Source organism: Eucalyptus grandis, chromosome 6 (genome assembly GCF_016545825.1).
Source record: "Eucalyptus grandis isolate ANBG69807.140 chromosome 6, ASM1654582v1, whole genome shotgun sequence".
In the NCBI taxonomy this organism is placed as follows: Eukaryota; Viridiplantae; Streptophyta; class Magnoliopsida; order Myrtales; family Myrtaceae; genus Eucalyptus; species Eucalyptus grandis.
This window is the reverse complement of record NC_052617.1, coordinates 22,947,715-23,017,295: the sequence shown is the minus strand read 5'-3', so window position 1 is coordinate 23,017,295 and position 69,581 is coordinate 22,947,715. Positions and strand designations below refer to the sequence as shown.

Genomic DNA, 69,581 nt, shown 5'->3' with positions numbered 1-69,581 from the left:
CTGTTACCCATGAGATTTTGAATATTATGAATAAATGCATAAGGCATATGAATCTTGAATTATGTTGATTTGGTACAAAGTGTTTACGAAATGTTTGATATCCTTGATTAACTGTGGGGTGTAGTATAATGTCCAAGGGACTAAAGAAATCCCACTAGGAACTGAACCAGTTTGGTAGGCTTTGTCTTGGGAAGTTGTTATTGAAGAATACTAGCCAAGTATGTTGGAAATTTGTATTTTGTCTGTAGAAGACATTCCACCAGGCTTGTTGGTAGTCCCAGTAGGTATACGAAGAGGAATATGGTAGGATTTGGGTGAGTCTAGTTTGGAATTTTCTGGGTGTATGGGGTGAATCTCCCCAGTGTAAGGGATGTATGATTTTACTGATGAATATAGTGGAGTATAGGGTGTTTTCTGTATTGGTTTTGTCAGCAAAGTGAGTAAACCTTGCCGATTCTTTCTCCACTAAGATTTGTTCATAATAAGTAAGGGTTTTGTTTGTATTATGTGGTTTAAAAAACCAGTTTTTTTGGGAAGATGTTTTTTGCGAATTTGTTTGGATTATCATCGTAAAATCCATCTTCTACAGTCAGTATTTTTTGAAATGATGTTTTGGGGAAAATTTTTGATATTTGAGAATGAGGGGTTGCCTGTGGCGTAATAACCACCTCATTCGAAATTCTTTTGTATTCCGCTTGTTTTTGTGTAGCAAGCGAGGAAGGATTGTTACTTACCTCGATGGCACTAGATGGCTCTTTCTTTACGTCTTTTTGTAAAGACTGGGCAAGTAACAAAATTGTTTCTTTTGGTAGCATGTCGGCTAACCGATTAAAGGCTAGCATGGGTTCGGATGATATGGGTTCTATTTTCAAAGGTGTTTGTTGTAAGAATGTCTGGTTGTTTTCTGCCATTTGGAGCCATGTCTTGACGGATGTTAAGCCTTTTGGCTTTGGTGGTGTATTGGAGGATTCGGCAGTGGCTTTGCCTTTGCCTTTATCTTTGTCTTTTTTGGATCTTGGCTTATTGGTATCCCCTGTAAAAATTCTCTTGTGAGAAAATCAGGTAATGAATTTGAATAACCATTTATGAATTCAATGTCAAAATCAAATACTGAAAGTATGGCTTGCCATCTGGCAAAAATCTGTTTTGATGCAATGTTTAAAATGTCCTTTTGTAAAATGTCTTTGGCTGATTTGCAATCAATTCTCAAGAGAAATTTTTGATTCAGTAAATCTCCTTGGAATTTTGATATAGATAAAACTATAGCAAGTATTTCCTTTTTAATAGTAGAATAATTTTGTTGAGTGGAATTCCAATGTTTTGATATAAATTGAACAACTTGTTCTTTGTTGTTATTAACTTGTTTGAGAATGCCACCATATCCTAATTCTGAAGCATCTATTTCAACTATTTTAAAAGTGGAAGGGTCAGCAAGGTGTAAGCATGGTATATGTTTCACATGCATTTTTATTTGTTTGACAATGTCAGTATGGACAGAGGTCCAGGGTGGAGGATCCTTACGTAACCTTTGGTGTAAAGGCTTACAAAGGATATTTATATTGGGAAAGAAATCTAAAATATAATTGAGACTACCCAAAAACCTTTGTAATTGAGTTTTGTCTTTAATCTCATCTGGGAATTTATCGGTAAAAGAAATTGATCTTTCTATTGGGGTTATAGTACCTAGATAGATGTAATGACCCATAAATCTAATTCTGGTCTGGAAGAGTGCAATTTTAGTAGGAGAAATTACTAAACCATTTTGTATGATTATTTTTATGAAAATAGAAAGATGCTTTAAATGCTGTTCTATATTAGGGGAAAACACAAGAACATCATCTATATAGACTATGATGTATTCTGAATAAGGATTGAAGATGTCATTCATGATTCTCTAGAATTCTGAAGGGGCATTTTTGAGACCGAATGGCATAACATTCCACTCGTATTGACCAAAAGGGACTGTAAAGGCTGTCTTGTATTTATCTTTTTCACCGACCTATATTTGCCAAAATCCTGACTTCATGTCAAATTTTGAAAATATTTTTGATCTACAAAGTTTGTTTAGCAAATCTTTTTTATTGGGTATAGGATATCTTATCCACCTAAGGGCTGTATTAAGAGGTTTATAATTAATAACTAACCTGGGAACTCCTCTTTCTAGTTCAGCATTTTTATTGACATAAAAAGCAGAACAACTCTATGGTGATTGGCTTTTTCTTATGAGTTTTTTATTCAAAAGATCTTGTATTTCTGCTTGACAGAATTTCAAAACTTCTTGATTCATTTGTGTCGGGCGAGCTTTGGTAGGTATTTTGTTTTTAGAAAAATCTTGTTCATAAGGTAAGTCAACGATATGCTTCTTTCTTTCCCAAAAGGCATTGGGTAGAGTAGAGCATATAGTTTTTTCTATGTGTTTTTGTAGGGAAGCTATCTTTTCTATGATGTTTGGTTTTATAAGATTTTCTTCTATTCTTTTGAATTCTAAATCTTCTTTTAAGAATTCAAGCTGGTTTTCTTTGTCTTTTATAAGGCAATTTATTTCTGAAATACAATGTTCTTGTAAAATATTTAGGCTTCTCTTTTGTGGTTTTATTATGAAGTTGAAGGTGATTTTTCTGTTTAGAGCATGGGTTTCAATGCATTCGTTAGTAACTGTAAAATGTTGGATTAATTGTATGAAAGGTGTTCCAAGGATTACCTGTTGCCTCATATTTTTTTACTAAAAGAAAAGATGTTTTGTAAGACATTTGATCTTTTATTATTAAGGCTTATGATAATTTGTATTGGATATTAAGTTTATCACATGAGGCTGATTTTAAAGATTCTGAAGTTTTATCAAAGTATATTGTTGGAACAAGGCCTTCTTTGATGCAATTGAGATCAGCTCCTGTATCAAAGAGTGCTATTGTTTCAATAATAAACTCATTGTTGATTTTTATCATAATATTTATTATCTATTTCCTAGATGTTATTTCTGTTAATAGCATAAGGAAGGCTGGGTCCGAAATATCTGATGTATTGGTGATTTCGTTTTGGTCTTCTAATTTTGTCTTTCCTTTTATGACAAGAGATTTTATGTCAGAAATCTCTTTTTTCATTTCTAATTGTGTTGCTTTCAAGGCTTGAATTTCTAATTTTTGTTGGTTTATTTCATTTTGGAGGTCATTTATATTAACGAGTCTGGATTGGGGTTTTTTGTTTCTATTCAAGATGTCTTTTAAATTGTATGAAGTATTGGGTTTAGAGGTAATATTCAAGGAATAATGTAGTCTATCTAGGTATTCTTTCTTGGCTTCTGGGTCAGTGATCTTATCAGCAGTGCTAAGGAGAAATTCTTCTTCTTTTGTTAACATGTTTATTTTAGGAACGGGTTTTTCTAGAGAGGTGTCAGAGTCAGAAGAGGAATCTATTTCATTAATCTGAAGACCTTCTTCCTCAAGAAGTTCATCATAAGAAGTATCACCATTTTCTATGAAGATGTTTAACTGGTTAAGAGTATTGTCGTCAAGAGAGAGTTCATTTAATTTTTTATTAATCCTACAATATTTTGAAATATGACCTTTTCTACCACAAGAATAACATTTGATGTCTTTAAAATTTTTCCTATCAGTATGAGGTCTATTTTAGTTATTCTGGTGTCTTTGTTTATTCCTACGAGGTTGAGGTTTGTTGTGATGTTTCTTTGTTTCTTTCTCAGAAGGACAAGTTCCCTTACATTTTGGTTTTGTTTTTTCATTATAAGAGGGGTCGTATTGAGCACAAAAGTCTCATAGACTCCTATTGGTGAGAGATTGTTTTTCCTTAAGCTGTCTTTGTAATTTGATAGTATTACACATTTGTGTTCCTTGTCTGTAAACATAAGAGACTATTTCTCTATAAGAAAGAAGATCATAAGGTATTTGGCCATTGTATTATTCTCTAATTTTATCTCTAACTTGATCACTTATAATTTGAGGTAAACCAGTTAAGAATTTTTCTTTCCAAAAGGGTTGATTGCAATTAGGTCTGATAAGAACCCTTTGAAGGAAGAGTTCTTTGTATTCTCTAAATCTCCCTAAGGATTTGCAGCGCATATTAGATAGGAGATCTTGGTTCCTATCTCTAATATGTGAAGGGTCTCCTATGAAGTGTTGTGAAATAGAATAGATAAGAGTATTCACCGCATCTTGGATGAGATGTCCTTGATCATCATCCATGCGTTGGCCAAAGTCATCGATTTTATGGGCAGTTAAAATTTGTATTCTTTGTTCATCAGTCAAATAATTATCCCACCAACCTTTTAGTTGTCCAGTAAACCCGGCTACTAAGAGATTAGCAACAGCATGATCAGAAACATCTTGCTGAGTTTTGTAGGCATTGGCAAGCATTACCATGTTATTTAAAATATTCATGATATTGCTTTCGACAACACCATCTATATTCTATTCATAAATGGCGTCAGGAGAGTATTTATTATGTATTTTCTATGATGATTCTTCTTGGGCAATATCAGGTGGAGTAGCTCTACTATAATAAAGCTTCTGAGGTTGCCTCCAATTGAGTATATTAATCTCAGCGACCGATTCATTATTAGAGTCACCAGAGTGTTTGGTCAAGGTACTGATAATGGGTTGGTCCGGAGTGTCTTTAATGATAAGATTCTGGAATTTAGGGGTGTCTATAATAGGAGCAGACTCTAGCTTTGATTTTCCTAGGAGTTTTTTCTTTTGTTCTATGGCTTTGGCAAACTCCGGGCTAAGGTTTTTTGGGAATTCAAAGGCTTTGAAAATGGGCCTTTTGAGTGTGTCGACTTGTGGTGTAATGAGTTGAGTAGGATTCTAGATGGTAGATTCTATCCTATTTAACTGTTTTCCTATGGTTACCAAATGTTGATTAGTAAAATTGTTTTGTTCAATAACTTTGTGAGTGTAAAAAGAGTCTCCTTTGTCTGGAAGCCTAAAAGGAGTGGCTGTAACCTCGCTATCTCCATGTTGTATTTTTATTCTCCTAAGGGGTGGATGATTGGATTCTACGGTTTCACCATAATCAAGTTTCCATTTATAATGATGATCTAAAACAAGTATTTCTTTTGGTTCAAGGAATTGTTCTTCTAACCAATCAAAGAAGAATATATGGACTTCATAGTCATATATGTAGTTGTAATATTTTTGTTTGATGTCTTTTGCTTTATCAGCAAAGGTTTTGAAGAACCATTCTCTAATTTGTTTGTTGTCTTCATAATTAAATTCTTTATTAAGAAAAGCTTTGTTTGGTTCAAAATGTTTTTCTAAAACATTAAGCTCGGCATCTATCATTTGTGAATAAGTAGGAGAATAATGAGGAGAATCTGTATTTTCTAGGACTGGTTCAGGCTGGTTTTGTTGATAAACTGGCCTGGAAATCACTGATCTATTATCTAAACCACTAATTTCCGGTTCAAGTGGTGTCTCATGATTACTTCTACTGGTGGAAGGAGGTAAAGGTGTTGTATCGTGTGTGGGAGTGTCTCTATGCATACTAGGAGGAGGAGTGTTTCTATGAGTACTTGGAGGGATGGTGATTATAGGCGGAAGATTGGGATTAAGATTTATCAACCTTGTATAAGATGTATGAAAAGAAGGACTAGATCTTGAATCAAAAGATCTTCTAGGAAATCTAATGGTCACTCTTCCTTCTAGATATTGGACGACATTAGTCGGATTAGTATTTTTAACAACTTGTTGGGAAATTTGATTTTCTAATTCCCATTGTTCTGGTAAAGTGACTTGGTTCCAATTAATGGATCTAGGAATGGTTGTATTAGCTCTAGAAATGTCAGTCTAGAGGAGAAGTGTTTCTCCTCTAGGACTATGTTTAAAAGCATTTTCTCCAAAGGCGGAGGCCATAGCTTTGTAATGGATTCTATAAACAAGGGCTAAAGGGATAGATCCATCTGCCACTTTGTAATTATGGGTTTTTATTTGGAGTGTGAGGGCTCTAAGAATGTTTTTATCCTTGAGGGATACAGAGAAATTGGGGTAACAGTCAAAATGTATAGGTCCTTTGCAGAGACTTGTCTCCACTGTACCAAGGATGGATTCATCATAGTTTAAGAGACGTGAATCTCGTAAAACTAAGAGGATGGAAGTATTAAGACCTTTTGTAAGAGGTTTAACTCCTATTTGGACTAGTCCTATATGAATGTAATTGTATTTTTGTTTATGCTTTTGGATGGACTCTTTGTTTAAAAGATGTATTTTTTCATAGGAATTAGAAAGAGGAACATCTCTTTCTTCGGTGGCTATGACATAGTCTGATTTTTTAAAAAATTTCAATTTTGATTGTTTGTATATTTCTTTAAGCTGTATTTTAGGAATTTCCCAATTCTCTATAGATTTGTTGAAATCTTCTATCCTTACTTCTTCTCTATGTATAGGACTTGGATCTGAGTCCATTTGTGATAGAGAACTAGAGGAAGATGTAGATCTTCTATGTAAGCTCATACTTAAGATCGGAACTATTCATTCTTCAGAACCGTTACAGAGCTAAATCAACGGTCTAATAGTCACTTAGAGACTTACGGCCTAGACCACTCTGTAGAAACAAGAAGGATGCCAACGAATGGCTCTCGATCTATGAGTATGTTCTTACAAAGACTATCTATACATTCCCACTGGCTCTGATACACATTTATGTTCTTTGTCTGTAAACATAAGAGACTATTTCTCCATAAGAAATAAGATCATAAGGTATTTGGCCATTGTATTCTTCTCTAATTTTATCTCTAACTTGATCACCTATAATTTGGGGTAAACCAGCTAAGAATTTTTCTTTCCAAAAGGGTTCATTACAATCAGGTCTAATAAGAAGCCTTTGAAGGAAGAGTTCTTTGTATTATCTAAATCTCCCTAAGGATTTGCAACGCATATTGGATAGGAGATCTTGGTTCCTATCTAATATGTGAAGGGTCTGGGTCATTACATCCATCTAGGTACTATAACCCCAATAGAAAGATCAATTTCTTTTACCGATAAATTTCCAGATGAGATTAAAGAAAAAACTCAATTACAAAGGTTTTTGGGTAGTCTCAATTATATTTTAGATTTCTTTCTCAATATAAATATCCTTTGTAAGCCTTTACACCAAAGGTTACGTAAGGATCCTCCACCCTGGACCTCTGTCCATACTGACATTGTCAAACAAATAAAAATGCATGTGAAAGATATACCATGCTTACACCTTGCTGACCCTTCCACTTTCAAAATAGTTGAAACATATGCTTCAGAATTAGGATATGGTGGCATTCTCAAATAAGTTAATAACAACAAAGAACAAGTTGTTCAATTTATATCAAAACATTGGAATTCCACTCAACAAAATTATTCTACTATTAAAAAGGAAATACTTGCTATAGTTTTATCTATATCAAAATTCCAAGGAGATTTACTGAATCAAAAATTTCTCTTGAGAATTGATTGCAAATCAACCAAAGACATTTCACAAAAGGAAGTTTTAAACATTGCATCAAAACAGATTTTTGCCAGATGGCAAGCCATACTTTCAGTATTTGATTTTGACATTGAATTCATAAATGGTTCTTCAAATTCATTACCTGATTTTCTCACAGGAGAATTTTTACAGGGGATACCAATATGCCAAGATCCAAAAAAGACAAAGATAAAGGCAAAGGCAAAGCCACTGCCGAACCCTCCACTACACCACCAAAGCCAAAAGGCTTAACATCCGTCAAGACATGGCTCCAAATGGCAGAAAACAACCAGACATTCTTACAACAAACACCTTTGAAAATATAACCCATATCATCTGAACCCATGCTAGCCTTTAATCAGTTAGCCGACATGCTACCAAAAGAAACAATTTTGTTACTTGCCTAGTCTTTACAAAAAGACGTAAAGAAAGAGCCATCTAGTGCCATCGAGGTAAGTAACAATCCTTCCCCGCTTGCTACACAAAAACAAGCGGAATACAAAAGAATTTTGAATGAGGTGGTTATTAGGCCACAGGCAACCCCTCATTCTCAAAGATCAAAAAATTTTCCCAAAACATCCTTTCAAAAAATATTGACTGTAGAAGATGGATTTTACGATGATAATCCAAACATATTCGCAAAAAACATCTTCCCAAAAAACTGATTTTTTAAACCACACAATACAAACAAAACCCTTGCTTATTATGAACAAATCTTAATGGAGACAGAATCGGCAAGGTTTACTCACTTTGCTGACAAAACCAATACAGAAAACACCCTATACTCCACTATATCCATCAGTAAAATCATACACCCCTTACACTGGGGAGATTCACCCCATACACCCAGAAAATTCCAAACTAGACTCACCCAAATCCTACCATATTCCTCTTCGTGTACCTACTGGGACTACCAACAAGCCTGGTGGAATGTCTTCTACAGACAAAATACAAATTTCCAACATAATTGGCTAGTATTCTTCAAAGACAACTTCCCAAGACAAAGCCTACCAAACTGGTTCAGTTCCTGGTGGGATTTCTTTGGTCCCTTGGACATTATACTACACCCCACAGTCAATCAAGGATACCAAACATTTCGTAAACACTTTGTACCAAATCAACATGATTTAAGATTCATATGCCTTATGCATTTCTTCATAATATTCAAAATCTCATGGGTAACAGCCTGGGAATTTGAATACATTACATCCACTAATTCAATACCAATATTTGTCCGAAAATACAAGACCAAATGGTGGGATGGATTCAATAGACATGAACAAGGATCCGAGACTGCGGTTAAGACATGGCTAAATAGCCAGAAAAATCAAATAACCACAGTCCCATCAAATACATCTTTTCTACCAGAAAAATCCATTGCAAGTGCAACACTGGCTGCAGTCTAGAGCAAGGAGGAATACTACAACATCCTCAGAACAATGCTCTCTGAAGTGGAAGGATCACAATGTGGATCCTCCAAATCTTAAGACAAAACAGACGAATCCTCACAGTCACATCACAGTGGAAACACCAATGAAGACGACTGCTACGGAATCAACCTAGACAGAGATTAAAATCAAGACATCACGTGCCGATACTGTTACAGCGGCGCAAAGGCTATACACTGTAGCATGATAGGTATACACTGTTCATACACTATTCACTTTACACTTTTCATTCAGTACTGTTCACTTTACACTGTTTAGCACTGTAGCACTTTTACTGTAGCACCCGCTATAAATACACTCTCACGACATAAGAAAGGGGGACTCGAAATTTTTCCAGATTTCTCTCTTCTTCCTCCCTCTCCCACTCGTAAACCATCATCTCTTCCATCTTCACCCTCATCTCTTCCATCTCCAAGCTCTCTTACCTTGTATCCCCTGGTTTCAAAGTAAGTTAGTTTTTCATATACATAATTTTATACAGGGTTACCAACTTACATGATAGTTGGTTAACCATTTCTTGTATTACAAACATCAATACTCCCTGGAGTGCGGATTACCGCCCTAGTGGATGACTTGATGCTTTAGTTTCTGCATCCTTCAATACATGTAATTTCAGCTTTTCAGCTTTATATAATACAAGTTCATACCACCTTCATGGTTGGTTTTTGTTTATGCATACTCTTACTTTATATTTTATATATTGCCTTTGCTCTTTACATTATATTTAATTCTCACGATTTTATTTAGTTTATCTACAGTCTTTATACACTCTCTGTTTTTATAGATCTGTTAATCTCTTATACTTCCTTGTTCTCTCATATAGTACTCCAATCCTAACCCCTTTATGGTATATATAATAAAAATAATAAATGGAGAAAGAAGAAAAACATAATTTTCTCTTCTTTTCTAACTCCCACTTCCCGTGATACACAATTCACTCCTTAAGTTTTTTTTCTCATCTTCCAACATATGAGTCCAGAATATGGATCGCTTGTTTTTTCTTCAAGTTTTATGAATTATTGAAATAGAGTGAATTTGTTAAATTGAAACAATGAATGATATTAATAAATGACGGATTGATATTTTTAGTGTATATTCATTTTAGGCTTATTTATTTATTTATTTATGAATTTGATTTAAATTAATTTGATTGAAATAATCATAAAAGTGATAATTTATTATGTGTATATAAAAATATTTATTTAATATACAACGTGTCCCAATGTGTCAGAATTATCTGTTTTTTTATAAACGACGTGTCGACTGTCGTGTCGTGTCGTGTCGCGTGTCGTGTGTCAGTGTCGATGCTACTTAGATAAAAACTACCTTTACTTTCAAATTATAAATTTTTAATAACTCCACGTTTATGGTCACTTTCTATGTAGAGAAGCAAGTTTGAGCATATTGGCAGTTACTAATTTCTTGATTAATCAGTGATTTCTACCTTTGAAAGTTGGTTATCCACGCAATTAATGAATCTCATATAAAGAAATATGACCGGTCCATATAACTATAGTAAGTCATATGCATATGTGATTAGGTGCTTTAAAAAAAAGGCGATCAAGTAACTTTTCTAAAACGCGAGAATAAAATTTAATGACAACAGTAGTGCTGAAGAATTTGCAATTACACACCAAGAATAACCCAATACTAATGCAACATCATTCTACATAACATTCCCAGATAATTCCTGCCCTGCACGTCATGCTAGTACGCTGAAAAGCTGTACATCCTTATTCACCCACCAGAGCAGTAGTATTGCTCATGCTTGACTGAACATAGCTTTAGGAACTTTAGTTCAATTCCTGGCAGCCCATTCCTAGTCGATCTGCAGAAACCAAGCTTTCCCTTAAATTAGATTTCCACCAGTTAATCAATTACAAAACGTCTTAATGAGCATCATACAAATGAAAAGGAAAAAAAAATAAAACAACTCAAGAAAAATTACTTTTGATTCACTTTTACATGACATGGCAGCAAATCAGAGCTTTTAGAAGACCAAAAGTACTGAAAAATGTGTAGGCACCCAAGGCCATGTGTAAGGTTAGATATGTAAAGACGCAGATGATGAATAATCATCGACTTTGGTCTAAAGGAGAAAAGGATGATTGATTCTCTCTTCAGTTATAGAATTTACCTGTCGATGTAAGCCCGAAGCAAAGAGTTTCTCCCTAATCCGATGCAGCTGATTTGTAACTCCGCTAATGCTCATTCGTCTTCCAGGCACTTCGTTCGAACAATCAACTCCAATATTATAGATCATAACCAAACACTCTTGAAATATGTCATGCTGAGGATTACAGGGACCTAGAAGGCTCTCTCTTTCTTGAAGTAGAGCGCTATCCGTGATTTCGAGCACTCGTTCAGGCAAAGCTTTCGCGACAAAACTATGAAGAGTCCAATTGTCTCTAAAGGTGTCATCGGTGGGACTTAATCTTGTGAACATTTCTAGTAAAAGAATGCCGTAACTATAGACGTCACCTTCTCTTGAAACCTTGCATCCCATTGCATATTCTGCCACACATGGAGATCAAAGTGCAGGTCAAATTTGGAGTGCGTATCATCAATCAGAATCTAATGTGCGTAAGACTATAAGAATTATTATTCGCTACCAAACTTCAAACGAGAAGACCATCAATAATTTTTTGGGTAAATAAACTTTCTTTCTAAGAGAGAGAGAGAGAGAGAGAGAGAGAGAGAGAGAGAGTACCTGGTGGAGCATAACCAATTGTCCCTCTAAAACCCACAGAACTCAACTGATTAGTTGTAGTGTCAAAAGATGATCCAAAAAGGAATTTCGCCAATCCAAAGTCACCAACATGTGCGACCATCTCAGAATCTAAGAGGATATTGCTTGGCTTTAGATCACAATGAATGATGGGGATGTGGCACTGGTAATGAAGATAATCCAGTGCAGAAGCAACACCAATGGCAATATTTATCCTTTGAATGAAATTCAACTTTCTTGGAACTCCATTGTGATGAGATGATGTTGCACTTGGGTGAAGCCACTGTTCTAGGCTACCATTGTCCATGAATTCATAGATTAAGGCCTTAAAATCATTTCCTTGATAATCACTGCTAGAGCAAACTGTCAATATCTTCAAAAGATTTCGATGTCTGATGTTCTTTAATGCCTCGCACTCGACATTGAAGCTCTTCAAAGCACCATGACAGACTAGATGAAGCACCTTCACGGCAACAGTAGTTCCACTGACCTCAAATACACCCCTATAAACAGAACCAAAGCTTCCAGCACCAATCAAATTTGTTGAAGAAAAACCATCGGTTGCTTTTAGAAGTGTTCCATAAGATACATTTGGACATGAATCATCCCTTGAACTTGAAACTGGTTCCATCACCGTCTTCTTCAACCAACATAGATATACAGAAGCTAGAATAAGAGCTATTCCAAGAACTCCGAGAATGACAGAAGTGGACAATATCACTAAATTGATCTTTCTACTCTTGAAGCTTTTGGAGATGCAATTGGGGAGATGAAATTCCGGTAGCCCACCACAAAGCTTATTGTTCCCAATAATAGAAGTACCAGTAGCATTCCTAAAGACTCCTTCATGTGGCAGCACGCCTTCAAAGTTATTGTAGGATAAATTTAGAAGTTTCAAGGAGCGAAATACTGTTAAAAATTCTGGAATTTGACCCGATAAATTGTTGCACGAAAGATCTAGTTCTTCAATGCCTCCTAACGATATGATTGATGGAGGAATCAACCCATGGAAGAAGTTGCCTCCCATCCTCAGTGATGTCAATGAAGTGCAATCACCTAAACTACTTGGGATTTCACCTACCAATAAATTGTTCGAGATATCCAAAGCAGTCAAAGTTCTCAAGTTGCCAACTTCTAGGGGTAGAACCCCAGTCAAATGGTTTTGAGATAAGTCCAGAATGATTGTTAATGATGAAAGACCCATAAGTTGCGGGGGTATGGCACCATTGAGATTGTTATTAGATAGATCGAGCAAATTAAGAGACAGGCAATTTGATAGAGGTAAAGGAATTTGCCCATGAAAGTTGTTCCCAGCAAGGAATAGGTCAATCAACTTGCTTAGATTTCCTAAAGAAGATGGAATAGTCCCTCCTAGGTTGTTATCACTTAAGTCCAGTTTTGATAGATTTCGTAGATTTCCCAACTTTGAGGGGATAACACCTGAAAGCTTATTGAGATTCATATACAACACTTCCAGGTTGACAACATTCCCAATTTCTTCTGGAATCTTTCCAGATATTTGATTCTCGTTTACATCAAATGTCGTGAGAGTGATGGATAAATTACCTACGCATGTAGGCAACACCCCGCCAAACTTGTTCGTGGCGATTACCACGTACCTTAATTTGCTGCTGTTGGTTAATGAGCAAAGGAAGTTCAAGTCTTCAGTTTCTCCACCGCCAAGCCGATTACCAACGATTTGTAGCAAACTAAGATTATACAAATTTTCCAAAGAAGGTACTTTTCCAGAAAATCTATTTTTTCCAAGCTGAAGAGTATTTAGCTTTGTGCAATTTGATATCGACGGAGGAATTGGTCCCTGAAGTTGGTTCCAGAAAACGCTAAAAAATACAAGATCTGGGAGTTGGAGACCTATGCTTGCAGGAAGTGTCCCCTGTATCTCGTTGTATGCAGCATCAAACTGAGTTAGGGAAGAGAGATTGAGTAATGAAGATGGAATCGTACCCGACACTCCGTTTGTTGCAAAGGCAATGAATTGCAATTTTTTAAGGCGGCCTAAAACTTGGGGAATGCTTCCGCTCAAGTTGTTCTCGGTTAAGAAAAGGACCTCCAGTGAAGATAAGTTCCCAATAAAGGAAGGCATACTCCCGGTAAGATTATTACCATGCAAAGCGAACTGCAATAGCTTCAGCAATGACCCAAGCTCTCTAGGAATTTCTCCAGTTAGTTCGTTCTTCCCAAGCCAAAGGAGGACCAGATCCGAGCAACTCGATATGTTTTTGGGAATTTCGCCAACTAACGAGTTGCTGGTCAATTGCAGAATATGCAGGCGGCGCAACTGGCCGAGCTGTGGAGGGATTTCTTGATTGAAACTGTTGTTTTGCAGCCACATTTCCCCTAAGAAGCTGAGGTTTCCGATATGAGGAGAGATTGATCCCAACAGTCCTTGTGATTCCAAGTCCAGGACCGTGACCCTCTGATGTCTCCTGCCACATGTAACGCCATACCACTGGCAAAACCCAATGCTATCGTTCCATGAGCTGAGCACCCCAAAAGGATCTTCGGATATGCCGGCCTTAAAGGCAAGCAGTGCGAGTCTGTCTGTTTCATTGGTGGTGCAGGAAACTCGGTTAAAGCACAGCGCAAGAGCAATCCCAAGGAGCAAGTGGCATGATCCAAACTCTGCAAAACTAAGGCTCACAGGTTTCATGACTCAAAGGCAAAGGAAGCGAGTAGCTAAGAAAGCAAGTCAAGAAGAAACAAGAGGCCAGTGAATCCCATCTTCATAAAAGTAAAGACATCGTTGAAGTAAATGATCTTCAGTCAGTGGTCATGGAACAGCGAACCGCCCAAGCCGATCTTCTACCATTGACTCTTGATTCTGGAAAAGACTTTGTCGGCCATAAACGCATGAGAGTCAGTCAGATGTGAACATGTTAAAGAAGTAGGAACGCATGTTTCTTTTTCGATATTAAAATATTTCACATTTGAATTAGTGAACATAATTAGTACTGGCCTCTTTATAAAAGATTTCACCTTTTGTTTCTTTGTCTTCGATGAAGGGTCAATCTGATGTGCACATGTTGCAGACTTTTTTGAAGCAGGAAAGCATATTTCTTTATCTTCGATGTTAAAGGATTTTACATTTGAATGCATGTTTCTTTTTCTCTAGACCGTTAATGAATTGTTTATCCTTTCAATTGCTGGAGTAGATCAAGCCCTTATCAATGTTCCTGGCCGTTCTTGGATGCTCCGACTAAGATCTGAAAATGGGAATCGCTTCAGGATGTTATAGACTCATGTCTCCTAGGAACTAAAATACGTATAGATACGTAAAGACCTAAGAACAATCAGTCCGCAGAAACGGGTTTGTCCTTGGACATTTTTTAGAATGAAACTATAAGGGTCCTCTCACCTTGTGATTTTAGTGCGGCAGCAGATGCGGGCAGCTCTACAGTTCCAAAACTATGTCTGAACCAAGGACTGAAAGATTAGTTGGTGACCTATTCGTTTAGGACTCCGTTATTCATCGTGCATATGTGGCTAGGTTTAATTCAGGAACCAGGAGTTCTCCTTTCATTTTTAGTAAACATTATTTGACCCATGTGGTCTCTGAATGTAGCATGGTTTGCACTTCTTTTTGACTAGGGAAGTGGCTGCCGATCAATACACAGCTTTTGATTAAAAAAACATGCAGCGCACTGGAAGTGGCGGCACTGCAATGAGCAAGTAAGCTAGGAGTGGCTGTAATACCAAGATTAGAATGTTTGTCAAGTTATTCCTCCTTATAATGCAGCTACTCACAGCTGGATGCTGTCTTGACCCATTTGCTTTCATCTCTAATCCCTTCCCTGTTCTTCTCCTCCTCTACTGATTTTGGCTTGGGTTTATCCTCCAAGTATTTCTCTGTCAATAATGCTCGAGATGCATTTTGCGGGTCAATTTTGTTGTAAATAAAGCCGACTTCATTTCATGACACTTGGATGCAGACGAGAATGAAACTGCATAAGATAAACATGATTGCAAGTATTTTCTTCTGGACCAGTGACAGTTGCTTGGAGTTACAGTTCTCCAACGGTAGAAAAGTGGTTTCACATCCTTAGGAGAATGGAAGTGAATATTGCGTAATGTTTACAAGTATAGGAACTCTTAATTGTGACATCAGACACACGGAATCACATCACCAGAAGTAAGACTAACTCTACTACACCATTGTCAAACTGCCACTGACACGGAAATTAAGCTTTGAAATATTCTACATGACAAAGCTGAATCCAAAATAGCAGTTTCTTATCCTGGAGTATCCTATCTTTGTCCCAAAACAGAGGATCATTACTCATTTAGGAAGCTTGTGAACAGTATGAATCCAAAATAGCAGTTTCTTATCCCGGGTAAATGTCGAAGTCATTGACGGCTCTCGTAATTTCTACGTAGAATGCAGACATGACAACCTCTTAAACGACAGAGTACAATGGCATGACTTCCAATTTGGGCCCGTTTCAATGGCCTGTGATAGAATGGTACGCAAAAGTAATATGGCTCGAGCACGAGTCCGGAGTCAATGAGACTCGAAAGTTACCCATGGAAAACAGGTGCACCAATTACGCTCTTTTTTACCTCTTTGTACTGGCCTTGCTCTTCCTCTTGCCCATCAATTGCGGAATGGACCTAAAATGCAGTTGCTATGTTCACATACTTGTCTCTACGATTCCTTCCAAATCTTATTGAGATTAATGCTCTATTCAATTTTCTGTCGAAGATGCATGGCGAGTTTACGCATATGATGGATTGCGAAACGGTTCAGGTGAGCTGGGACCTCTTCGTAAGACTCGACAACTTCTCCTGGACCTCCCTACAAGTCAAATTGAACGATCGTGCTGCTCAACGACTGGCTCGGCGCCAAAGCTAAATACACGAGTCAGGATCTCTATCGCACCATCTGGTTGGTGAGACACCACCCACCACGTGAACCTCACTTTTTACTCCAATAATCGCAAAAATTGACTGTACAAAGAAAAGATGGCCAATAATGTTTGCCACCATGCTATGCTCTATTGGCCTTTTTGTAAAGCTTTTGGCAAATTGGCGGGGTTTGAAGCCTTTTTGACGTCGGAAATGACTGGCAATTGGCCAACAGGATTGAAGATGATTCGCGCTTTATCATCCGAGCTCATCTGGAAAGATTCTTAATCTGTCAATTGTCACCACGACTCCCCCACCCACCACTGATTCTGCTTCAGAGTCATCTCGGTTGACTTGGCTTTTCTCTTCTCTGCTAAGTCCAAAAGCTGCGTGCTCGACTGAACGAATCGAGATGACTATCGTTATCGTTAGTCATATTGTAAGTCTTTTTTTTTTTTTCCGCAGCGACATGTATGGGAGAGCACGAACAAAAGAGGGTGTACATTAGTTTTGCGCCATGTGCGTCCTTCGGACATCGAGTCGATGACGTATGATCTAGTCAAATGATGAAATATTGGCGACAAAAATATCCATCATTTCTTTAATATAATCCTCAGCCTGTACAATGCCAGAAATAAAGGTCGTAAGAGGGCATAAACTTCCGAAGGCCACAATCATTCTTAACCGGAAGAAACGTGTTAAAATAGCAGTCACTGGATAAAGGTCTTGAAACTTTGAAATGGAAATGGGTTGGGGTTGGGTCAAGCCCATTATGAGCGGCCCAAGACCAAAACCCAAGAAAACCAAAATTAAGAAATGCCTTCGCTTTCATCTAAGTTGTCTTCTAGATGACATTCAACGAAACGTTAACTTTCTTGTCCAATTTCAGGAAATCGATTGTCTATCAAAGTTTTCTATTCTATCGTCGTTCCTCATATTAAATAATAGCTGTAAGTCCAACGAAAAACAGGTATTTAAAATCTTTTTAACTCCAGAAGATTGTAGAAACCCTTTACTTCTATATAAATAAAAGCTAATGTTAAACCTTTATACATAAATATTTTTAAGTGGGTATTTATTTATAACGTTTTGATAAACGATTATTGTGCAATGGTGTCAAAACTCAAAGGGGTCACGAGCAATTATATTTTGAGCATATATCTTTGATTATGAGTCACATTTTACCTTGATTTGGAAGTTTCCTTTGGTATTGTCTGTAAGAGTTTTCCTAATGTAGACTACATTAATTGATATTGCAATTTACTGTTTTTACGGTTACTGTAAAACAAGGTTGGTCTAAGGTGAGATAGAAGATTTCTTAATTAGTCTAATATGGGGCCGGCTAGTGTGGGCCGAATTGAGCCTGGCCCGTAATGAGGGGGTCTGGTTGGAAACTCTATAAATAGTGCTCAAGTCTCTCATCTAACCCTAATTCTCACATGTATCATCACCTAAGGAGCGTTTACCTAACGCTAAACGTGAAGGAGGCCGCCTCATTGAGCTAGTGATACGGAGGGCAATAGAAGAGAAAGACTTGCGCATGGAACATTGTGTTTCCGCTTCCGCTTCAAGAACGATGGATCCCAAAATAGGTACGTTAATCTTTCTACTCAATTATGCATGTTCTTGTTCTAATTATGGAAATCTTGGGATGGCGCAATTTCCATCCAACATGTGGTATAAGAGCTTCCATAACCCTAGAACACGAACGCATTGGATTTTGCCATAATTTGAGTTTTTCAAAAATTTTCGATCAATTAAAATAAAATTAAATTATATATTCGAACTGGGCTCGGTGAGACGAGCAAAACTGTGGGCGGTGCGTCACCGGGGGAGGCCCCACGCGTCCTCACGCGCCGCCACATGCCACCAGGGCGTCGAGCACGCACCCCACGTGCGGTCACGCGCCCTCACGCGTGGGGGACGGCTCGCGCGTGCAACGCACGCCGGTGCTGACGTCACGATGACGTCAGCAACCCGGACCCGATCCGACCCTTTTGGCGACTGACCTGACTCGACCCAACCCAGTACCCGACCCAACCCGTTGACCTGACCGACCCGTTGAACCGGTCAAACCGGGCGGCTGGATCGGACGGTTGGACCGAGAACCGGTCGAACCGCCACCAGTCAGACCAGTTTTGACCGGCCATTGACACCAGCGCATGAGCTCCACGGGCCCCGCACTCAGGCGGCGCATGCGGGCGCGTGGAAGCTCAGATCGGCGCGTGGCCGGCGGCGATGGACTCGTATCTTCATCCTCTATGTTGTGGTATATTTATTTTACATGTTTGATGATTTTATGGATGTGAAAATACATACAAAGCCCTAAATGAGTGTATTTTTAGTGTATTTTTACGTATTTTTCTTGTATTTTCTGTGTTTTTGAAAATACATGTGTTGGGTTACTGGTATGTTATCACATAAACGTTATAAAGTGTGATTCATTAATAAAAATTAAATTTTATTGTATTTTATTAATGAATAAGGCAGTGTCATTAGCATGATATGTGATTTCGGTTATTCTTTGCCCATATCACTAAAGTTAAAATCACATGTATATGGTGTATGTGAGATGTAAAGATTATATCCCCGGTATGAGAGAGTTTCAAGGATTCAATTGAATTATGACCGCTAAAGTGGCACACTTGATTGGGTTTGAGAAATTTCGATCTCGTATATTGATTGGGATGTCTCCTGGTCTAATGCATAATCATACTCTCAAATGAGGTGATTGTGTATTAGTTCATGGAGGGATACATGATGGTGTGGTGGAGGAGTAACTGATCCTAATGGTTCATATACCCAAAGGTGATGAATTCACGAAGATTGGAATATATTCTCATAACCGCTATCATGTGGGGAGTGTACAATTGCATGTCATGTATTCTGCCCAAAGGTGATTATGTGATTTTGCATGTAACTCTCTGGATGTGTACTTGTACGTCAAGTTATACAATGCTCACATGATGCTAATTATATACACTGCTTGTCTTTCAGTCACATTTTCTGTAACGGTAACTCCGTCACTATAGAGGTTCTTGCTGGTTCAAACTTTAAGAAATGGAGAGAAGATTTTCTGTTTGTTATGGAGATGACAGATGTTCATATGGCTCTTACCGTCGATCAACCGGCAGATCTTACTGCCGAAAGTACAGAAGCTCAGAAAGCTCATTTTGCTGCTTGGGAAAAGAACAATAGAATTTGCTTACTGTCGATGAAGCATTCTATTCAGGAACACTTGAAAAGTGGTTTGCCTGCAGACTGCACTGCTAGGCAGATGATGGAAGCCTTGATGGCTAGAAACCGTGTCTTGCCTAATGCTGAGATAGGAACACACCTGCAAACACTATTTACTATGAAGTATGATGGTTCTGGTGGAGTTAGAGATTATGTTCTGAGAATGGTAGATTTGCAGACAAAGCTTGAGGCTCTCAATGTTGTTATTCCCACTGCTTGCATTGTGTATCAAGCTCTAAATAATCTTTCTCCTGATTTTGGGATTATCAAGACCAATTATAGTTCCCAAGATGAAACCTGGTCAGTTAATGACCTAATTGCAAGGCTGGTGGCAGAGAAAGAAAAATTGAAGAAAGATAAAGGGCACATTGCCCTTTATGCTTCCATTTCTAGCAGTGATAAGGGTAAGAAGGTGAGAAATTATACTCATAAGGGCAATTATGAAGTTGTTGGACCTTCCAACAATAAAGAAAATTCTAAAGGTGCTGGACCCTTTAACAGTTTGGGTCCTAAGAAAACATTCACCAAGAAGGATGGTGTTCTTTGCTACTTTTGCAGAGAGAGAGGACACGTAAAGAAACGTTGCAACAAGTTTAAGGCTTGGTTGTCTAAGAGAACCAAAAGTGAGCCTAAAAGTAATAATTCTTTGGCATTTGTTTATGAATCCAATCTATCTGAAGTCCCGACCAATTCGTGGTGGCTAGATAGTGGTGCAACTAATCATGTTGCATTTACCATACAAGAGTTCATAATTCGAAGGATGCCAAATCAGGATGAATCAAAGCTCACTGTTGGAAACAGCATTGAAGTTGATGTCGAGTTCGTGGGAGATGTTATTTTGATTTTAGATTCGGGTTTTAGGATGGTGTTGAGAAACACTTTTTACGTACCTTCTTTTAGGCGGAATTTAGTTTCTGTGTGTTGTTTGGACATGTGTGGATACTCTTTTGAAATAAAGAGTAATATTATTTCCATGTTTTATTATTCAAATAAGATTGGGTGTTGCAATTTATCCGATAGATTATATCGATTGAGTTTATCTCCCAACGACATGTACGTTGCTTATTCAGCTGAAAAAGTTATTTTCAAAAGGCCTCTACCTAAGGAGCAGTTTTATGTATTGTGGCATAAACGTCTTGGTCACATCTCTAAAGAAAGAGTAGAAATGCTTATAAAGGCTGATATCTTGCCTACTCTTAAAGGTGATCTAAAGACTTGCATAGACTGTTGTAGAGGTAAGATGACTAAGATAAAGAAGAAATCCGCCGTACAAAGTTCGTACTTGTTGGAGGTTATTCACACTGATATTAATGGACCATACACAGCTACTTTATGCAGAAATTTTTATTTCATCACATTTATTGATGATTATTCCCGATATGGATACTTATACTTGATTAAAGAAAAGTCCGAGTCTCTTGACAAATTCAAAATTTTTCGGACTGAAGTGGAGAAACAGTTGGGAAAAGTTATAAAGATTGTCATATCTGATCGTGGTGGTGAGTATTTTGGTAGACACGGTAATGCTGGACAACTTGAAGGGCGGTTTGCTAAATACTTAGAGGATTTTGGGATAATAGGTTAGTTTACTATGCCCGGAAGTCCTGAACAAAATGGTGTAGCTGAAAGGCGCAATCGTACTCTTATGGATATGATGAGAAGTATGATTAGTAGGACCAATTTACCTAATTTTATGTGGGGTGAAGCTTTGAAAACAGCTCTTTATATTCTAAATCACGTTCCTACTAAAGGGGTTCCATTGACTCCTTTTGAGTTGTGGACTGGATGTAAACCTAGCTTGAATCATCTTAAAGTTTGGGGATGTCCAGCAGAAGTGAAGTTATATAATCCAACATTGAATAAGCTGGATTCCAAAACTACTTAGTGTTACTTCGTGTCTTACCCAAATCATTCAAAGGGGTATCGGTTTTATAACCTTAATGGAGGTACAAGAATTGTGGAACCTCATACTACAAAATTTCTGGAATTTGATGTAGCTGAAAAGGGTATCTGCTCACAAGCTATCGAAGATGATAGTATGGTGGGGATTACTGGATCCCTGTCTCATCCTGTGCAGATAATTATGGAGCCTCTTGCGCCACAAACTAAGCCTGTTGTGGCCCATGATCCTATTGTTGAGACAGTTCCTGATGAAATTCCTCAAGTCCCTAAAATTCAAAATGAGATTGAAGTAGCTCTACTTAGAAGATCAACTAGTGAAAGACGTTCAACTATACCACCAGACTATGTTGTCTACCTATGAGAGCATGATTATGATATTGGCTATGTTGTTGATCTGGTAACTTATATGGATGCCATCTCATGTCCTCAATCAGAGTTGTGGCTAGATGCGATGAAAGATGAGATGCAATCTATGAAACACAATGGTGTTTGGGAGCTTGTTGAATTGCCTGAAGGTTATAAACCTATTGGCTGCCAATGGGTATTCAAGACTAAAAGGGATTCCAAAGGAAAGATTGAAAAGTTTAAAACTAGACTGGTAGCTAAGGGTTTCACTCAAAGAGAAGGAATAGATTATGAAGCAACGTTTTCTTCAGTTTCTTCTAAAGATTCCTTTAGAGTGATCTTGGCATTGGTAGCTCATTTCGATATGGAGTTACACCGGATGGATGTTAAGACTGCTTTTCTAAATGGAGACCTTGATGAGGAGGTTTATATGGTACAACCTAAAGGTTTTGCAGCAGATGACTCAGGTAAGCTTGTTTGTAGATTGAAAAAGTTTATTTATGGCCTTAAGCAAGCTTCTAGACAGTGGTATTTCAAGTTTCATAGTGTTGTCACTTCATTCGAATTTATTGAGAACAAAGTAGATCAATGTATATACACCAAGGTCAGTGGGAGGAAATATATTTTTCTCATACTTTATATGGATGATATCTTGCTTGCTAGTAGTGACATTGGTTTACTACATGAGACAAAGTGGATGTTATCGAAAAATTTTGATATGAAAGACCTTGGTGAGGTGTCTTTTGTTCTTGGCATTGAGATCCATAGGGATCGCTCATGCCGTTCATTGGTTTGTCTCAGAGGGCATATATTGATCGCATTTTAGAAAGATTCAATATGCAAGATTGCAAACCAGGAATTACTCCCGTTGTTAAGGGTGATAAATTGAGTCTTTCACAGTGCCCTAATTCAGATTTTGAGAAAGCTCAAATGAAGAACGTACCTTATGCTAGTGTACTTGGAAGTATCATGTATGCTCAAGTTTGTACTAGACCAGATATTGCTTTTGCAATAAGGCTTCTAGGTAGATATCAGTCAAATCCAGGACGCGATCACTGGGTTGCTGCCAAGAAGGTTTTAAGGTACTTAAAGAGAACAAGAGATTATATACTGATTTATAGACATGTTCCAGACTTGCAACTAGTAGGGTATTCAGATGAAGATTTTGCTGGTTGTCAAGATGATAAGAAGTCAACGACAGGATACATATTTATGTTGGCAAGAGGTGCAGTATCATGGAAGAGCGAAAAACAGAAATCCATATCTTCTTCTACCATGCAATCGGAGTTTGTAGCATGTTTTTCAGTTGCTACTCAAGTTATTTGGCTCCGGAACCTCATTAGGGAGTTATCAGTTTTTGATTTTGTGGATTGGCCCATACAGCTACATTGTGACAATAACTCTACAGTGTTGTTTATCAATAACAACAGAAGTCTCAAGGGGTCTAAACACATGGATGTCAAGTTTTTGACTATAAAGGAATCAGTGTAGAATGGTGACGTCGTAGTAGATTATATTCCTACAGATGATATGGTTGCAGATCCACTAACTAAAGGCCTACGCCATGTGTATTTGATCAACATGTCATTAGCATGGGCCTAGGAGCATCTTGAGATGCTGTTATTTAGTGGGAGCTGTGTTTTATTTTTCTTTGAATAAAGTTTACACCTGTTTTTTGTTACAATTTAGTAACACTTTGATATATATCAACTTTTGCATTCAATAAAATATTTTTGAATAATTTGTTATTATGTTGAATATATATATATATATATATATATATATATATATATATATATATATTGTTAAAAGTCTTAAGGTATTACTTAAACCTTGAGTGAAGGCTAGGGGCATCCGGTTATTAGCCTTGTGCATATGTCTTGTGATACATAAAGAAATGTTAACCGTAAGGACAATACATATGTGGGTTCATTGGAAGCATAAAGACATTCTTTAGTGCCACAAGTTTTTTGTGACGCCTAAAGTAAGAGAATGGTGATTGACAAATGGGATCTCTCTATGAGAGATGTTATTCATTTGCCGCACTACCATATTGAATCCATATCAATAAAGTTGAGAGCACTCGTGACCATGGAATGCTCTGTTTGTATACATGTAGTTACCGCCATGATTCGATGTTTAAGACTTTATGGGATATGATTGACTATTAAGAATTATCTCTGGACCAATGTGTGCACATACGGTACGATTTCAATTAATATAGTTCAAGTGGGAGAATGTAAGAGTTTTCCTAATGTGGACTACATTAATTGATATTGTAATTTACTATTTTTACGGTTACCGTAAAACATGGTTGGTTTTTGGTGAGATAAAAAGTTTCTTAATTAGTCTAATATGGGACTAGCTAGTGTGGGCCGAGTTGAGCCTAGCTCGTAATGAGGGGGTCTGGCTGGAAACTCTATAAATAGTGCTAAAGTCTCTCTTCTAACCCTAATTCTCACATGTATCCTCACCTAAGGAGTGTTTACCTAACGCTAAATGTGAAGGGGGCCGCCTCATTGAGCCAGTGATACGGAGGGCAATAGAGGAGAATGACTTGCGTATGGAACATTGTGTTTTCGCTTCCGCTTCAAGAACGATGGATCCCAAAACAGGTGTGTTAATCTTTCTACTCAATTATGTATGTTCTTGTTCTAGTTATGGAGATATTGGGATGGCGCAATTTGTATCCAACATTGTCTGCTACAAAGACATTGACTTCATTCTCTTGTTGGATTAATTTAGCTTGTGGAGATGTATTGAACAATTTTAGTACATCCACGATTGAGCACATTAGGCTTAGATGACGATCTCAAATTTTCAATGGTAGAGTTAAAGTTAAGAACAACCACCCACAGGCCACATGAACCCCCAAAAGTGATTGATTCAATCAGTCGAGGAATAAGTAGTAGCAGCAATGGGATTCCCGCTTTTTCTTTCGGATTTACAGAAAAGCTTCTGAGCCACAGCTTGGAAGCTAAGGTAAAAGCGCAAAAATGCGATTAAATAAGCACTCTAATTTGTCCAAGTCGTTGCAGGAAAGAAAGAGAAAAGTTCAAATCTTCACCATCGAGTCGTAATGAGCAGTATCGAGTCGTAATGAGCAGTACGTACGACTTCGATGTTCATCTCTATATTCTATCGTGGAATTTTTTCTTCAGAAGAATCACCCACATCCACCTCTCCATCATTTTGACCCCGTGGGGTCATGGGATCACGTGACTCCCACTAATGTATTAGTGGATTGCACGTTTAATAAAAGGAATTGGCTGCCGTCCCCTGAACAGAAAAATGGTGAATCCTTTACCTTGCTATTTCTACATTGCAAGATATAATATTACGTACAAAATATGTAAGTTTCACTTGTAAACTGAGACGATTGTATGTTGAACTATTAACAATTGGGATCCTTTCGCTTGGTTTTGCATTTGCTTCTTGTTTATGATAAAATTCCACGATCCCATCAGAGATCTCTTGTATCGACATGACAAATGGAAGGTTGAAATTGAAAATTAATTAGACCATCTAGTGCTAAGAGGCGAATACTGTAATTCAACGCCATAGGCAACACACATTTCTTCCCGAGGAAAGTTCGACATTTGCATAGTTCCCATTAACGAGTCTATCCCAAATCTTAATACCGTCAATTGGATGGAACCTATATGTTTAAAAGGCCACAATGAATCTCCTACGTAACACATATGAGATTCACCTGAACATAGTGACTTGTGCTGAAATAGGTAGCATCATAGCTTCGTGATTTGATTGAATGCCATATCTTGTGCGCAATGCTTACTTAAATATCATTTTTTTTTCTAATCACTTAAGTGGCTTATGACTTTTCAATTGATCAATTGAGTACCACAACCCTTTAGAAATGTTCACCATAAGTATTATGCCATGTTAGATTTCCAACACTTGGGTCAACATTTTAAAAAGTTTTTGGTACTCAAGTGATATATTCAAAGTTACGACTCTCAAGTAATCGTTTTCTAGAAGTTATGATACTTAAGTGATCGAAAAAAAAAAATATAGCACTCAAGTGAATGTCTTGTGGTGTCTTTATCTTCATTTAATTGCACTGTTATTATCATTATAGCAAATATAAATTTCTCTACAACAAACCGAATTAATCATAAAACTGTTGGAGAGGAAAAATCATAAACGGTTGGCTCTCGCGTCAGCTTCGCATGGAAGTGTCTCTCGCACTTTATCCTTTTCATACGAGAGGAATTCTCATCCATCTTTATTCCTAAAGTGGCTCCGCCATTAAGCATTGAACCATTAGCAGAAACTAGTTTCATTAATGATTCTCTCTCTCGAAGACTCGGATGCACGAATCCAAAACGAATCATCGACGACACGCCGTGTAATTAAGGAACTTGGGTAACCTAACAATGGTAAAAATTGTAAGGACGTTTTGGTGGAAAGCCGGCCAAAAATGGTCGGTCGTATTATATATTAGGTCTACTTTCTATTTTCCTAATGCAAATTATGCTATGTGTATTATGTGAGAGGTTGACATATTATCTATAGAGGTTCGGGCCAAATTTGAGAACGCGATATGAACCACTGAACATCACAAACTCACATGCACGACTTCGATCTAATACATCCTCTTGTTTTATCAGAAAATTCAAGACGAAGCCACTCGTCCACCTAATCTCTATGTACATTACTTGATGCCGGAGCACTGCGCGTTCCTTTTTGGGCCCGTTTAGATTTGTTGATGCGTTAAGGAATCCAGCAAGATTAGTAGACTATTCACATACTCCCCTTTTTTTGGTAAGCCATCGACGCTTTTATCATATCGACAAAACTTATTCCTCGTGATGACTGGATTAGATTTACTCTTTTGAGTCATGGTCGGTTGATTGTTAATCAAATGAAAATACCTATATGTGTAGATATACGCTTCACTAGTTAAATACTCTCTTTCTCTCTCCCGCCTATTACCCTGAAACCCTAAAAGCAAACCCGAGTTACTTCTCCTTTCTTCCACAGCCTTTGCTTCTCTACTTCCCCTAAAGAATCCAACTATAGAAAGAGTAAATCATTTTATAATTTAGGGTTCAAATTCGATGCCAAAGCCACTGTTTGAAACTCCTTTTCCGACCGAAACATTCATCTCTCGTTTGACTAGGAAGCATGTGAGGAAGAGGCGACTCGGGGGGAGTCTATAAGTCACTACGTTGTACGCACGGACGGCTTTGTCAACTTCTTAGTTGTCCAGCTACAGCCGATCACTAATCCGGAAACTATTTATTATCGTTATCAACGTTCTTTTTAAGCCGTCTGGTCACAAGAATACAATGAAGAAGAGAGAAAAGGAACCCGACAGACATTAGAAATATTAAATTAACAGCTGCTAATAAAGTTATATTTACACGGTTTCAGTCGCCTTATTCAATTCGGCCCCTCCGTCAGGTCATCGACTCGATGTCCGAAGGACGCACATGGCGCAAAACTAATGTACACCCTCTTTTGTTCGTGCTCTCCCATACATGTCGCTGCGGGAAAAAAAAAAAGACTTACAATATGACTAACGATAACGATAGTCATCTCGATTCGTTCAGTCGAGCACGCAGCTTTTGGACTTAGCAGAGAAGAGAAAAGCCAAGTCAACCGAGATGACTCTGAAGCAGAATCAGTGGTGGGTGGGGAGTCGTGGTGACAATTGACAGATTAAGAATCTTTCCAGATGAGCTCGGATGATAAAGCGCGAATCATCTTCAATCCTGTTGGCCAATCGCCAGTCATTTCCAACGTCAAAAAGGCTTCAAACCCCGTCAATTTTCCAAAAGCTTTACAAAAAGGCCAATAGAGCATAGCATGGTGGCAAACATTATTGGCCATCTTTTCTTTGTACAGTCAATTTTTGCGATTGTTGGAGTAAAAAGCGAGGTTCACGTGGTGGGTGGTGTCTCACCAACCAGATGGTGCGATAGAGATCCTGACTCGTGTATTTAGCTTTGGCGCCGAGCCAGTCGTTGAGCAGCCCGATCGTTCAATTTAACTTGTAGGGAGGTCCAGGAGAAGTTGTCGAGTCTTACGAGGAGGTCCCAGCTCACCTGAACCGTTTCGCAATCCATCATATGCGTAAACTCGCCATGCATCTTCGACAGAAAATTGAATAGAGCATTAATCTCAATATGATTTGGAAAGAATTGTAGAGACAAGTATGTGAACATAGCAACTGCATTTTAGGCCCATTCCGCAATTGACGGGCAAGAGAAAGAGCAAGGCCAGTACAAAGAGGTAAAAAAGAGCGTAATTGGTGCACCTGTTTTCCATGGGTAACTTTTGAGTCTCATTGACTCCGGACTCGTGCTCAAGCCATATTACTTTTGCATACCATTCTATCACAGGCCACTGAAACGGGCCCAAATTGGAAGTCAGGCCATTGTACTCTGTCGTTTAAGAGGTTGTCATGTCTGCATTCTACGTAGAAATCACGAGAGCTGTCAATGACTTCGACATTTACCCTAGATATTACCACTGTAAAGAATCCCGTCACCAGGAGCTTGTCTGCATAGCTCAGACCATCCATGTACGATGCGTGTGCCACATAATTAATCTCTACATGCAAAGATGGATTGCTGAGTGTTTTACAATTCCGAAAGTTGGATACGGAGGGGGCGCGGAACATTAGCTCAAGTGCCTCAAGGGAATTAGGATGTGGAGTTGCTCCGCATGCAAAATAGAAGAGAACACGACAAGCTAACCCGTTGATGTGAAAGCTAGGTGGAATTCCACTTATTTGATGTTGGAGAAGGCACGCAATCAGATGGATGGACATGCTGACACCATATTCTTCTCCATCCACAAGTAATTATCCATCGAGCAATTAAGCGTTCTCGTTTATGTTCCTGGGCGGGGTGATTTTCTTATGGCCACCAACAATAAACTGCTATGTTGTAAAGTCTGATCCAAAAATTTAAATTAATAGGTGGGGAGATATTTGAACATCCTCTTTTACGTGTAAGTTGGATTATAAGTGATATGTGGAATTTAACTAATGAGAATAGACACACATGTGAAAAGAGCAAAATCTAATTATGATATTAGGTTAGAAAGTTCAATCCCAAAGTATAAACTAATAGGTTGAGGAAATCTCCAACATGCTGAAATATTACAAGGTTATCCATTTTGAATGGGCTGGAAGCTCTATTTGTGCAACATTATGAAAATTCAGGTCTAAGTAATTTGACTGATGTATGACAAATCTTGGCAATGGTGAGGTTTTTGGCTCATCAATCTCTATGATATGTACGGTGCTTGATATGAATCGAGGAATTTAACCCTATCGATAGAGACCCATTGATCATCAAGTAAACTAACCATGACAGTTTGGAACCTCACATTGATTAAGAAAACAACATCCGCAAGTTTTACTAGCATTTCAGTTTGGTTTTTGACAAGGTGGTTAGAAATCTCAACAACCATGATCCTAAGTTCATTGAAAAAGTCAAGGAAGACACCGTCACTGTTTTGGGTGGGGTAAGAAGGCCAAAACTTTGCGTTTTCTATTCTTTCCGTGGCTTGTGACATGCTTACCTCACCGACATCAACTGCATCGTTGGAGTCCAATTTTCAGCACCAATGGACCGATCATGGGGTCAATATGGCAAAGGTCGAATGATTAGAATCTAGAAATGACCGTCGTCTACTCCTCTTATGACTTCAGGAGGAAATGATGCCACAAGAATGTGTTTAACAATGTGCACAGTGAATGATGATTCTATATCATGGTGGTCACACTGACGGTGTTGCTCACGCCAGCATTCGATTGTACTTTAATTATTTTTGAAAGCATGAATCTGATTATAATTATCTGAAATTGTATTCTTCTATGTGTTTGTATTTCATCCAACTATATTTGTGTTTTGCAATATATATTAATTAAAAAATTAATAAAAAAGTGAATACCGCCAGCTATAAAAATGACTGGTTTGTTGACATTGACCTACAGGGAGATTGCCATTCTCCAATAATTAAGGCGCAAAAGAAGGTTTTTTGACACGGCGAAACATGCGTTTCATGTAAGGTGTATTCATGTATTGTCTTTGATACTCGAGGGTATTAGTATGTGTTGATTTGATTAATTCTCCTTGCGAGATCAGTATAAAAAATAAAAAATAAAAAAACCGAAGTTATAAGAATTTCTAGTATTATTATTATTATTATTTTTAAAATTTTGTTAACAACTTTTTAAATTAAAGAAAATGAAAAAAAGAAGAAAACAAACCGGGCCCGGCACATCGTGAGGACCGAGGAAAACCTAAATGAGTAGCCTTTCCAACCACTCCAACTTTACCTAAACCATATCCACACGGAGGACTCTGCTTCAACAGACGCAATGATGTCCCAAATACTTTAGGATTGATTAGCTCTTTGTCGTCACGCCCTGAAACATCGAAGGGTTTGTCGGTGCTCCCAAAAACACGATGTTGTGATTCGCCAAACCGATCGCAAATAAACAAAAGATTATAACAGTCGGTATGCAATAATTAATTTGGATGGGCGAAAAAAATCTACAAAAGCACCTTAAAAAAAATACTCATTATCTTCTGAACTTCTTATTTTGTGTGATCTTATTCATCCATATCGAATCTAAGTTAGAATCATTTACATGATATGTAAGGTGGAATTGGTTTAACTTTAGAAATGGGCTTTAGATATAATGTAAATGTTGAAAGTCAAAACCCTTAAAGGGAATACAAGTAGTGTTTGATAAAAAAAATTTGCAAAGCGATTTCTAATTGGAATAGTGTTTGGCCAAAAAAACATTTACAATGGACTTTGGCTACATTTTTTTTTAATACACTTCTATTATAAAAACACAAAAGCTCTTTATTCAAGCTAGTGAAGGGCTCGAGTTGCTGGTGAGTCAGATCTAACGTTAGTAATTGTCATTTGAGATCACCGACTCGAGTGACCCTCAACAAGGGCTACATGACTTAGGCATAGCGTGGGGGATTTTTTCTGGGTACCGATCATAAATATTGGCAACAAAAATATTCCCACAAACTATGCACATATATTTCAAAATCTTCTTGCAAGTGATTTTAAATTTTTACAAACATGAGGTGAAAGAACAGAGTAATTCCACTCTTTTGAGGTAAGTAACACTCAAAGGTTTTATAACTATTTTGAGGTATGAAATATTGTGTGTGTGTGTGTGTGTGTGTGTGTGTGTGTGTGTGTGTGTGTGTGTATTATATGAGAAGTCATATCAATTATTTTAGGATTGTGCCAAAGCAATAGATGGAACACATCTATCTGCATCGGGTCCTTTTGAAATTTGAAGAAGATTTCATAGTCAAAAGGAGAGAACAAAAAAAAATGTATTAATTGCTATTACATTTGACATGATATTTCTTATATATTAGCTAGTTGGGAGGGCACTGCACATGATTCACATATTTTATCTAATGCACTTTAAAAGCTGGATGGCTTGAACATTCCTGGAAGTAAGAAAATGGAATTTAAACACAACATTTAAATTGAGCCTAGTATCATAGTGAAGTAGAGGAAGATATACTTGGAAAATGATTCTAAAAAATAATGTTTACAATGTCTTAAGCGCCTACTTTGGGGAGGTTGCCGTTTAGTAAATAATCAAAATCAAATAACAGAATTAAGGAAAAATATTGTTAAAGGGAATCAAAATGTGCCCTAAAAATCCGTAAATCATGTTTGAAATCTTTGAAGGCTCGGAAATTAAGGAAAACATGTGAATTTGGAGGTCAAACATTGTCCAAATCAGCATACCCTAATTAATCTCGCACTCTTCTTTGATTTCATATGTTGTGTGCATCATAACTCCTCCCGGATCAAACGTTATATGACCGTTTGAAGTTGACCCCTCATTTATGGCATTGGCAGGACTACCCCCTCTTATAACGCTCGAAAGCTTCCATATAAGCATTTGCTAGTTGTTCTACATCACTTAGTAAATAAACTTACTTATAACTTGTAGAAAAAAATTATCTTGTCGGTGTTGGTTATGGAATCCAGAACAGCATCATCTCTCCCTAACATGGTGTTGGATACCTTTGAGGGAGTTTAGTGATCATCAACCCTTCTAGTGATTGGGAGAGATATGGCATTAAAAGTTTTGCTAAGTAGCTTAGAGAGATCCATGTGATGGAAGTTGACTCCTCACTTATTGATTTTGGTGATGACTTTAATGAGTTGATGAAGGGATCAAAAATATTTTCATCTATAGTGCCTTCGAAAAAGAGGTTTCACAAAAGACAAACATGTTCCGACAATGATGATAAGTACGCAAAATTTTCAAAACAACTTGGAGAGATGGCATTGGCAATTAAGTCATTGGTTAAAGACAGTGTTGGTTACTCCAAACTCTAACAAGGTGATGAACATGGATGGATATTATAAAGTTACCCAGGGATGATTTTTTTACTATATAGTTGAGAATGAAAAAATTGGAAAGGCACTCCTGGTGAAGAGTGCAAATCTTCCAAAAGTGTGGATCGATAAATTTCTATTTGAATGAGAAAATAATTAGTCATATATTTTATTGAGCCATGTTACTAAAAGACTCATGTGTTGAGCTATGTTACTAAAAGGCTCGTGTTCTCTCTTTTTATTTTGTTGTTGTTAGTACTTTGAGACTTATTTGTAGTGTGTGTGTGTACGCGTATATATCTTGAATCAATTCTATGTGTTCTTTTTATGTGTTACTATTTCGCTTATTGAGCTCGCTCTGGCACAGGCTCTTTCTCTCTCTCAGACTACTCAAATATGACGGAGAGAAACGAAATGTAAGGACGAGAAAGAAATAGTGTACTTGTGATCGTCAAAATGAACTATATTGTGCATCATCTTCTTGTGTAGGGAAACATTAGACTGAATTTGCCTTGCCTTGCTGGTTAATGCTCCTTCTTGAGGAATATTTGAGTATAGCACATCATTTACATAAAAATGTGAGACGGACCCATTCTTTGACTTGCATTTATTGAGAATATTTGAGTATAGCACATCATTTACATAAAAAATGTGTGACGGACCCATTCTTCGACTCGCATTTATTGATTAACAGAGGCGAAATATACATTAGTATCAAAACAGGGTCCACCTGACTTCCACGGACTTGAGCTAGGCTTCAATGGATTCAAGTCCAAGCGTCAGGGATCTAGGCACAGGTCTTGAGGTCTAGGCTCGGCCATGATGGGCTCCATTTGTTTCATGAAAAATGTGTTATTTTTTAAAGGGTTAATACCCTGAAAAACCCCAAACTGGTACACCTGTGATAAATTTACTCCAAACTATTTTTTTTACCACCAAAAACCCCAAACTGGTATATTTTTGACAAATTTACCCAAAACTAGTACATCGGTGACAATTTTACCCTCTATTAGTTTTTGTTAAATTTTACAATCAAATTATTAAGTTAAATGACACGTGACAATTGACTGGTATACCAATTTGGGATTTTACACTCCGTTTGTCACAATTTACAATTTTTGTGATTTTTTTTGTGGTATTAATCCAACTTAGCGAAGGGTATATTTGTCACAAATTTATCAGTTTGGGGTTTTTTGCGGTCGAATAAATTAGTTTGGGATAAATTTGTCACATGTGTACCAGTTTAGAGTTTTTTTTTTTTTATGGTCAGTCGGAGTAAATTTGTCACGGATATACCAGTTTTCGGTTTTTCATAGTCAAAAAAATAGTTTTGGTAAATTTGTCATTTATGTACCAGTTTGAGGTTTTTCAGGGTATTAACCCTTTTTGAAAAATGCTTTTCGGGAATCATTTTTCAGAAAAAATGATAATATATTATGATGTTTGGCTAAAATTTGAAAATCGTTAGATTTGATTTTCCTAAATAGATATACACTATTCAAGCTCCAATAAATTGCACATGGACAACTTGAGAACTAGGTATGTGCACTAGAGCCTCACGTTCAGCCTCGATGGACCTCGACCTAGGTGTCAAGGAGCGGAGTATGGACACATGAGCCCTAAGCACAACTTTGATGGACATGAGCCCTAGCCTTTGTGGATCTGAGCATGACCTTCATGGACCTGAGTGTCAAGGCATTAAGCATAAGCACCAGAACCAGTCTCAGTGGACTTCGGGTACCGAAGTTCCAAGCTCAATAGTGTGGAGTTGAGCGTGGGCACTGAGATCCAAGCATGGCCACCGGGGTCCCATAGGCCTTAGTAAACCTGGGCTTGAGCGCTAGAGACTTAATCCTAAATGCCAAAAGCCAACATTGGATTTTCCATGCCCAGGCGTAGAGTTTCAAATAAAAGTGTCAATACCTAATTATTTTTTTGAAAAATGATTTAGCGGCCATTAATAAAGTCAATTTTGTAATTAAATATTTGTCGTTCCCTTCATACGATTAATATCACTCCTAACTTAACTTTAGTCAAATTTCATTTTTTGGTCCTTTTTTTTAGCAATTACAGAAAATGTGCATCCTCAAATTAAGTCATAGGTCATTAAGATTTCAGATGGGATAATGGAATTCTCCGCATTGCAATCTTTAAAAAGAGTACATTATCAACAACCTTCTGAAATGCAGCGCAAAATAGAAATTTCTATATGCTTTCAGAGTTTCCTAGTTTACAAAATAAAACCCCCAAAAACAATGAAAGAGGCACCAAAATCATACAATGACTTACCTTGTTGCACAAAGATACAGAACGGTAATAATGCCACCCTGATCATTCACCATCCAAGCCATGACCAAGTTAGATAGAGCTTTCCATAACCTATATCCAAAATAAATAAAAAAAGGACCCAAAAGACCGGTCAAAGTGGTGTTACCTTATGAGCCAAGGTATCTAGTAAAATGAAATTTGCGAACTGATAGAGCTCATCGAACTTCTGGCTTCAAAGATCAGCAAAGTTCAAGTAAGACGTTCGTTGGTGAGTATCCTCCTCGACAAACCAACATCAGACAACAGCCACATCCATATCTCAGCGCACATTTTTACCTCTTAGTCCATGATATCCAGTTCGCAAAGTAAAGATGCTTGATCCAAACTTCAGATGTTTGTGATTCCATCTGGTCAACAAACAGCAGAAATGGACCTCCTTCTACGAGGCATTTGATTTGTACGAAGTGTGATATACCAGAACTTTAAGATAAAAGGTGATTCTCTCATAAGTCCCATATAAGAGTTTCCCAGTATCCCAAAGATCCAAACACTAAGCTCGGTGGAGCAACTAAGGCATACAGGTCTACCTGAACATGCAGGTTCCACAGGCTCGGTAGGTTCTGCAAAGTTGCCTCTGACATTCCTCAGTGCACACGCAAGTGTAATCCAGAGCTTTTGAACTTCAAAAATCGTGACTTTGCTTTAGCATGGTAGCATGCATAAGACAAAGATTCAAACGGTAGAACTCAGTGGAGCAACTAAGGCATACAGGTCTACCTGAACATGCAGGTTCCGCAGGCTCTGTAGGTTCCGCAGGCTCTGTAGGTTTCTCGCACATTCCTTGGTGCACACACAGAAGTGTAATCCAGGACTTTGAACTTGGAGAATTGTATGACTTTGATTTAGCATGGTATCATGAATAAGACACTTTAGATGTCCTACAGATCTCCCTAGACCATACAAATCTCCTTTGACATCTATTCCATCAAAATGGACATGTGGTGATCAAACATCATTCTCAGAACTCAAGAGGCCACCCTACAGGGATCAGATTAATTGACATCCCAACAGTCAGCTTTTTAAAGTAAAGTGGCAGTTTCTGTGTCTTATTTAGGCCAGAATATTGCTAGCTTGCTCTTTGTAGCTTATGTTGATGCGAGGAGAGGTTTAGGACACAAAAGTGAACTCTTAGACAAGCTTCTTGCACCAACTGAGAAGTCTAAAGAGGTGTCCTTCCACAACACCTCTGACTGTTTGTTTCCTTCTCTTAACATCTTCAATATCTAATGTTCTATATGCAAGAGCAAGTAGATACACAGCTGGGTGGAGTCTCCTGCACAGAAAACGAGCATCATAAATATTTATCCAATAATTCTTTCCTTTGCCTGCACTTGAAAAGCCAAGCATATGATCTTACCCTACTCCTCATTGGCTATTATAAATATATGGGTGATGAACAGTTCAGTATAGAAAAAAAAAAAAAAAAACCTTGCGGGTGAATAGTGCTTGATGTCTAGCCCCTAGGTCTCAAGTACAATGACTGAAAAGAGGCCCATTCCACATGCTTTAACAAAGACAACCTTTCGACCAAATAAATAAAAAAAAAAAGTAAATGCAGGGCCAAGCTTATTTCAGTTACTTTGTGGCACACGGATTTTATCAGCTTTTGGCATCTAACGGTAAAGTTCAGGTGGATACTGTAAAAGCATTGATTTGCAGTAACTAGAGCATAGCACAACTCTCTTCAAGAACACATGTTTTCCTTAATTTCCGACCCTTCAAAGATTTCACACATGATCCACACACTTATTTACCAGTCCAACCACAATCACGGGTAAATAAGGAACTCAACAATTTCCTTTCAGATAGAATTGTACAAATACGAGTCCTGTTGGAATTTAATCGATGACAAGACTTAGAGAATACAGCCACTACAATGGAATTGCACGTAAACAAACCGTGCCAGAGTTTAATTCATGACAAAGCTTGAGAATGCTAAGATTTTACGTTGGAATTTAATTGATAACGCAACACTCAGGATAGAAATACACACTGAAATTTAATCGGTATGCTGGAATTTAACCAACATACGAGTTTGGAAACTAAAAATAGAGTGCAAGAAAATAAAGATAATTGAAAATTTGCATTTTTTTTCATTTGTGCTGGGAGCTCTCCAGTAGGTGATTGGTGGTATTTGTAGTAATCATGCCATAACTGCTCTCAAGCAGTTTTCAGCCATGATGCCATGACCTCATTTCCAAACGATTGTTCCTCTAAATATGGATGTCTATTACTCCATGACCTCAATCACTTTCTTCTCTATCGACTTCAACTTTGTACCCGCATCTTGATACTCTCTATGCATTCAACTTCCTTGTAACGCGTTGACATTTACCAACCTCAATAATCGATACCTTTGTCGACCATCATTAACCATATGTTGTTGTATATCGACAACTGATTGGTAGTAATCATTGAAGTGTGCCTAATATTGATATTGATCCTTATAGTTGTCGACAATGAATCACATGCTTGATAATATTCACGCTTCAGTCACGTGTCTATCCATATCGACCGCTTGGTCAATTTTTGGTGCAAACAATAATACATTCTCAATATCGGAAATAGTGTAATCCGTAGGTTTTGTTATAATTGCCTCACTCCACAGACATGGCAAAGTACATCTGAGATGATTACTTAACTATCGGAAGGATTTCCAAGAATTACGGAATCCATTAATACATCCGGCATATGTTATTTTCCTTTCATACATCTGGCATATGTTATTTTCCTTTCATACTTCACTGGTCATCTATCCACTAGGAAAACTTCTCGATCTAGATTAATATAATCGATTGAGTATTACTTGCAAAGGAAAATCAAATAAACGGTCATTGCAGTCCTACAGGGTCACAACCTAATTCGAGATGATTGGCGAATGACAAAAATTTCGTGTAAGAAAAAAAAGTTCATAATGTCTCTGTTCTGTCTTATATATTTTCATCTATCTACCAAAATTGTATGTACTAGAAGTAACTCCATATCAGTGCATAGTTTGTATTGAGATTAGAAAAAAATAACCTATAGAAAATTTATTGTTTTAAAAGAAAATAGTCGAAACATGAATTGCAGAAGGTAATATAATCATCAATTTATGATAAACATAAAGATGTCTCTTCAACTTGAGGCTCTAACCTGGCTGTTCTGAACTAGAAGTATGGCAAGCTGAAGTGTATCGTATATTATGACCACATTGATAACGTCCATATTTTGATTAGTCGTCCAATTATGAGAAAATTTACCATCACTTGAATTTGGATACTTTTTTGGCTGAAATACATTAGTTGAAAATAGACTTGCATATCATTGAAGGCACTGTAACTACAATTACCATTAATTTTATATTTGAAGATTAACATTTTGATCTAATATCAAGGGAAGCTCACATCCATACAAGACATTCATATTGATCGGCTCTCGGACAATTTTACATTAGATACATGAAACGTCAAACTTGTCGACCATTCAACTTGTTCCCGACTTCTCTTCCTTTATAATGAGGGAGAGCAGCAACTCGCGTTTATCAAACGAGGAATTCCATGTGGACAACAGTATGGAAACCTAGGCAAACCTCACACTAAGAAACCTACCAGAGCATATGTCTCGGGACATCTTCCCAATTCTCGGCTTCATATACATTCAGCTGCAGAGGATGGCAAGTATAGTGACTACATCAGAAAGGATTGAAGTCGAGGGCATTGTCTAGCAACAAAGTAGCACTTCGAATGGATGGAAACTTAACTGCTGCAAGAGCTCTTTTCCATCTCTCCGCCATCTCAGTGCCTTGTGCTGTTATTCAAATGAAAAAGATCTAGGATATCATAATCATTATTTGAGAGAGAGATATCTTATCAAGGATGAAGCATTTGATGGATGTAAGCACCAATAGCAATTTCATGATATTGAACATGGCAATTGCATGTACCTAATAAAACCATAAAGTGTAGAAAATTATTCACATAAACAACTAATTAATTAAGAAGAATCGGATCTATTTATGACTGTAAAACACCGAGATCAATAAGCATAGTGGAATTAAAGCGTATCTGTTTGAGTCATTGCTTCACTTGAAGAAAAATAGATCACTCTGATAATCAGAGATCTATTAGAATGCCAGATCTTCCTCTCTATAACATATTTTAGTATAGAAGCTTTCAATGGGATTAAAGCAACCGATAGGTATAACCTACCCTTTTATAGACTAAAGAGGGGACCTAGCAAACCCTAATCAATAGTGTGTCAATCGGGCCCCTCTCATCAGGGTTTAAGTTAAACACAATTGCCTATACTTTGCTGCTCAACTAAGCCCGTTATTAATAAATGCCAAAACTCAGCTCAATAAAATCACTTAAGAGTTTAACAAATATAGAAATATCCATTAACCCGATTATTCAAAATAGAAAATCAATTAATCAATATAAGCCCATATTATAGGAAATTTCCAACATTCTCCCACTTGAGCTACATTAATTAACTTATTTTTATTTTGAAAAAGAATTTATATTGAAAACGACACTATCGAGTTAATTACTGAAAATTTTGTTTTATGTGGCCACAACTTTAAAAAATAATATTCCAATAACGGCATTTCAAAACCAATCCAATCCTATATAATCTCAATATAAGACTATGGGCTCAATGTGTTAAGAAAATACCATAACACATGACCTTCCCTAATCACATATAATAAGCATTATATTTCATGGATCATGGACCTAGTATCATCATGCAAGATGGGCAATGGAATAGAGACCATTTGTTTGGTTCTTCCTTTTCTAAAGATTGAGAAGAACTCTTTTCAGCAACATCTAATTCCAGGAATTTCGCAGTTTGGGATTCAACTATTCTAGTGCCACGAGTAGGACAATGGAACCTATACCCTTTAGAATGATCAGGGTATCCAATAAAGTAACATCTAGTAGTAGGTTTGGTCTTCTTTTGAGAATGATCATAAATTTTCACCTCTGCAGGACAACCCCCAACTCGAAAATGATTTAAGCTTGGTTTCCTCCCTATCAACAATTCAAAATTTTCGGCACCGATTTACTAGGTACACAATTCAATATAAAAGTTGCTGTTTTTAATACCATCACCTCATAAATATTCAGGCAAATTAAAACTACCCATCATACTTCATTTCATATCCATGAGTGTGCGATTGCGCTGTTCAGCTACACCATTTTGTTCAAGACTCTCAGGCATTGTATACTGAGCAACAATACCACAGTCCTGCAAATATTTAGCAAACGGTCACATTTGTTGTCCAGTCTCAGTGTATCGCCCATAATATTCACCCCCACGATCAGATCTAACAATCTTGATAATTTTTCCCAATTGTTTCTTAACTTCAGTTGGAAACACTTTGAACATTTCAAGAGTATCAGTCTTCTCCTTAATTAGATAAACATAACAATAACGAAAGAAATCATCAATGAACGTGATGAAGTACTTATTTCCACACAAGGTGGTTGAGTATGGCCCACTAATATTTGTATAAATTATCTTCAATAGATTTTGACTGCGAGTAGCACATTTCTTCTTGGCTTTAGTTAATTTTCCCCTCACACAATCAATACAAGTATCAGTATCATCTAAGTCAAGAGGAGGAAGAATATCAGCCTTGATGAGTCGCTTTACCCTTTCTTTGGAGATATGCCCTAATCGTTTGTCATGGCAATGAAGATCTTTCTTTGATTAAAGATCTTTTAACAACATTATTCTTGACATTGAAAAAACAATATGGTCTATCAGGAGATAAGGATAATCGATATAATCCATTAGACAAAATGCAATTCCCAATTATTCTGGAATCATAACTCAAATTTACTCTTTTATTCGTAAAATAAAGATAATATCCTATCAAGCGAAGAAAGAGATATCAAGTTTCTCCTAAAACCAGGAACATAAAAGACGTTGTTCAAAATAAGCTGAAAAACAAAATTTAAATTCAAAACAACTATCCTTATGCGCTCCACATCAACTCCAATATCGTTTCCAACTTTAAGCTTTAATTCCCTCAGACTTGGATTCCTTAGATTTATGAGACTCTGTAAGGTAGTAGTCACATGAACAGTAGCACTAGAATCAAGCCACCAAGAATGGGAGAAGTACACTATTGGTGCCATAAGTTGTGTACGGCGCTCACTTTGGTGCCAAAAGTTTCCGTCGGATCACTTAAGTGCCAAATCAGAGGAAAAACGATCACTTTGGTGCCATCGGCGAGAAATTCAAGCCAAAATGATTACGTGGCTTTTATATTTAAAAAAAAAATCGACGTGGCTTAAGATTGTCCATGGTGGATAGCATAAAACAACGCCATTTTCCTTTCTTCGTAAGAAACGACGTCGTTTCTTGCCATCCACCGTGGATTCACATAAGAAACGACGCCGCGTTACTCCATAGCAAAAAACGATGTCGCTGAAGAGGGAGTAAAATAGGGTTCGTATACGGTTCTCGACGCCGACCGTAGCTCGCTCACCCACCGTCGTTCGCTCGCCCGCCGTCACTCGGCCATCGCTGTAGTTGCGTCATCGTTCACAATCGTTCAGGTTTGTCATGTTCTCTACGTGGATCAATTTAGCGAAAAATTTATGGTTCCGACGGGTAAGTTAGGGCGCGAAGGGCAAATTAAGGGCTTGGCTCAGGGGGAAAGTAGTGGGGAAAATGGTGGGGATGTCACTTTTATGGGGACGGAATAGAAAAATTGATTCTTCCATCATTCGTTCGCTTTCTGTTGTGGGGACGAATAGAAAAATAGGGTGCGGAGGGGCTTGACTCGGAGGGAAACAGTGGTGGGACCGAATGTGAATGTGATTGAATTGAAAAATGGGTGGTGGAGACCTCACTTTGTTTATTTAATTCGGTTTCTTTTGTTTCTGTAAATGCACCGAATTGGGGAGATTTTAGTCGCATTTGTTTCTTGACAACAAAACGACAATGACTTACATATGAAGTTGACAATTCTGTCATGTGGTTCCAACAAAACGACAATGACTCTTTTTCTCTTTTTTTTTTCATTGGGTGTAGCATCAACATGGACGCAAATCAGGTAGGCGTCATTGTTTGCTATGGTGGAGAGTTTGTTATTGGCACTGAAGATTGGGAATATAGTGGTGGAAATGAAGGTACTATTTATGTCAATGTTTGGAAGCCATAATATATTGATTTTCTGAGGGATTTGGTGTATTTTTTACGATGCAAAGTGCAAAAACTACATTACTATGTTCCTGGGAAGGAATTGAAGGATGGGTTGAGATTTTTTTAATGACGATAATGGTATTAAGGATATCATTTACCATTATCTTCACGGTGAAGAAGCTAAGGTATATGTTGAGTATTATAGTGAGGATAAGGATGGTGAGGATGAGGATGAGGATGGGGATGAGCAGACCACCATTGAAGGAGGAGAAGTGAGAGATCCTGTTCAAGCGAGTAATCAGGTCGGAGATGAGTTTAGGTTAGATGAAAGGCAAAATGAGAGGGAGATAAGTCATATTGATAAAGATGAACAAAGAGGGAGATGTCCTGAAATCTTGGGTGAAGATGTGGGCGATGAAGACTTCGTCGGATTAGAATGGGAAATTGTTTTATCTAGTGAATCGGAAGATGAATGTTTGGCTTTAGTAATTTTCCCAAGTGACGAAGATGATGATGAACTCGCACAGTCAAGACAAAAACAAAGGGAATTTCTGAGAAAAAAACTTGCAGCTTCAGCAAAAAGGCCCGAGCCAGTAAATAGGGATGGAGATCTAGCTGAGGGTAATAGAAGTGAAGATGAAGAAAGCTGTGGCGATGAAGTTGCTGGTTCGGAAAATGAGCTTGACAATGATGATGAAGAACCTGCTCCTCGAAGAAAAAGTAAGTACCCTTGCTATGATACAACTGTTGATAAACCTGTTTTGTCGGTGGGCATGAGATTTGACGATGCCAAACAGTTCAAGGAAGTTGTTGTGAAGAACTCCATTGGTGAACAGAGAAGCGTTAAATTCATTAGAAACACGAAAGAATTTGTGAGAGCTAAGTGCTTACAACTAATTGTTCGTGGAAGCTCTATGGCGCGCGTAGTAAGAATGGGTCATTCCAGATTAGGTCCTTTTAGGAGGAGCATACTTGTCTAATTATCTTTAACAATAAAAGGGTAACAAGTGTGTGGTTATCAAAGCATTTTTTCAATACTATCAAAGCAATGCCCGAGATCAAGAGTCCTCAATTTCAACAGTTAATGAAGGAGCAAGTGGGGGTTAATGTGTTGAGGAATCAATGTAAGAGAGTTAAGATAAGGGTGATGAAGATATTGATGGGTGGGTATAAGGAAAAATATGCGCATGTATGTGATTATGCTGGCGAATGCATGTTTCAAAACCCATCTAGTAGGGTATATGTAGAGGTTGTGGAGAGGCCACTCCCTGATCTTAGGCCTAAATTTGATAGATTTTATGTCTGTTTTGATGCATGCAAACAGGGCTTCTTGGTTGGTTGTAGAAGAGTTATAGGATTGGATGGATACTTTCTAAAGGGTTTATGCAAGGAGGAGTTGTTGGCTGCTGTGGGGAGAGATGCCAATAATCAGATATTCCCGATAGCTTGGGCGATGGTAAAGATAGAGAACAAGGATATTTGGTCCTGGTTCTTAAAAAATTTAATGGCTGACCTTGATATAACCGATGGGGGAGGATGGGCATTCATGAGCGACCAACAGAAAGTAATTTCATTGTCAATTAATTCACTCCCTTTTAATATTAATCACTTGCATATTTTTCTTGACTTGTATTTATTGGTTTGAATTTTTGTAAGGACTTATTCCTGCATTGGCTGAGTTGATGCCACATGCTGAGCATAGAATGTGCGCGAGGCATATATATGCAAACTGATCAATGAACTTCAAAGGAGATAGGCTGCAGAAGCAGTTCTGGCAGATAGCAAAGAGTACGAATATAGCTGATTTCAGATTAGCCAAACAAGGATTGTTGCAGCTGACAAATGAAGGTTTTGATGCACTCTTCCAAACAGAAGATAAGCACTGGTGTCGGGCATTCTTCAGCAAAGAGTTCAAATGCGATATCATTGATAACAACCTCAGTGAAGCTTTCAATGGTAGAATTTTAGAGGCCAGGTGCAAACCAATCATCAGCATGCTTGATGATATTCGAGTTATGGTTATGACTAGACTGCATAGGCAAAGAGATGAGGCTACAAAATGGAGTAGAGACTATGGCCTTAGGATTGTGAAGAGATTGGATGCAAATATTGCTGCTAGTAGGTTCTGCCATCCAGTTTGGAATGGAAATAATGGATATGAGATTATTCAAAATCAGGATAAGTATGTTGTCAACCTGGATAGAAGAAAGTGTTCATGCCGAGCCTAGCAACTGAATGGAATTCCCTGTGCCCATGCCATTTGTATTATTCAGATGAAGCAAGAAAACCCAGATGATTACCTACATGATTGGTACAAAAAAAGCTCATACCTTGCTTCATACCAATTCATGATGCAACCTATCAGAAGCAGCAAATTTTGGGAGCCAATAAATCATGAAAGCCCTCTACCTTTATTGCTGAAGAAGGAAATAGGAAGGTCAAAAAAGAGACGAAGAATGCATCAGGAAGAGGCATCAAGTCAAAGGATGAGTAGAACTGGATCAAAGATGAAATGCTCCTATTGCCGCAAGGAAAGGCACAATAAGAAAGGTTGTGAGTGGAAAAAGCAGCATCAACAGCAACATGTAATGGCTGATTCAGTGTTAGGGACAGGACTTACTGAAGAGTTTCTTGTTGGGCCTATTGAAAGGAGGACAAAAGGCCCTGCTGTAATGCCTACTGAAGGGCAAACAGAAAGCCATGCTGTAAGGTAAGTACCATCTTTGTCTCAGTAACTTTACAATTCTTATTCGATAGAGTTTGATGGTTGACCATGTGTACTGGCTTCTCTTGTGCTTTTCCTCTGTCATGCACTTGTAATTTGAGAAGTTTTATCCATTTGTTTCTACCATGAAAATGAGTAGATGTCTAATCATTTGTTGGAGTTGGTCATAATCCTAATACAATACATTGTTGTAAGGCCTACTGAAGGGCTAGGAAAAGGCCATGTTGTAGGCTCAAGTGCAGGGACAGGGACTGGAATGGGCAGGACAACAACAATAACAACTTAGTCCACTGTTGAGCAAACAAGAAAAAAAAAACATCCTGTAAGTTGTACATCGCTGTGTTTGGTCTTTTATGGGCTAAAATTTACATTTGTTATGTGTTTCTCAGGTGAGAAGACGAGCAACTGCACAAGTTACAGAAGTTGCTACAAGGATTGTTGTTGCTGAAAATGATGCACCACAGCGAACAAGAGGGGCTCTTGGAAAAAGATTAAGGCAATATGGTTATGGGATTTACACAGATGAACGTACTGGAATGACTATTTTGAATGTAAGATTTATAGGCCTCATGCATTTAATTTGTTGTACTTCAATTCATTTGGTTGACAATATCACTATGTTCTTGTAGCCTGAGAGAACTTCGGAGGTACTTCTCTCTCAAGGTGGGCCAACTCAAGAATCAAGGGCGCAGCCAAAGAAGAGTGCTCCAAAGAAGAAGAAGACAGCGGGTGTAGCTGCGAAACAGCCATCCAAAAAGAACCCAGCACCGGTTCCATCTCAACCAACGATTGGGAGCAGTAGTGATGATATGGACCAACACATGACACGTGCTAGAACAAAAATAGCCGCCGTAAAAAACAAGGAAAAGGAAAATGAGGTGACAGAAAGCCCAGTTAAAGAACCTGCACATCTAGTTCGAAAGAGTGCTCGGATTATGAATCAATTCAAAGCTCCAAAAGGAAAATGAGATTAGGGTGTTGTCAATATTAACTGATGGGAGGGTGCTGGACATAGTCTCTTTTTATGTGATGCTGGACATGGTCTCTTTTCATGTTTTCTTTTTTTAGGAGTGTGCTAGATATTATATCATTGATGGTAGTTGTTGTCTGCATATTGCCATTGTTTTTTTTTTTTTAAGAGAGTGCTGAACTTTCGGTGATTGGGGAGTGAAGTTAGACATACTTTTCTTTTCTTTTGTAAACAATCAATCAATGTTAATGGCAAGTACTAGAATGACTATTCATTTTCTCTTGTGTTGGTTTCGGCTAGAATGCTAGCAAGTCAGTTATGCTGTATATTTTATTTTTGCTGTTACTGCAATGTTGCTGTTGCTACAATGTTGCTGTTATTGGTTGAAGTTGTGGATTATAATGAATTTGTGGGGTTCTAGTTATATGTGCTGCTGCAAGAACACTTTAGGTACTGGTACATCTTGTTGCATCAACGCCTGTATGGGCTGGTGCAAGAAGATGCACAAGCAACTTAACTAGTGCAAGAACAAGGTGCATTTGGTGTGACGTTTGGCACTAACATGTTCTTTTTTAAAAAACTTGTGCAACATAAGTGATCACTTTGTAATCACGACTGACACTTAAATGATCACTTTTATAAAAACTTGGCACTCAAGTGATCTCTATTTACAACTTATGGCACTGAAATGGTCAATCGTGAATTTGCCACCATCCTTTAATTTCGCCATGGTTTGCAGTTGCAGCAAACCAGCAAACCAGCAAACCATTACCAAATAAAAAATGTAGCAAACCATTATATTTGAAGCAAAAACTAACCAAAACAAACATTGACAATACACAACTAAACAACAAAACTTTTAAGTGCTCACAACTAATGCATTACAAGTCCAACCTTGCATTTCTACCCATAGATTACAACAACAAAACCTTATGCTCCATATAAAAATTGCAGCAAACCAAAAACACATTTTACTTATAAATAATCCAATACAAGTGCATATTCCACATCTTTGACTATGGTAGATATACAAACTTCTTCTCATTACTCACTTTACATTTGAATAAACTACCCAAGAGAATAAAAACACAATCAACGCTTGATAAAAGTTTCTTTCAATTTTCAGCCTTGAAACCTCCCTCTTCAAATGGTCCACCAGAGATGTTAAACCCTTCATTTGAGCTTACATTGAGTCGACATCCTCCAACTCCTCCATTAACATAGGTGGAGGTTGATTTCGGCCTTCAAGTAACTCCAATATCACCTCTGTCGCTCGATCAGAGAATTTCCTATCAACCCATTTGAAATATTGGCACTTCAAGCCTTCTCTATATCTGCCGCACCCATGGAATCTTCTCACGGGATTCAACCGAGTCCAAGATGTTCTTTTCGGACTCGGTAACCCACAATAACAATAACACTCACAATATAATTCGCTTTTCTTATAGGAATGTGAGCCGTTGCTAAAGCTTCTGTCCTCCATTTGCAAGAGCGAGCTGATAACTTTAGGAGAAAATCGAAGTATGAACTCAAAATGGTCGACTTAGGGATTTAGGGTTTTCAACTTCCGGTTCTAGTCGAAATTGGGGATTTAGGGTTTCTTATTTGGGGAAAAACGGTAAACGGCATCGTTTTGTTCTTTGTATGCTGATTGTATTCTCCGGCAATCCACGTCGGCGTCAAAAATTAATAAAAAACTGCCACGTCGGATTTCTGGCCAACCAAATCGGCGATGGCACCAAAGTGATTGTTTTTCAAAATTTTTGGCACTTAAGTGATCCGACGGAAACTTTTTGCACCAATAGTGTACTTCTCCCTAACAAGAATCCAAAGGAACATCAATTAGATTTGATTCAAAACAAACCAACAACTCACCTTGGTGACTTTCTTTTCTTGCTTTTAGCCAAGCTTGGAACGTATAGCAATTGGCTCTCTTGTGACCTTGCTTCTTGCAATAAAGACACTTAAATCCTTATCTCCATTCCTCAAGGGTTTGAATCGTCCTCTCAGACTGGCCATCTGTCTGTGAATGATAGGCCGTGTTGTACTGCAGCTTCGTCCCCAAGGTAGTTTGTAAACTTTTCCAAAAAGCTACCGTGAACTTTGCGTCTCGATCTGATGTGATCGTCACTGGCACTCCATGAAGACGAACTATCCGTTACACGTACAATTTGAAATATATGTCCAATGCAAAGTCCTTTTGTACGGCGATGAAGTGAGCAGCCTTCGTCAATTTGTCAACTACGACCCATATGGAATCGTTACCTCGCTGACTCCTTGGTAATCCCATCACAAAATCAATTGTGATATGTTCTCACTTCCACTCTGAAATCTCGAGAGGTTGCAAAAGTCTTCCAGGCTTGTAGTGCTGGGTATTCACTTGTTGGCATATCAAACACTTGGCAACCTGTCTGGCAATATCCACTTTCATACCAGTCCACCAATAGTGTTGACACAGATTCTGATACATCTTTGTGCTGCGTGGGTGAATACTGTAACTACCATGATGGGCTTCTGACAAGATTTCCTCCTTAAGCCCCTCATCGTCGAGTACGCACGATCGCCCACGGAACTTTAGTATTCCGTCCTCAGTAACTTGAAAGTCAGCTTTCCTCTTTTCTGCATCCTCCCGTAGAATTTTCTGGATTTCAGGGTCTGTAAGCTGTAAAGTCTTAATCCTCACCTGCACTTCTGGTTCAATTTTGAGGATAGCCATGAGACTTGAAAGGTGGCCTACCTAAAACTTAAAATCCAAATCTCGAACTCCTTTGAGTAGGATCCACTCTTGAACCATCATTCATGCAATTGACGACTTCCAACTTAACACATCCGCAACCTTATTGGCTTTTCTGGGATGATACATGATGTCACAGTCGTAGTCCTTGAGAAGTTCCATCCAACGACGTTGCCTCATGTTCAATTCCTTTTGAGAGAACAAATACTTCAAGCTGTGATAGTCCGTAAAGATTTGAAACTTTTTTCCGCATAAGTAATGTCTCCAAATCTTCGGGGCAAAAATGATTGCTGCGAGTTCTAAGTCATGCGTCGATGATTCAACTCGTGAGGTCTCAACTGACGGGATGCATATGCAACAACTCTCCCATGTTGCATTAAAACGTAGCCTAGTCCTCTGTACGACACATCACTATAAATTTCATATCCTCTAGGTCCAGATGGAATCGTCAACACTAATATGGTAGTCAGCTTCTGCTTGAGCTCTTGAAAACTACGCTCGCACTTATCTGTCCATTCAAACTTATCTTCCTTCTTTAGCAATCGTGTCAAGGGCATGGCTATCGCAGAGAATCTTTCCACGAATCATCTACAATAGCCTGCCAATCCCAAGAAACTTCGAATCTCTGTCATTGTCGTTGGCCTCGGCCAATTTATCACGGCTTCAATTTTGGTCGGGTCCACGAAAATCCCTTCACTGGAAATCATGTGACCTAAGAAAGCTACACGAGTTTAGCCAAAACTCACACTTACTAAACTTGGCATACAGCCTGTGTTCTCGTAAGGTCTGAAGTACCGTCCTTAAGTGTCTTTCATGCTCCTCTAGACTTTTTGAATACACCAAGATGTCGTCAATAAACACAATCACGAACTGGTCCAAGTATTCCTTGAACACTTGATTCATCAAATCCATGAAAGCAGCTGGGGCATTGATCAAACCGAACGGCATTACGGTGAACTCATAATGGCCGTAATGCATACGAAAAGCCGTCTTTGGTATATCCTCCTTCTTAATCCTTAGTTGATGGTAACCGTCCTTAGGTCAATCTTGGAAAATATCGACGCTCCTTGTAACTGATCAAACAAGTCATCAATCCTTGACAACAGATACTTGTTCTTGATCGTTACTCGATTGAGTTTCCGATAGTCGACGCAAAGACGCAACAAACCATCCTTCTTCCTTACAAACAAAACTGGTGCCCTTCAAGGCGATGCACTACGTGGTATAAATCCTTTATCCAACAACTCCTACATCTACACCTTCAGTTCCTTCAATTCTGACAACGTCCTACGGTAAGGAGCCTTAGAAATTGGCAACTTTACGTCTTTTCCAAGCATCTTGATATAAAAGGCTAGCCATACAGGTGATGATCCAATTCCTTCTTATGACAAAAATATCCATTATTCTTCATCATGTCAACACTTAAATATTGGCGACAAAAATCTCCTGCCATGAATTTAGATTTTTTCGACGAGTTCAAAATTTTTTCGGAAAAATGATTTTCATACCAGAAAAAAAAGGAAATGAAATTCGGATGGGGAAGCAAATTGGGAATTTGCTGCCCAAAAAGCTTCATTTTTAAGAAATTAACATTTAGAAGATATTTGGGAGACTATAGATAAGATTAGAAGACTTTTGAGGCATATGTGATGATGAGTATTTCAGATATTTCTCAAGAAACATTTTGTTCTGCTTAATTTTCTCTCTCTCCCACTCCTCTCTCTCTCTCTCTCTCTCTCTCTCGTACAAACCCCTCCCCCTGGTGCAGCCGACCCTCCCCCTCTGCTGATTTTCTTCTGCCCATCCTTCCCCTCACGCCTTCATTCCCTCCCCTCCATTTTCTTTCTTTTCTCTACCGCCCGTTTCCCTCAATCCATCGTTACACCAGCGCCACCATCACCACAGCACATCCACCATCATCCCACCAGCTCCTTCATCATCCACCATCACCCCATCATCACGCCAGCTTCAGCATCCCAGCACCGCAGCTCCACCCGCCAGCTCCACCGCAACTCCTCATCACACCACCACCACCGGAACTCCACACCTCCGCCAGAACTCAACACCCCCCCCAACGTCCAGCATCATGCGACGTCCAGCAAACCCCCTACGTCCGCCACCACCGGCCCCGACTTCACCGAGCCATCCACCCACTCACCACCATGAGCCACCCACAAGCCGAGCCTTCCCCCCCTTAGCCGAGGGCTTGAAGGACCGCCACCGCCACCGTCGAGCCTCGTTCGTGCCGCATGTGCCACGTCCTTGACGCTGTCACATCGCCGTCGCCGCGAGCCCGCCGCTGTCAAAAACCCGTGAGTTGACTTCCTAATCTTTGATTAGACCGTTAATTGCGTTTAGGGGGTGGTTAGATTAGTACTAATAGTGATTAGTCTTAGTTAAGCTTGGTTTAGTTTTAATTGAGATTAAGAATGGTTTAGGTTAAATTTAATTACGATTAGTGTAAGTAATTTCGATTAGTTTGATTAATCGTGTTTAGATTAATTAATTGTGTTTATCTTTATTAATCGTAATTTATTTAATTAATCGCAATTAGCGTAATTAGTGACGGATTAGGCGTTATGCAGAATTTTACGCTCGTTTCTTGGATGAGATTATGCGTGATTTTGATCGGTTGTATGTACAGTATTATGCAATTGATTGCTCTATGGTAGTTATCGGTTATTATTACAAAAGACGATTTTATGGGCAATTAGATAGAAAACAATGAGGTGTTAGGTTTGGACGCCAAATTTTACGTGCTAGATAAAACAATGGGGTTTTAAAATAGAAGCGTGCACTTTTGACGGGTTGATTTCAAGTATGTGACCACGTACGAATTTCTTTCCAATTTTTTTTTTTAAAGGGGGTTGCCAAAGATTATTTCCAAAAAGGGTGATTGGGCAAGAAATAGAAAAAAAAATGAGGTGTCAAGGACGTGGCAAAATATTAGGGCGTACCTTGGATCCTTACTGCCAAACAAAAATATTTTTTGAACAAGATCAATTTCGGTCTAAGTCTTCTAAGGTCTAAAACCAGTCCCTAGCGGATTCGCCAAGTTGTCGCGACCTACCCCTCAAGAAAGGGAATAGGTTTAGAGGCATTGCCTAAAGGACATATCTAAGGTTTATGATTAGGCATGGGCTCTCCCAAGCCCATATACCTCACGCAACATAGGGGCGTTCTTAAGAATTTCGCAATAAGACGTCGCCACTAGCCTATTGGGGTTGGTAGAAACCAAGTGAGGCATAGAAGTGTACCTCACTTTCTACGCAAACAAAGAATCTAGGGTCGAGGATTTGATTACACTAATTAACTAATTAGTGTCATTTCGGTACCTAATCTTGTTCATTTTAGAAAGAAATTTTGTCAAGCAATTTGGATTAATTTTAGCTCAATTCATTAACACGCGAGGTGATCATGCGGGTACGCAATCATTAAAATAACAATTAGCAACAAAGATCCTAATTGCAATAAATCTTAGCAAACACAATTAAACATTCGCAAACGTGATTAAATATGTAAATTAAACATGCGACATAATCAATGTACGAGCAAACAAAGGCCTAATTACACTAAGAAGGTAAGACATGGCAATTCCCAACCAAATTCCTGCATTTTTTTAATTTCCGAAATTTTTTTAATTTTTTTTTTGGGCTGAGCCGGGTCTGGTCCGATCTGACCCAGCCCAAGTTTGACCCAGTCGAGGCGAGTCGGTCAAACTCACCTAGGTCTAACCCGATTGGGGGTGGACCAATCAACCTGCCCGAAAGGGCCAGGCCCGACCAGGGCTGGTTGGGCCCTTGTTTTGTTTGGATTGGGCCCGAACCAACGGGCCCAATCCACCCAAAAAAAAGCTGCCCGCAGGCCCACAACCCAGACCAACTCTGGGCTAATGGCCTGCAGAGCGAAAGTGGCCAAGCAGGCAAGATTTGTGATCTAGCCTAGCTCGGCCTGCGACCCCTAGTCCACGACTGTTCAGTCACAACCAGGAAGCCACGACAACGTGCAGCCCAGCAGTTCTCTTGCCAAAGCATGATGGCGCCGTCTTGGTTGGGCAGAGCATAATGCTCAACCTCCGGCCAGATGGCAGCGCCCCTTCCGGTGGCCAAACAACCTAACTAAGGCTCTAAGCAGAGGAATTAAAAAATGAGTTCCGACTAGGCATTTTAGCGAGCGGGTGGAGGGCATTCATGAAAACAGGGGCTTTCAGCTCGGCTGAGGCCCGAGCGTGAATCTAGACATCAAACGAGATATGCCACAACGTCAAGAAATGCAATGGGGAACGGGTGGGGGCCGAAGCTCACTCGAACTGGTCGGGGGAGCTCCGGCCGGTTTGGTATCACAGTGCAAGCACCAGGTGTTTGACAAAATGACTACCTAAGTTCTAAAGGAAATGGCAACGATCGGCGTCAATCAGGCGGCTCACCAGCAACGGTAGGGCGTCCCGGGGACTATCCTTCTCCTCAATTTCTCTCTCCACGAGCTTTTTTTCTTCTTTTTTTCTCCATTTCTCCCCCCTTTTTTTCTTTGCCCCTCTCCCCTTATCCCTTTCTCTCTGCTCTCGACAAGGACACCCTAGATGGCAACCATCCTTGCCATCCTTGCCTCACCCGACCCTAACATGCCTCTACTCTTTTCCTTTCATCCTTAGCCTCCCCTCACCCATTGATACCGTCCTTTTCTTCTTTCTATAGGTTGCATACGAAGGACGCCAAGGAGGAAGACAGGTTGGGGGTGAGGCCGAGCTGAAGGGGGGAAAGGCTGGGCCGCAGGAGAAAAGGAAGAAAGAAAATAAAAGAGCTCGGGCCCACGTGGGGAAGGGAAGGAGAGGCGGGCTGGGCCAAGGTCGGATCCGACTTGACCTGGCCTCTCTCGCCTTTTTTTTTAAATTAATTAATTTTTTTAATATGTATTTGAAAAAACAAATTATGTGTCAATAGTATCAGTCTAGTTCCTGCTTTCCAATTTCAAGAAAGATCGAACCAGACCAAACCGAACTGATTACATATACTTATTTTCTAGTTTTTCAAAAAAAAGTTAATGGGTTTAGTTTTTTGTTTCCAAGAAAATAAGAGCCTATAATTTGACAATAATATATCCTAATGGAAGTATAGGATTTGTCATGAGCTTTGAATTTGGTCATTGTCATGTTTTGGATAATAAGATATCCGAATGGAAATATGAAAAAGAAATAGTGACCAGTTCCATTAGACCAGACCGGTGGATCCCAATTTTGAGACTCGCAAACCAATCACCCCTAATACCTAGTTATTTGTCAATGTGAATAGTAACTTTCTTGAAGAAGAAAATTATTATTGCCCTATTAATAGTTAATAATTTTCTCCACACCATTAATGACTTTCATACAAAATTCGGCTATGCGATTATACTGATTAAGTCTTATAACCCAGCTAGTAAGTTTTCACCATGGAAAGTAGGCGTTTGCATTTCAATGATCACTAATTTTGTCGTGATAAAAAGTATCTTTACTTTCAAATTATAAATTTTCAATAACTCCACATTTATGGTCACTTTCTATTTAGAGAAGCAAGTTTGAGTATATCAACAGTTACTAATTTCTTGATTAATCGGTAATTTCTACCTTTGAAAGCTGGTTATCCACGCAATTAACTAATCCTATATAATGAAATATGACTACTCCATATACCTATAGTAAGTCATATGCATTTGTGATTAGGTGCTGTTGAGATAAAAGGCGATCAAGTAACTTTTCTAAAACGCCAAAATAAAATTTAATGACAGCAGTAGTGCTGAAGAATTTGCACTTACGCACCAAGAAAAACCCAATAGTCATGTAACATCATTCTACAAAACATTCCCAGATAATTCGTGTTGTGCACGTCATGCTAGTATGACGAATCCAAAAGCTCAAGTGCAGTAGTATTGCTTTTTCTTGATTAAACATAGCTTTAGGAACATTAGTTCAATTCCTGGCAGCCCATTCCTAGTCAATCTGCAGAAACCAAGCTTTTCCTTACATAACATTTCCGCAGGCTAATCGATTGTAATTCGTCCTAATGAGCATCATACAAATGAAAAGGAAAAAAAAACAATTTAAGAAAATTTATTTTTAATTCACTTTTACATAACATGGCACCAAATCAGAGCTTTGAGTAAACCAAAAATACTGAAAAATGTGTAGGCACCCAAGGCCTTGTGTAAGGTCATGCAAATGATGAACAATCATCCACTATGGTCTAAAGGAGAAAAAGATGATTGATTCTCTCTTCAGTTATAGAATTTACCTATCCATGTAAGCCCAAAGCAAGGAGTTTCTCCCTAATCCGATGCAACTAATTTGTAACTCTGCTAATACTCATTCGTCTTCCAGGCACTTCATTCGAACAAGCAACTCCAATATTATAGATCATAACCAAACACTCTTAAAATATGTCATGCTGAGGATTATAGGGACCTAGATGGCTCTCTCTTTCTTGAAGCAAAGCTCTATCCCTGATTTCGAGCACTCATTTAGGCAAAGCTTTTGCGACAAAACCATGAAGAGTCAAATTGTCTCTAAAGGTGTCATCGGTGGGACTTAATCCTATGAACATTTCTAGTAAACGAATGCCATAACTATAGATGTCACCTTCTCTTGAAACCTCACACCCCATTCCATATTCTGCCACACATGGAGATCAAAGTGCAGGTCAAATTTGGAGTGCATATAAATAATCAGAATCTAATGTGTGTAAGACTTTAAGAATTATTATTCGCTACCAAACTTTAGATAGGAAGACCATCAATGAGAGAGAGAGAGAGAGAGAGAGAGAGAGAGAGAGAGAGAGAGAGAGAGAGAGAGAGAGAGAGAGTGCCTGGTGGAGCATAACCGATTGTCCCTCTAAAACCCACAGAACTCATTTGATTAGCTGCGGTATCAAAAGATGATCCAAAAAGGAATTTTGCCAATCCAAAGTCACCAACATGTGCGACCATCTCAGAATCTAAGAGGATATTGCTTGGCTTTAGATCACAATGAATGATGGGGATGTGGCACTGGTGATGAAGATAATCCAGTGCAGAAGCAACACCAATGGAAATATTTATCCTTTGAATGAAATTCAACTTTGTTGGAAGTCCATTGTGATGAGATGATGTTGCCTTTGGGTGAAGCCACCATTCCAAGCTACCATTGTCCATGAATTCATAGATTAAGGCCTTAACATCATTTTCTTGATAATCACTGCCAGAGCAAACTGTCAATATCTTCAAAAGATTTCGATGTCTGATGTTCTTTAATGCCTCGCACTCGACATGGAAGCTCTTCAAAGCACCATGACAGACTAGATGAATCACCTTCATGGCAACAGTAGTTCCACTAACCTCAAGTACACCCCTGTAAACGGAACCAAAGCTTCCAGCACCAATCAAATTTGTTGAAGAAAAACAATCGGTTGCTTTTAGGAGTGTTCCAAAAGATACGTTTGGACATGAATCATCCCTTGAACTTGAAACTGGTTCCATCACCGTCTTCTTCATCCAACAAAGATATACGGAAGCTAGAATAAGAGCTATTCCAAGAACTCCAAGAATAACAGAAGTGGACAATATCACTAAATTGATCTTTCAACTCTTGAAGCTTTCGGAGATGCAATTGGGGAGATGAAATTCTGGTAGCCCACTGCAAACCTTATTGTTTCCAATAATAGAAGTACCTATAGCATTCCTAAAGACTCCTTCATGTGGCAGCATGCCTTCAAAGTTATTGTAGGATAAATTCAGAAGTTTCAAGGAATGAAATACTGTTAAGAATTCTGGAATTTGACTCGACAATTTGTTGCATGAAAGATCTAGTTCTTCGATGCCTCCCAACGATCTGATTGATTGAGGAATAGACCCGTGGAAAAAGTTGCCTCCCATCCTCAGTGATGTCAATGAAGTGCAACCACCTAAAGTACTTGGGATTTCACCTACCAATAAATTGTTCGAGATATCCAACGCAATTAAAGTTCTCAAGTTGCCAACTTCTGGAGGTAGAACCCCAGTCAAATGGTTTCGAGATAAGTCCAAAATGATTGCTAATGATGGGAGACCCATAAGTTGCGGGGGTATGGCACCACTGAGATTGTTATTAGACAGATCGAGCCAATTAAGAGACAGGCAATTTGATAGAGGTGAAGGAATTTGCCCATGAAAGTTGTTCCCATCAAGGAATAAGTCAATCAACTTGCTTAGATTTCCTAAAGAAGATGGAATAGTCCCTCCTAGGTTGTTATCACTTAAGAGCAGTATTGATAGACTTCGTAGATTTCCCAAATTTGAGGGGATAACACCTAAAAGCTTATTGAGATTCATAGGCAACACTTCCAAGTTGATAAAATTCCCAATTTCTTCCAGAATCTTTCCAAATATTTGATTCTCGCGTACATCAAAATACGTGAGAGTGATGGATAAATTACCTATGCATGTAGGCAACACTCCGCCAAACTTGTTCTTGTCGATTACCACGTACCTTAATTTGCTACTATTGGTTAATGAGCAAAGGAAGTTCAAGTCTTCAGGTTCTCCGCCGCCAAGCTGATTACCAAAGATTTGTAGCCAACTAAGATTATACAAATTTTCCAAAAAAGGTACTTTTCCATAAAATCTATTAAATACAAGCTCAAGAATATTTAGCTTTGTGCAATTCGATATCGACGAAGGAATCGGTCCCTAAAGTTGGTTCCCAAGAACACTAAAAAATACAAGATCCGGGAGTTTTGCTTGTAAGAAGTGTCCCCTGTATCTGGTTGTTTCCAGCAGCAAACACAGTTAGGGAAGAGAGATTGAGTAAAGAAGACGGAATCGTACCCGACACTCCATTTCCTCCAAAGCCAATTAATTGCAAGTTTTTTAGGTGGCCTAAAACTTGGGGAATGCTCCCGCTCAAGTTGTTATTGGTTAAAGAAAGCACCTCTAGTGAAGATAAGTTCCCAATGGAGGAAGGCATACTCCCGATAAGATTATTACCATACATAGAGAACTCCCGGAGCTTCAGCAATGACCCAAGCTCTCTAGGAATTTCTCCGGTTAGTTCATTGTTCCTAAGCCAAAGGATGACCAGATCCGAGCAACCCGATATGTTTTTGGGAATTTCGCCAATCAACGAGTTGTTGGTCAATCTTAGAATATGCAGGCAGTGCAACTACCCGATTTGTGGAGGGATTTCTTGATTGAAACTGTTGTTTTGCAGCAACATTTCCCTTAAGAAGCTGAGGTTTCCAATATGAGGAAAGATTGATCCGAACAGTCCTTGTGATTGCAAGTCCAGGATTGTGACCCTTCGATGCCTCCTGCCGCACATAACTCCATACCACTGGCAAAACCCAATGCTATCATTTCATGAGCTGAGCACTCTGAAAGGATCTTTGGATATGCCAGCCTTAAAGGCGAGCAACGCTTGTCTGTATGTTTCATTGGTGGTGCAGGAAACTCGGTTAAAGCACAGCGCAAGAGCAATCCCAAGAAGCAAGTAGCATGATCGAAACTCTGCAAAACTAAGTCTCACGGGTTTCATGACTCAAAGGCGAAGGAAGCGGGTAGCTAAGAAAGCAAGTCAAGAAGAAGCAAGAGGCAAGTGAATCCCATCTTCATAAAAGTAAAGACACGTTGAAGTAAATGATCTTCAATCAATGGTCATGGAACAGCGAAGCCGCCCGATCTGATCTTCTACCATTGACTCTGACTCTGGAAAAGACTTTGTCTGGCCATAAACGCACGAGAGTCAATCTGATGTGAACATGTTAAAGAAGTAGGAACGCATGTTTCTTATCTTCGATGTTAGAGGATTTCACATTTGAATGCATGTTTCTTTATCTCTAGACCGTTAATAAATTGTTTATGCTTTCAATTGCTGGAGTAGATCAAGCCCTTATCAATGTTCCTGGCCGTTCTTGGATGCTCCGACTAAGATCTGAAAAAGAGAATCGCTTCAGGATGGTATAGACTCATGTCTCCAAGGAACTAAAATATGTATAGATACGTAGAGACCTATGAACAATCAGTCCATAGAAACGGGTTTGTCCTTGGACATTTTTTAGAATGAAACTGTAAGGGTCCTCTCACCTCGTGATTTTAGTGCGGCAGCAGATGCAGGCAGTTCTACATCTCCAAAACTATGTCTCATACCAAGGACTGAAAGATTAGTTGGTGACCTATTCATTTAGGACTCCGTTATTCGTCGTGCATATGTGCCTAGGTTTAATTCAGGATCCAGGACATCTCCTTTCATTTTTAGTAAACATTATTTGACCCAAGTCATCTCTGAATGTAACATGGTCTGCACTTCTGTTTGACTAGGGAAGTGGCTACCGATCAATACACAGCTTTTGATTAAAAAAACATGCAGCGCACTTGAAGTGGCGGCACCGCAATGAACAAGTAAGCTAGGAGTGGCTATAATACCAAGATTAGAATGTTTGTCAAGTTATTCCTCCTTAGAATGCAGCTACTCACAGCTGGATGCTGTCTTGACCCATTTGATTTCATCTCTAATCCCTTCCCCGTTCTTCTCTTCCTCTACTGATTTTGGCTTGGGTTTATCCTCCAAGTATTTCTCCATCAATAATGCTCGAGATGCATTTTGCGGGTCAATTTTGTTGTGAATAAAGTCGACTTCGTTTCATGACACTTGGATGCAGACGAGAATGAAACTGCATAAGAGAAACATGATTGCAAGTATTTTCTTCTGGACCAGTGACGCTTGGAGTTACAGTTCTCCAACTGTAGAAAAGTGGTCTCACATGAAAATTGGTAATGTTTACAAGTATAGGAACTCTTAATCGTGACATCAGACACATGCAATCAACCAGAAGTAAGCAAGACTAAATCTACTGCACCATAGTCGAACTGCCACTGACACAGAAATTAAGCTTTGAAATATTCTACATGACAAAGCTGAATCCAAAATAGCACTTTCTTATTCCGGAGTATCCTATCTTTGTCCCGGAACAAAGGATCATTGCTCATTTAGGAAGCTTGTGAACAGTATGAATCCCAACAAAAGAACTTTATGACTTAGATTGACTAGATTGACTTGGAAATTTCACAGCAATGCTCAAGACTCTGCATCAAGGTCCTTATGCTGGTGCGACAATACAGATGGGAATTTTTACCAAAAAAAAAAAATAATATGAAATTTTACCAAAAAAAAGACAATACAGATGGGAATCGTAGTCATTTATTATCTTCTTACGAAAATGATTGTTTCTCTCTGGTTGTGCATTTTCTAAGTATGTCTGCACTCATAAACAACACTGATTATGCATCTGTCAGAGAAGAGAAAACTTGAGAAATTATTATATCACCTGTCGTAGTTCATCTTGTCCATACGGTAGAAACTACTAGGTCACATGGTGCTTAGTCGTACATCTTGTATATTATCTGATGTTATTTTCTTGACGAACAGTTTCAATTAAGATCATGCATGTATGCTCCAATGGAACCCCTGATTGCATGCTCATTCTTGCAACCTATCGTTAGACAGCAATGAAAATTCAAGCAAGCTGAAAGTAACAGCAGCGTGAAAATAGTCGTGATGCCAATCCAGATTTGCTGCCACGCTGCAACATACCATGCACTTATCTAATGAATTAGCCAATTAAGAAGCCACTTCAGGTCAATTTTGGTATGACCAGATGTCATTAACCAATTCTATGCAGTTCAATAAGGTTAGAAACGAGGCTTTCTGCGAGCCACATACTCTTCCAAACCAAGCCTCTGCTGTGAGATCATTAATTTGTCTCTCTGCAAGTACCCGACAGAAAATTCAAAAAATGAACTCACGAGTGAATGCCATTCTGATATCTCCATCTATAGATTTTCACTAGATTAGATCAATTTCAGGTACAGCTTACTCTGTCAACAGGGACAATGCATTAGCAAGCCACCTCTGCCTTTGAAGTTGAACTAACTCTGCTTATTAAGTGAGAAGGAACAGAACCAGCAAAGACAAGATTAGATTTTTCTTTTTTTCTTTTTTTCGTTTTTTTTTTTTTTTTTATGCCTTCAAAGAACTTGACAATTTAAAGACCCTAGATCTTTATTTGGATATAGCAGAGATTGGAGGAGCAAAACACCCTTAGGATGAGCTCTGTTGTTGCCCTTCTGGATTAAAAGAACCTCCACGTCAGAAACCATGTAGGTGAAAAATCCTTCCAAGTTTATTATTCTAAAGCCGAACATTCATCTGCTATGATATGGCCTTAAAGCAGGAAAGTTTGGTAGGTAATTCTCCTTTAGAGCTAGATAAATCCTTCAACTTTCTCCATTTTCAGATATCAGTGCTTTTTTCCACATAAGAAAGTTCCCAATCCCACTATCAGTAGCTGATACAACTGAAAAGTCGAAAAGTTTGACTAGGTGGTTCCTGTTGTGAAGGGCAAAAATGTCCAAAATTCAGGAGAATCATTGCACATTTACAAATTACCCCCTGATGTTGATGTTTTAAAACTTTCGCAATACGCCCCCTGATCTTTGGAAATTCGTTAGAACACTTCTCTTTATAGTATTTTTAATATCAAAAGACATAACTTATGACTAAACAAAATGAAAGAAAACTTAAAAAAGATAATGAGGAGAGGGGGGAGGGGGAATTGATTTACAACTAGGATACTTGGGCTTTTGCCCTTTCTTAGGTTTTGTCACCCCAGAAAGGATTGATCGTCTCTCGCTCGAGATGACTCTTTTTTACGCAATGGTATTCCAAGCAACAGCACCTGAATCATTGACCATTGTCACTCCAAGCACTGACCAATCCCAAGGTAATAGGTATTGCCGGTCTCCATTAGCAATCACTATCCACTCTTTTTTTTCCCTCTGTCTCATCTTAGTTCATCCCATTTCATCAAATCTAAAATGAGAGATACCATGCAGAGTGTTTGGCCAACATTGCACTGAATTTCAAAATGCCTGGATGACATGGAAAAATTGAGTTATTAGGAGCAAATTGCCACAACCGGAGACCTAAGGGGTATGATGTAATTATCCCTAATTGTGTGAGCCTGTTTGTCTGGTTGCCTCCTAGGCATTTTAGAATATTTCATTAGCATACAAATAATTAGATTATGTGAGAAACGGAAATATTGTGAGATGCTTTCATTTTCATGCTGATTTAAGCTCATATTTTCTTTCAGGCTAACTATTAGCATAAATCCTTAAACTTGTCAATTTCATGTACTTAAGTTCTAATACTATGATTCCTTGCATTTGAATCCTAGAATTTGTAACCTTCAGTTCAATTGGTCCATTCATCAACTGAATGAAGGTCTTAAAATTCATCAAAATGGCAAGTTTTTAGAATTTAAATAAATAAAATAAAGTCTTAGCACTTAAGTGCCTGAAACAATAGAATTTTAGGTTATAATTTATCCATTTTCTTCCCATTCATTTTCAAACAATTTCAGCCTCGTGTTCTGACTTGTGATAGTGAATTTTTTATTAAAAGCGAACAATTGCTGATAGTTAATTATTGAATAAACCGGAATCGTGTAAACTAGACCCATCTAATTATCAAAATACACACAAATCAAATATAAAATGAAACGATTCTTTTAGTTTTGCTAGAAATGAACCAAGGGAAAATACATTTCAACGAAAATGTAAATGTTCCCTAAAGATAAACTGACAAATATTATCCCCGTTGCATGTTTTCTTTGTTTTATGAAATACTCCATTAGTCCGTTGCATGTATAATGTATTCAATGAGTAATGAACGAATGTGTGTATATTCTAAAGAGGATTCCTGGTGTGAGATTTTGGCAATTGGAATATCAAACTGACAAAATTAATTGCTGAAAATGGCCCTTATCATGCCATAAAACCACAAAAACTAAGACTATCAAATAATAATAAACAGGATCTAATCATTTAGCACAATATGAAGCACTGATAGAAAACGAAAGTTACCGTAAAACCACCCTTCCATATTGATTTTAGGTTTCATGCTTCGTACTAAGATTAATATGTAAAATGCCATGCACAATTTCCAAAAGGAAAACAGAAATTTTGGCTCCCGTGTGACTTGTCTACAAGATTATTGAGGAATCTCACAGGTTGGAGTTTATCCATGGTGGATTTTTCCATTATTAAAGAAAAATGCCAGCAATTCAAAAGAAGAAAAAAAATGACATAGTGGACTACTCGTTGTTTTGACATAATATGCAATTCTGTTGCAACTTGCATGCTCCTCATCCGTCTAAATTTTGCTTCTTCATTCAACAAATGTTCAAGGTTGATGGAACAAGTATGCCAAATTCGCAACTGTAAATATGGCAGAGCACAAAAACACTGTTCCTAACTATCATCCAATGTTCCCATTCTTGTGATAAGATAAACCAGAGTTGTTGCAAGCAGGTGCCCATCTTGTTTTCCTTAAAGAGGATGGGAGAGAAGTTTGGAAATTTAGTCTCTACTCATGCGGTCAACAGTCTCATTTATACAGTACAGACAATTATCAGTGAATTCTGCAGCATTAGAAGCAAGAATATAAGAAGATGAAGAAGGTGTTTCGTTGAATTCCAAAATCCTGGTAGATACAAACAAAATGTGCAGGGGCTTTTTGATACAGACAGTATATGTAGAAACTGGAGAGTCACAATTTCAATCTGACTAATGGCTCTGCCCATAAGGATCCCTCAGCCGACTCATCTGCCTTCTGTTAGAAGAAAAAGAGACAAAATTTCAGCATTATATCAACTCCATCTCCTCATGGTCCTGCTCACCCAATGCTAAGTCTGGTTTCCTTCAGGCTGTTCTACTTGCAGAAGCTCGATATTCAGTTCAAAGGTGGCTCCTGGCTGGAAAAGGAAAATACAATTACTCTCCGGAATAAATCATATTTACCTTTCAACAACATGTAATGACACGTTCATAGATGCCAAATGCAGCTGAACTCCAGCCAGCATGCAAATATACTGAAAACCTCAGTTAGGATTGGAATTGAAATCTTAAAAGACGCAATAAAATTCAAGCAAGCTCTAAGAACCAGGCATTTGGTGGTATTTTCAGCTCCTAAACACAAAGTTGTTAATTCCCAATGACATCATTTGATGACCTGCTGATTTGATGGCCATAATAAAGGTACTCATGTCACAACAAAAATGATTGTTAGTCATGATCAAGAATACAAAGACTACCGGTATCTCAGCCATTCCCTTCTGACCGTAGCCAGCCTCTGGAGGAACGATCACTGTCCTCTGAAAAAGGACAAAAGTTCAAGAACAATAAGACAGAGAAGATATGACAAGGAAAATACAACAGCACTAGTCAAAGGGTATGCAATTCAGGTACTGAATGGCAAACTAGCCACATTGATGAATATTTACTGCCGCTGGGAACCAAGAGAAAATCACCTTTCCACCCACTTTCATCCCTTCTGTTATCGAGTACATAGCAGGTGGCGGCTTGGGAGCTGCCTGTGCTGAAAATAATCCATTTGGATTATCTACAGATCCACGCTTGCGTTCCTTTCCCGGAGGAGATCCTACCTTGAATTCATATGGCTAATAATGCCAAGTAAGCTTGCACATTAGCAAAGCATTTGTCCAGATAAGGCACAAGTCAAAAATGAGGGAAATTTTTCTGTAACAAAAAACAAAATGAAATGAAAAAAGAAAATCCAAAGTATAAGACCTGAGCAAAGATGCGATTTCCAGCTAAAAGCTTAGATTCTCAACTTGATACAGCAGTAATACCACGATAAATACAGTCAAAATGCACCTGCAACAGAGGATTGAACACAGAATGTTACCAGTTCATATATTACTCAAGGAAATATAAACAGAAAACCAACATCAGCAAACCTGGACTGTCGATCCTTTTGTAGCTACTGGACCCTTTCCCTCAATGATATCATAGTATTTCACTCCATCAGCTGTTGCAGGTATTGGAATTGCTTACTAAAACAGAACAGATAGGATGCTAAAATGCGACTTCCTCTCGTGAAACACAAGAGAACCCTTTTCCCCACAGATCTGGCAGCTTAGATTTCAATTCTTTTCTGCTCTGTATGGGGAATAGGAATTAAGTTTGAGTTTGGGCATCTATTGGCAGGAAAAAAAACAAAAACTTTTTACGAGTCCAGTTAGGAAATACTTTAAATTGAATAAATGGGTTATAGAGGTAGTACATGGGAAAGAGGAGTGGGGGGAAAGTAAAACTAAGCTAGGCCCTACGAAATGATATGAATAGAGGGAAGCATTCCTTTCCTACTGCATTCCATCAGGTATGATGACAAAGAGAAGTAGCACAAAGAGTCACAAGGTAAACTTCAAGATCTTAGCATAAGCAGAATTAAATGACAAAGCCACAGAATCCATGCGAATTGTGAACCAAGACTCGGACTAGTAATTACTACCAGCTCCAACTTTTTTGAACTATGCACATTCTAATCGTCCCTAAGGACACGATGTGACTGAATTACATCTTTAATGCCAATCATATTCACTTCAACTACATGATCATATCAAGTGGCAGCTTCAAAATTGTCAAAGATACAGTCCATGAAAGGCAAACCACAGACACACAATAACACACTACCACCTCTCCACTCTTCCGCCGAAGAATGAAACTGCAGGAACAACTTGACTATAACTACACCATCAGACTAAAATCCGCGCAAATCACAATTCAGAGCCTCTGACAAGTAACATTCCAGCTCCCATTTATCGCAACGCGACCTAGTTCCGAGACGTATCTAACGACATTGCGACTCGAATTACTTCCTCAAATGCCTATTATACTCGCATCACTTGCATCATCGTAGCAACTTGCTCACTCTATCACAAGGATGGATGAAGCACGTATTTCAAACACCCCATCCGACATCGAATTCGGTTTCGCGTCCAACTACAAACAAGGGAATCGGCAACATCTCCCGGCACGCGCGACAGCAGAGCACGACCAAAGTCACGCTCTCGACGCGACGGGAAACCGAGGAACGAGAGAAAGAAAAAAAAAATGGGAGGGCTCGGGAGACTCACGGGTCGTGGCGTATTCCTCGAGAGGGATGGCCTTCCGGTTGCGCCTCTCCCGGGCCTCCGACGACCGCGGCAGCGAAGTGAGCGCGAGCGCGAGCGGCAGCGGCAGCGAAGAGATCAAGACCGCGAGCCTCCGCGAAGTGCCGCGAGCCGGAGGGGCGAGCTGCTTCGCGACGTCCGGCGGCCGGTTCGAGGCGGCTGCCGGACGGAGAAGATGACCGTCGAGGGCGGTCGGTTTGCGGAAGCTCCGGACGGAAGCCATGGCCGTTGTGCTGTTCGCGGTTTGCAGATGCTGCGTCATCTGCTAAAGGAACCGCAAAAAATCCGGGTTCGCCTCATATCCTTTCCCCGCCAATTTACACCTTTGTCCCTTCTCCAGCCTCCTTCATAAAGAGGAGTATTACCACAGTAAGATTGATTTTTGCGTGGTTGGTCTATAATTTAAAAATTTAAACGAGTGGGACATAAAAATCTGAATAGAATAAAGTTGAGAATAATCGGTCCTTAAATTACTACGTTTGAACTTTGGAACTAGAAATAAGTAAAAATAACCATTTTTTTATCTACTTCGAATGAAGAGTTACATCATAAGAAGACTTGAAGAGTCTTATCCCTCTCTTCTTTCCATTGCCTTCTTCAAACTTCAGTTATGGGAGAGGGTTTGAGTTAGTCTCACCCTCCCCTCCCTCATGTCTTGATTTTGTTTGCGATTTTCTGGTTCTACTTCAAACTTCAATTATGGGGGAGAGAGATAATTAGGGATGGCGCTGCCACGCTCTCCACATATGTCGAACGAGGCCTCCTTGCTTTGGTCAATAGCAAGCAAGTGCAACAAAACCCACACTTAATCATGGTGCCATTGCTTGCCACCATTGAGCAAGAGTCCATGAATGTTGCACGATACAAGAGGCGCAATGGCAGCGTCGAACCCCAATTCTTTTTCTCTTCTCCTCATGGGTTCCACAAAGTGAGTTGGATTGTCATGTTAACTAAAAAGAGAAAATCGATTCAAATCAAGCACTACAATAACCAACTTAACCAAATGTAAAGTTCAAGAATCAAATTAAATATTGAGTAAGACAAACCAATTTCGGCGTGAGAAAATGCTATATTTACTCAGAATATTTTATGAAATCCATATACATACTAATAAGACAAGTTATGATGATTTAATCAAACTTACTTATTTAATCAATGCTTGCATTTTGCCGAGTCATTTAGTATACAAATTATGAAAACTAATCAAATTGTAATTGACGAATATCTTAAATTGAATACTTACAATCCGTCGCACGTTTCGAATACCAATTTCGTAAACCAGTCTCGCTATACTGATGCTCTGTTCCCATGTCAATCCTAAAAGTTTCAATTTATCTTTCATCTTTCTTCTCAAAACGCTCGGCCAAATCCAACTCAACGGCTGAAAGCGATCGGACTGCGTGGGATCTTGCTTAAGGATCGAATCAACGGCCGTAAAAGCCCTCATCTCATCGCTAATCATCGAAGCCGCGAAGCAGGGGATCGCCACCGCTCTTCGTCTCTTCGACTGTGTCGCTCCTAAGCGAGCGAGCTGCATCGATACTATTTCTCATCTCTCTCTCGAATCGAACCTCGCCGCCCTCGCGCTTCGCCTCCGTCAATCGCTGGCCTCGCTCCCGCCGCCGCACGCCGTGACGATGAGTGCAGTCTCGAGTCCTCCGGCCTCAGTGAGAAATCCCGGGGCGCAGCTCTCGTCGAGTAACGATCTCCCTTTCGATTTCGCCCTTTCCGTTCGATGTTTAGTGCCGATCGCTAGCTTTGATTCGTGCTTGATCCTAGAAAAAAGCTGAATGTTACGGATGTTTCTTGGCGAGCCGCGAGATGAAGAGAAGGCAAATGCCTGTAAATCAGTGTTACTAATTCCTGTACACTTGCGACAGTTGCATTAAGTAGCCTGCGATGAGTTTAGCGGGCTCGAGACCTGTGATTGACTGCAGATCACGGCGGGAAATCGAGTTTTTGCGGCCGTCTGCCTTGCGTATTGCTTTTATCTCATAAAGAAGTCGCATTGTGCGGCTTCTTATGGGTGTCGTCACCTGCCGCATGCTTGTGATGATTAGCTGTCTTGTCGCCCGATGATATATCGTATGACTTGTTGGTGTGGTGCTCGTTTTCAATGAATGTGCAAAAACTTGCGACGAAGACTAGAGTACGTGATGGGCGTGTGCTACCACATTAGCATGACTCACGGTGTAATTCTCACTCGAAAGTTTCATCTTGTCATGTTGGAAGAAATCTGCCCGATTGCTGAGCAGAGGTTTTGTGCATCCTCTATTTAGACATTGGCATCTTACTTCCTTTCTTGATTTGAATCAGATGATATACAAGTTATAGCTGAACACCCTTCCTTAGCTTCTGATATGATAGGACGTCATCCTACATTTTATGGTTTATGTTGCCATAATCTGACTCCTAGATTTAGAGGAAATTTGTTTCTTCTCTCATGTTTCACCGGCAGTAGATATTTAAGGCTTGTTGTGCTTAGAGCTTCGACTGATCATTTAGTTAAGCGGACTTATGCTATTTATTCTGGAACATATTGCCGTCCGCTCAAGCCATCAGTCCGATGCCTGGGAAGTGTACGGTGTACAAACTTGTTGTTCGCTACAAATCAAACTGGAATGCTGCAGCTCCGCTCGTCAAGGCAACCCACTGTCAGTGCTGAGTATAGGTACTGCCAAGTATTGCAACTTAGTTGTGATCTGATGTTGAGGTGCTGGAATTGGGATGCAATTACTAACTGGAAGCTTAATCAGCAGTCAGTTTTTCTTCTATTATTGTCCCGTCTATGTCAGACCTGTATAGACCTTATCTTGCATAAATGGGTATTTAAAACAGAGACACATTGAATGCTTGTCAAGATCTGGCCCATCAGTGGCTGGTAGGGTTTCGTGAATGGGAGTTTGTGGAAATGAACAGGAGTAACTTAATCGGCCCCAGTTCCATTCGTGACAAGTTAGCATAACACACATCCCCCGACCAAAAGAACCAGATCAGGATGATTACTCAGCATGTGGTCGACTGTGGAAGTGGTATTGTACGTAGACCCAAGTCACCAACCACTGCCACTCTGCTGGGGTAACTACTTGGGCCAGTGACAGGCATAGTCGTAAAATAATAAACTTCGCTCACTGCTATTGAAGGATCTCCACATTGGTAAGAGTATAACGTGCTGGGCTTCAACCCTGAAGATAAACCAAAATCAATAAGTGATGTCAAAGTGGAAAATATCAGCAATCAAAATCCCTTGAAATTCAGAATTGCAAAAATCGGTGACAGTATAGTGCCAAAAACAAGCTGCACATTTCAGAAAATGATGTTAGATTACTAACTGTGAGACAATCAGGAAATTTCTTGAGAGATTTTCTCATTTTCATTTTCAGATGAACTTCGAGCTCGAAAAATCAAGAATTTGACAGAAGAAATCGAACTTTGCAAATCAAGTGGAGCTTCTGTGACTAATTGAAAAGGGAGCCTAAAACTTGGGATGACTAGGATAACCAGCGCACAGATGCCAATAATAGATGAGTGAGAAATTTTAATTTGGCACTTTACTTTTTCTTTATGACCTATTGCCGTAAGAAACAATTAAATAAGCTATGCATAAGGAGGTTCCAGAAAATACAGTGCAACGTTACTGCTCTGACAGCAGATAGTTGAACAAAGCTTTTGTTACAGGTTGTGAAAGTACAAAGTTCACACTAGCTCGGCAGTGGGAAATCTCTCTCCTTCACCATAGTTAATCAGATTGATTTTTGTCAGTAGCCTTACCACCAACTTTCAGCAAAAAAAAGAGAACAAAAAGAAAGGGCAGAGCAAGATAATTCTCACAAATGCTATAAATGCTTCGACTCTAGAGCTTGAAAACATCATTGATGCAAGAAAAATGACAATACCTTTGAGACGAACATGGTGTATAATGAAGTGTAGTTCTCTAGGCCTTCGAAGGGATAAAGTTGGTTGTAAATGAGCGAATAACCGGTTGCCCGATGACTCCGTCCAGATCCAGGCCCCCAATACAAACAACACTCCCGACACTGTTCGGATCAACGGGTGATGTCATCACCTATCTGGTACTCTCCTGCAAACATTTTGAGAAACATCGATCGCAGACACAACCAAGTAAGTAACAATCACAACCATTGTACTGCTCACTTAGCACTGTATCAGAATCTCTACCCAACCATTGAACAAATTTTAGTCAGAATCGATTCCATGCTCCACGTTATATGTACAATCTTCGCCTCAAGAACAGAGGTAGTCCCATTTTATGAGCTTGCAATTTCAAAGTCAATCAAATCGAAACACACAGCATTGCTCACTAGA

The 69,581-nt window shown here is 38.8% G+C and overlaps 2 protein-coding genes, 1 long non-coding RNA gene and 1 pseudogene across 3 annotated transcripts; all 4 read right to left on the bottom strand.

The window, feature by feature from the left end:
- Nucleotides 1-10,528: 10,528 nt before the first annotated feature.
- Nucleotides 10,529-14,476, bottom strand: LOC120295007 (probable LRR receptor-like serine/threonine-protein kinase At3g47570). The gene is made up of 3 exons (XM_039316219.1): nt 11,608-14,476; nt 11,035-11,411; nt 10,529-10,725 (listed from the first exon to the last, which is right to left on the bottom strand). The coding sequence occupies exons 1-3, from the start codon at nt 14,294-14,296 to the stop codon at nt 10,717-10,719; spliced, it is 3,075 nt and encodes a 1,024-aa protein (XP_039172153.1). The 5' UTR covers nt 14,297-14,476; the 3' UTR covers nt 10,529-10,716.
- A 20,158-nt stretch (nt 14,477-34,634) lies between these two features.
- Nucleotides 34,635-35,399, bottom strand: LOC120294618. The gene is made up of 3 exons (XR_005551858.1): nt 35,202-35,399; nt 34,951-35,021; nt 34,635-34,725 (listed from the first exon to the last, which is right to left on the bottom strand). It is a non-coding gene; the product is annotated as an uncharacterized LOC120294618 (long non-coding RNA).
- A 19,329-nt stretch (nt 35,400-54,728) lies between these two features.
- LOC120294380 (probable LRR receptor-like serine/threonine-protein kinase At3g47570) lies at nt 54,729-55,725 on the bottom strand. The gene is made up of 2 exons (XM_039314438.1): nt 55,077-55,725; nt 54,729-54,883 (listed from the first exon to the last, which is right to left on the bottom strand). The coding sequence occupies exons 1-2, from the start codon at nt 55,723-55,725 to the stop codon at nt 54,729-54,731; spliced, it is 804 nt and encodes a 267-aa protein (XP_039170372.1).
- A 6,906-nt stretch (nt 55,726-62,631) lies between these two features.
- Nucleotides 62,632-65,554, bottom strand: LOC108953867 (annotated as a pseudogene).
- Nucleotides 65,555-69,581: the final 4,027 nt, after the last annotated feature.

Bases quoted from the DNA above. Each gene is read 5' to 3' on its own strand.
- LOC120294380 (XM_039314438.1), bottom strand. From the start codon at position 55,725: ATGGAACCAGTTTCAAGTTCAAGGGATGATTCATGTCCAAACGTATCT. The intron at 54,884-55,076 runs GCACTCTCTCTC...CATGTGTGGCAG, and splicing joins AATCGGTTATGCTCCACCAG to AATATGGAATGGGGTGTGAG.
- LOC120295007 (XM_039316219.1), bottom strand. From the start codon at position 14,296: ATGAAACCTGTGAGCCTTAGTTTTGCAGAGTTTGGATCATGCCACTTG. The intron at 11,412-11,607 runs GTACTCTCTCTC...CATGTGTGGCAG, and splicing joins AATTGGTTATGCTCCACCAG to AATATGCAATGGGATGCAAG.